We start from the raw sequence: 70,348 nt of genomic DNA on the forward strand, positions 1-70,348 counted from the left end.
ATTTTAAATTCTATCCTGTGTTCTATAGGGAGCCAGTGTAAGGCAGCCAGAACAGGAGTAATGTGGTCCCTTTTCCTAACTCTGGTTAGTACACGAGCTGCAGCATTTTGAATCAGCTGAAGCAACTTGACTGACTTCTTGGTACACCCTGATAATAAAGAGTTACAATAATCCAGCCTTGAAGTAACAAATGCATGGACTAGTTTCTCTGCATCGTTTTGAGGCAAGATATGCCTGATTGTTGCAATGTTACGTAGATGGAAGTAGGCGGTCCTTGAAATTGATTTTATGTGGGCGTTAAAGGATAAATCCTGATCAAATATAACACCAAGATTCCTTACAGTCTCACTGGAGGCCAAATTAATGCCATCCATAGTTAGTATATCCTTAGATAATTTGTTTCGTAGATTCTTCGGGCCAAGTACAATAACTTCAGATTTGGTCGTGTTTAACATCAAAAAGTTTAAGGTCATCCACGTTTTTAAGTCCTTAAGGCAGTCTTGAATTTTATTTAGATGATTAATTTCATCAGGCTTGATTGATAAATATAGTTGAGTATCATCCGCATAACAATGAAAATGTACAGAATGATTCCTTATAATATTGCCAAACGGAAGCATATATAATGTGAACAAAATAGGTCCGAGCACTGAGCCCTGTGGCACTCCATGGCTAACTTTGGTTTGCGTGGAAGATTCATCATTGACACGTACAAACTGAGAGCGTTCAGATAGATAGGACCTAAACCAGTCTAAAGCAGTTCCCTGTATGCCAACTAAGTGCTCTAGTCTTTGCAATAAGATATCATGGTCGATAGTATCAAATGCAGCACTGAGATCGAGCAAAACAAGAATAGAGACACGTCCCTTGTCAGAGGCTATTAGAATGTCATTTGTGACTTTAACCAGAGCTGTCTCTGTGCTATGATGTGTTCTAAAGCCAGACTGAAAATCTTCAAATAAATCATTGTTTTTTAAGTAATCACACAACTGTTTTGCGACCGCTTTCTCAAGAATTTTTGAGAGGAACGGAAGATTGGAAATAGGTCTATAATTGGCTAAAACCTCTGGATCGAGGTTGTGCTTTTTAAGAAGCGGTTTTATCACTACTACTTTGAATGATTGTGGAACATAGCCTGATAATAAAGACATATTCATAATATTTAATAAATAAGTGCTAATTCATGGAAAAACTTCCTTCAACAGCTTAGTTGGAATTGGGTCTAACATACACGTTGATGGTTTAGAAGAGAGAATCATTGAATTTAATTGTTCAAGGTTTATGGCTGAAAAGCATTCTAGTTTACTATCTAGTGTAATATTAGAACTTACGTTTCCGGGAGCTGTTGATAACACTGGTCAAAGGCAAGAGGTCATTAACTGGTCAAAGGCAAGAGGTCATTAATTTTGTTTCTAAGAGTAACAATTTTATCGTTAAAAAAGCACATAAAATCATTACTACTGAGTGCTATGGGAATAGAAGGCTCAATCGAGCTGTGGCTCTCTGTCAGCCTGGCTACAGTGCTGAAAAGAAATCTTGCATTATTCTTATTCTCATCTATTAATGAAGAGTAGTAGGCTGCTCTCGCTTTACGCAGTGCTTTCTTATATTCATTGAGAGTAATATGCCAAATTAAACGAGATTCTTCAAGTTTAGTGGAACGCCATATCCTTTCAAGTTGTCTGGACTTTTGCTTTATTTTGCGGCTTTCGGCATTATGCCATGGAGCTAATCTATGTTGTTTTATTTTCTTCTTTTTCAAAGGAGCAACAGAGTCTAATTTTATTCGCAGCGCATCTGTAGCACTATCAACAACATGATCAATTTGGGGTGGTGTACATTTTGTATAAGTTTCCTCCCTTACATGCAGACATGCTATCGAGTTAAGTATTGGTGGAATCTCTTCCTTAAATTTGGCTATAGCACTAACAGATAGGTTTCTGCTGCAGGAGCTTTTGACTAATGCTTTGTAGTCTCGTAACAGTACTTCAAAAGTTACTAAGAAATGGTCGGATAAAGCAGGATTATGCGGTTCGACTAATAGTTGCTCAATTTCAATACCATAAGTCAGAACAAGGTCGAGAGTGTGATTATAGCAGTGGGTTGGTTTATTTACACTCTGACAAAAACCAACAGAATCTAATATAGAGTTAAATGCAACAGTAAGGCTATTTTTATCATCGTCAACATGAATATTAAAGTCACCTACGATAATTACTTTATCTGTTTTAAGTACCAAAGTTGATAAAAACTCAGAGAATTCAGATAAGAATTCTGAATAAGGACCTGGTGCACGGTACACTGTAACAAATAAGATTGGCTGCAAAGTTTTCCAGGTCGGATGCGTAAGACTAAAAACGAGACTTTCAAAGGAGGTATAATTTAATTTTGGTTTAGTATTGATAAGTAAACTTGAGTCAAAGATTGCTGCAACTCCACCTTCTCGGCCCGTGCCTCGGGCAATATGAGTATTGATATGGCTGGGTGGAGTGGCCTCATTTATGCTGACATATTCTTCATGTCTCAACCAAGTTTCAGTGAGACAGCATATATCATTATTATAATCTGATATTAAATCATTTACCAATATCACCGATGAACAGGTGAATTTAGAGGGAACCACATGCCCAAACAGTAGGGCTTCCTGATTATCTACTCTTCCCCTTTTATACGGAGTGTTTCCAGCCTCTTTCAGAAAACAGACACAGCTAATACATCAACATAAAAACCAAACTTTGTAATACTGCGAGCAATCCTCAAGTTGCAACAGCCATAAGATGTCGGGGGAGCTGTATGCCAAACCTGGCACCGCCAACAAGGTTTACTTTGAGCCGGACGACAAGGAGAGCATGGTGAACATCTATGTGAGTGCAGAAAGCCTGAGAGTTTATGACAGCCCCTGGGTGGAGGCCATGTCCCCAAACACACCAGGACCTGCAGAGACTCAGCACCCAGGTACGGTACATGATGACCATGTAGGTTTGCAAACACAACAGATTTTATTTGCATACAATCAATTTGTAAATGGAATGTTTGTATAGTTTTCTATGTGGTACAGCAGTGTGATTTTAAATTCTCTTTAAATGTCATGTTCTCATATTTCATGTATTGCATTATTTGTGCCAGTCGTCCTTGAAAACTCAAGAAAGAGGAGTCCTCTCAGAAGTTTTTCAGTGTTTCTCTGTGCGGTGTGTCTTCTCTTCCTGGCCGGAATTATTGGCCTTGGGGTCCAAAGTGAGTTTTCACTAATTCTGTTTGCCATTAGTTAAAGAAGCGGTTAAAATAAGACAAAAATGTTCAGTTGCTGTTTTGTTTTGTTCCTTGCTACAATAGGAGATAAAGACAGAGCTGACTGCAGTAGAGATGTAAACCAAATATTGGCAGATTTCGCCACTCTCAAGAAAACTTGTGACCTAACACGCAATAATACTGAGCTCATACACAACTTGTGGAAGAAATATTGTGGTGAGTAAACACTTTTTTAAGCTAAAATAATGACATACATGATTCTCCATGTTTCAGTCATATTTGTTGTTGGTAAGGTTTATAAATAGTATTAACATTTATCTCCTAAACAGTTTACTCCAGCTGAGGTGGGACAGCTATGATGTTAATTGTTGTGGTATTGAGTGGCTCTGAGTCTCAGTTTGAAAAACAACCTTTCACATAACGAATAAACAATAGAGAATGCACTGGTGTGTTTGAATTAAAAACACAAAACGACAGCACTTTACCAACAATTTGTATAATTATTATCACTGGATGAATGGATGTCTAGTCGCGTTAGGAAGTAGGAAGTAGGGCCAGGTGCTCGCCCTATTCAGACAAGCCTACTGCTAATATGTAGTTCCTCATGTAAAACACGGATACAATACAAACACTTCTTTTATTGAAGTCATGCACTTAAGTACTATTTTGATGTTCGTTACCTGAGTCGTATTTTACAGCAATATATTTTCATATCCTGTGAACCAATGACTCTAAATCAATGCAGCATTGTATTACGTCCTTAATAAACCTACGGTCTATTATTACACTGAGCGAGTAGGACACGCCTTTTTATTGAATATTGTATGTTAAGCATTTAGGACATTGAAGGGTGAACCAAACCAAACTGTAAAATGTCAGAGAGTTACAAATAAATACTCATTTTTTAAATCGGGCTGATTTGAATGTACTCTTCTTTGAAACGCAGGTATGAATTGTGAGAACCTGGATCATTCACCCTGATGAAGAAAGCAAGGGGGAAAAGGTAGATGGATGGGATACCATCAACCATGGAGTATGTGTTGAAGTTATTGGACATTTTATAATTTATTTACCGTACTGTATTACATCAGAGGCCATATGTAAAGGTCCTATTAGGTTAAGAAAACATTTTGAAGTGGATGTTGGTTTTACATTTTATTTGACTTTTTTTGGGATGTGTTTCAGCTACTGCCCCTTATGATCCATATGGAAATTGATGAGATGAAGACTGCGCAGAAAGAAGAAAAAAATAATAATTTGGGAAACAGCTGGAATGATCACTTGTGCCATGTTAGTAGCAAACACTTGGTCTGTAGTACTTTCATTAAACTGTAACATCAACGTTTTGTCACTTCATCTCATCACGCTCAGCTTACTTTGGTAAACTTTGTGCACATTATCAGAAGTATGTGAAAGGTGAGCATGTCAAAATAAAGAAAGTTCAGTTGATGAGTAGAAAATGGCATACGTTTTTATGATTGCTTAAGCAATGATTGTTTTTTAAAACACTATACACAATTCTAGGGCCACCAGGGTGGGTGGAGGGGGTCTGGAGGACGGGTTTTGGGCTGGCAGCCCAGGAGCACAGCGGAGGGCCCGGAAGGGATCTCGGGCGGACGACCCGGGGGCAAGGCAAAGTCCAAGGTGGGGGTCTCGGCGGACGGCCCGGGGGCAAGGTAGAGTCCATGGAGGGGCGAAGACCACAGCGGGCAAACTCAGGGGGCCGAGCATTAGGGCGAAGGCAGCGGCAGGAAGAGTCAGGGGGCCGAGCATGAGGGCGAAGACCGTGGCACTCAGGGGACCGGGCTCGAGGGCGAAGACCGCGGCTCTCAGGGGGCCGGGCTCGAAGGCGAAGACCACGGCTCTCAGGGGGCCGGGCTCGAGAGCGAAGACCGCAGCTCTCAGGGGGCCGGGCTCGAAGGCGAAGACTGCGGCTCTCAGAGGGCCGGGCTCGAAGGCGAAGACCAGACAGCTCCGGAGGCCGGGCAGGACCCGGTGTCGGCCGGACAGGAACCAGAGCCGGTGGGACAGGCTTCGGCAGGATCCCCCACGGAAGAGGACCAGGAGTTGGCAGGACCCCCGGCGAGACAGGTAACGGCGGGACCTCCAACGGAACAAGACATGGGATTGGCAGGACTCTCAGCGGGTCCTCCAACGGAACAGGACATAGGGTTGGCAGGAGCCCCGGCAGAAGAGTCGTCGGCGGGACCCCCAACGGGACAGGACACAGGGTTGGCAGGACCCCCGGCAGGAGAGTAGTCGGTGGGACCTCCAACGGCACATGACATAGGGTTGGCAGGACCCCCGGCAGAAGAGTAGACAGCGGGACCCCCAACGGGACAAGACACATGGTTGGCAGGACCCCCGGCAGGAGAGTAGTCGGCGGGACCTCCAACGGCACAGGACATAGAGTTGGCAGGACCTCCAACGGCACAGGACATAGGGTTGGCAGGACCCCCGGCAGAAGAGTAGTCGGCGGGGCCTCCAACGGCACAGGACATAGAGTTGGCAGGACCCCCAGCGGAACCTCCAACGGCACAGGACACAGGGTTGGCAGGACCCCCAGCGGAACCTCCAACGGACCAGGACATTGGGTAGGGACTTGAGAGGGAACTCGAGAGGAGACTTGAGAGGGAACTCGAGAGGAGACTTGAGAGGGAACTCGAGAGGTGACTTGAGAGGAGAGTCGAGAGGGGACTTGAGAGTAGGGCTGGGCGATTTGGCCTAAAAATAAAATCGCGATTTTTTTTCTAACTAATGGACAATTTTCGATTTAAACCTCGATCTTTTTCTGTTTTTTTCTAAACAAACCAGACCAAGGCTCTTGAACGACGGGAGCCGGCTCTCGCCCGCGAACGAGCCGTTTTTTTTGCGGAGGGATCTAGATCGGCATGAAGGCACATTATGCAATGTGCACATCATCCCGCTTATTACACATGGCCACATTCTCAACAAAGTAACGACATGACTCCCAATATTAATTGAAATGCTTTTATGGATTTAGAAAATGATTTTATTGACTTAAAAAATAGTTTTATGTATTGATTTAAATTGACAAGCATCCGCTAAGAAAAGTAGTCCGTTGTTACTGTTTGAACTAACGTAGCAACGGCAGGAACTGCTTCGATAGTGTTTTTGAGGAGCTTTTTGATTACAGATTTGAAAACATCGTTGCTTGCTTTAAAAGTAGCACACTTCATGATGTCAGACCTTGGGAAGTATCTAGATATCCCTGCCCTAATGCCAAAGTAACTGCCAACTGAATATGTGTCGCCGTTTGATGTCTATGTCTGGACCGCTGCGTAAAAAGGAGGGTTTCTGCCCCATTACTTCTCTTCTTACTTCTATAAGAATAAAACACGGAGGACGGAGATCTCTTGCATTGCATTGCATGCATGCAAAATGTGTCAATGCATTCATTGGGTGGTATCAGAGATTTACACGGGTCTGTAAATGCAATGAAAACAATTGGCCACAGCAAATCATTTATATGAAACTTTATTTACTTTATTTACTCTTGAATACTTCAGTACAAAGGATGTATTGAATAATTTAAGTGATATATGTGTACACAGAGCTGCAGATCGGGTAGTCACAGGCAATGTGTCTGAGTTTTGTGTGCGTTCTGGAAAGTGAGAGAGTAAGCTACTACGGAGTCCCTTAAAGCAAAACAAATCTGCGGAGTCTAGAAATGTTTTTAAAATCGCGATTTTTCGGTTCAGCCATTTCACAAACCGTAGGAAAGTAAAAATGCAAATTAATCGTTAAAACCGAAAAAATCGCCCAGCCCTACTTGAGAGGGAACTCGAGAGGTGACTCGAGAGGAGAGAGGATAGGAGAGAGGGAACTCGAGAGGGAACTCGAGAGGTGACTTGAGAAGAAACTTGAGAGGGGACTCGAGAGGGAACTCGAGGGGGAAACTGAGAGGTGGCTAGAGAGGGAATTCGAGAGGAGACTCGAGAGGTGACTTGAGAGGGGACTCGAGAGGGAACTCGAGAGGGAATTCGGGAGGTGACTTGAGAGGGGACTCGAGAGGTGACTCGAGAGGTAGCTCGAGAGGAGACTTGAGAGGGAACTGGAGAGGAGACTTGAGAGGGAACTGGAGAGGAGACTTGAGAGGGGACTTGAGAGGGAAGTCGAGAGGGGACTTGAGAGGGGACTTGTGTCGGTCGGTACGCCGACAGGACACGGGGAGCTGGCGTCGGCTGGAGTGCCAGCAGGAGATGAGGTGCTGTAGTCGGCCGGTACGCCGACAGGACTCGGGGAACTGGCGTCGGCTGGAGTGCCAGCAGGAGACGAGGTGCTGGAGTCGGCCGGTACGCCGACAAGACTCGAGGAGCTGGCGTCGGCTGGGGAGCCAGCCCTGTAGCCGAAACTGGAGTCGGGCCCATGGCTTCTGGGGCCGGTACTGAATCCGGAACCATGGCTGCTGGGGCCGGAACTGAGGCCGGAACCATGGCTGTGTCGGCCGGTTCTGTTGCTGGAACCATGGCTTCTGGGGTCTGTACTGGAGCCCGAACCATGGCTGCTGGGGCTGGAACCAGGGCTGGAACCATGGTTGCTGGGGCCAGGACTGGGGCTGGAACCATGGCTCTTGGGGCTCGGGCTGCTAGCTTGGCCTTGCGACTCCTTCTCTTAGTAGCCGCCTGAATACTCCGTGGACCTCCATAAGCCAGACGAGTTCCAGAATACGACTCCTGGACAGGAGCAGGAACAGGGGCAGAAGCATGGGTTGACTCCAGACGGAACACACCGAGACGTTTGTAGTCAGCAGGCTGGAAATCACACACCCAGAGGAAGTTCAAAATCCAGCCAGGTAAGAATTTCACCAAGTCTGGTTTCTCCATAGCCAACCGGTGCGCCTCTACCAGAGCGGCCTCCTTCTGCAGAACACTGGACGCTCCCTTCCACCAATCATAGCAGCAAGCCAAATAAAAGGAAAAATGTTGTAGTTCCACCTCAAAAGGATCATCTGCTGGGTCCATTTCTGGTTGGTTCGTACTGTCACGGTTGAGTGAAGGAAGCAGGACCCAAATGCAGATAACTCTGATAAACCTTTATTTCAAGGATAATGAAACTAACACCGACAAAACAGAACACTCACCGGTGAACTCAGTCACCAACAAAAGACGAACCAACACTGAACACAGGAAGAGACAAGACTAAATACAGGGAGGGGTAATCACGAGACGAGAAACAGCCGGGCAGGGGAGGAGAAACACAAGGACAACAGGTGAACAAAATCAGACAACTAGACACACCAGGGAAACTAACGACGGGAGGAAAAACACAGGGAAAAGGACCAGACAATAACCCAGGAGGAAAACATGACAGCAAACACCCAAACATACAAACGTGACATAACATGAGAATCGTGACATTATCTAACCACATTACTCGTAAAAAGCAGGTCTATACTCTTCTCATGAAGTGATGTAAGATTGTTTTGTCCAATTCAGGGAAGTGTGTGAAGTGTTTTCATAAGAATGTGATTATATTTGCAGATATTGGTTGAGGTTTTGCTACTTGAGTGTCAATTTAAATAATTCTGCTTCATGTGTCATTCTAGCAAAAATGCTGTTTGGTTAATGAAGCAAACACAATGCCTTACCTTTGAGGAGCCTTAGAAAACACTCATGTCTGAAAGCAAACCCACCAACTTTATCACGGTGTGGTCTGATGATGCCTTTCCTGCAAGAAAATGCCCAAAATCATTCTCTCTTGTCTTTTTCTTGAGATATCCAGAAACCATGCACCTTATCTGTTGTTACGGTTGCTGTTTCTGTCTGCTCATTAATCTGCCTGTGAGTGTTTTCAGCTGTGTGTGTAATATTTAAATAAACTGCGCAGTAGCCCTGACATCATTGGCTGCCCATCCTCTGGTCCGCCTCCGAAGATCGTGATTGGAGCACGCCGGACCCGACGTCTTCCAGTCGCAGCGCACCGCCAGCGCACACCTGCTGCAGATAATTAAAGCCCGGGAACAACTATCACTCGGGAGGCTCTGTTGAGTGAACAGACGCCTCTCGCATTTTGCTCTTCATTCTGTGGTTAATCTTGTGTGTCTATCTCCGTGTGATATTGTGTGTTAGTAGAGTGTAGAGTAGGTTAGTTAGTGTTTAGAGTATAGTTAGGATTTTTGACCGTTGCCTTTAGTTTAGCTGTGTTTTGTGTAGACTCCCTTTGTTAGTTGTACCACTAAGTGAGGTTTTGTTTCTTTCTTTAGTTAGTGTACTAGTATTTATTTCCCCCACATATAACTAGACTCCTGTGTTAGAGTCCTTCCTTTGTTTGTTTCCGGCTGCCTGTCTGCCTTTTGTTTACATTGCTGTCTAAAATAAACCCCTTGTAATAATTACCAATACCTGATTGTGTTGCTTCCCTTTGATTCCCCTAGTTCGGAAGGGAACGTAATATCTGTAAACATCACTTTTTCTTTCCTTAGTAACCATATATTACAATTATATAACCTTTTTATACTGTATATGTACACATACTATAACCTTATCTACTATTTGCACTTTCCAGTTAGATGCAATAAACTACATTTCGTTTTTCGTTGTAGGCCTATTACGTACAATGACAAGTAGCCTACAACTAAATTGAATCTAATCTAAATGGTCTAAATAAGGAACACCTTATGTGAAGGAGAGGTGAATAACACATCACCAGTGTCGTTATTAGAAAAACGAATTCCCCATCAACATGTCTCCATTCAGCCGACCGGGTCAAATATGGCGAGCTGTTGAGCAATCTGAGATGTCTATGGACTCTACAACCAAATACCTGCAGAACAGGACAACAAATAGTGCCACACGTATGTTATACTCCGCGCAGTGATACAATGTTATCCGCCTGCATGACCTCACATCCGTCTCTCCAGACATATTTTTGTCTGCCGGCATTTTCTTTTTGTTTTGCCTGTGCCAATTTCAGCTCTACGAACAATCTTGTTTAGTTTAATCGGATTCAAACGAAGCGTACATCAAACTTGGTAGTTTGCCGCATAATGCCTGGATTTTCAGACAGAGACCGTGGACGAGATAGAGGGTAAGTGAAGTGCCAGCGGAGGGTTTTATGATCGTTAACTGAGGTGAGCTGCCAAGCCTTAACACCGCTGTCAGGGATCAAAACAACACAGCTGTCCTGTAGTCCATGTCGACAGACTTGACACTAGTTGTTATACGGCTACATTTGAGCAGTGAAATATAACACACACATTTTAATTCGGTCAAGCGTCCATGCCTGTTCATATCTTTAATGTTTTCTATTTCCCTGTCTGTTGGAGGTAAAATGGCAGCTGATGACAGCTCTGTGGCGGCGGTAGAGCAGCCTGCAGCCGGCTGGCTCTCACCATGTGACGCAGTCAGTGCTCTCATCACACGGCAATATCTGTGTCGCAGACGACCAATTTATTTTTAACAAGGGGCATTTCCATTAATTGTGTCAAGTTGTCAACTAGAATGTCCCGTGAGGTAAAGCTGAGCCCCATAATGTATATCAATCCCACCTCAGTAGTCTGACAGTTTCATGTTTCATAAAGGGCTTTGTATACGCCAATATGCAAGGTCTATAAATAAAAATGTGGCACTGCAAGTGTTGGGTTTGTTAAGAACCACTATTTATCTTTTGGAAGATTGTGTCCTCACTCACAAAGGTAAAGGCCTCAAGCCATTTATTTACTTTTATCAATGTGGAGCTAGAACACAGGGAGAGTGGAAATACTGCAGATACCTGTATTTCACCATACTTTGTAAAAGGATCATTCCAGGTATTTAATGCAGTAACCGGCAGTGGCTCAGTCTGCTTGGACTGGGAGTTGTAGGGTCGCCGGTTCAAGTCCCCGACCAGACCTAAATATGGAGTGTGGACTGCTACTTGGAGAGGTCCCAGTTCACCTCCTGCCCTGCCGTGGTGCCCTTGAGCAAGGCACCCGACACCCCTCTTCCCCCCTACTCCCATTGCTCCCCGGGCGCTGTACAATAGCTGCCCACTGCTCCTAGTACTAGACTCCTGGTACTAGGATGGGTTAAATGCAGAGAACAAATGTCACTGTCTGCTGTGTGCTCTGCATGTGTGACCATTAAAGAGGGTTTCCTCCCTACCAATTCTATTCTAATTCTAAAAAGCAAGCAGAAATGTCATTGCAGAGATATTCTGACTTTTAAAGCATTGTATGAATCAGAGTACAAAAACGCTACCTTCCTATTTTGCAATCAATATTATAATTTCCTCTTTCAAACCATACAAAGCCTCCAACGATTAGCCGAGGTAAAGTGTAGAGATCATCAGGGAAATTTAACATGGCAACTGTTACAGGTTTGTAGTACTATCCATGACTAGTTAATTGACTTGACTTGTGGATTAACCCTTTTAATTAGGTTCATGATCTCTGACACTACATCATCTATATGTCTCTTTCTTTCACACAAGGTATGGTGGAGGACCCCCTCGTTTTGGTGGTGGTAGCGGTGGAGGCAGTAGGGGCGGACTTCCTCCGGGAAAATTTGGCAACCCTGGTGAGAGGCTGCGGAAGAAGCACTGGAACCTTGACGAGCTTCCAAAGTTTCAGAAGAACTTTTACCAGGAACATTCAGATTCAACTCGCAGACCAGTTGTAAGACCCACTTATAGCTTTTTCCCTTTTCTATGTTTTATTATCTGCAGGCTTTTCAGTATGTTTATTCTGAATGGTGGTTAATGTCTTCTTTCAATTCCAGCAAGAGATTGAACAGTACCGAAGAAACAAAGAAGTTACGGTCAAAGGCAGGGATTGCCCCAAGCCAATTATAAAATTCCATGAAGCTGAATTTCCAAGTGAGTAGTAATGAATGCTCCACTTTTTACCTTTTCAATGTGTTATTGTTCAAAAGTTTGACATTCAACAATTTACCTTGCGTATCTTCCCTCTTCAGACTACGTCATGGAAGTCATTGTCAATCATAACTGGACTGATCCAACTCCAATTCAGTCTCAGGGGTGGCCAGTTGCGCTGAGTGGTAAAGACATGGTTGGCATCGCTCAAACAGGGTCTGGGAAAACCCTTGCTGTAAGTGAATCATTTTCCAATTATTCTTTCTCAGACCATCTATACGAGATACATATGTTTTTGGCTGATAGGAAATACACTTTTGGCAAAAGCTTAGACTGCTTACAAAGTGTTTTAATTGCGGAACTAAGTTCATTACACCTTTGCCAAGAGCGATTGACTGATTGAACAGAACTAGGACAATACATAAATAACCATTTCAGATTGTTATCAAACATGTTACCTAAACATGTCAGCTGAGGGAAGGAATATATCCTGCCATATTGTGGAAGACATTGATTACTAGGCAGCTGGCTGCACATTGGATCACTGATGCATGTGCTCAATGAGTCAAGATGTGTTTGAGAGCTTAGTTCTTTTCATTTTCTTTCTTTAGTATCTCCTACCTGCAATTGTACACATTCAACATCAACCATTCTTGGAGCATGGAGATGGACCTATAGTAAGTACACTTGATTATCTATTGTTCTATCGAACAATAGACAATTTCAATTCAAAATGCATAGGGTTCGTACAACCAGAAGAACTTGTTGTATCTCAGCCTGTGGAGTGAGACTATGGAACAGTGTAATTGTGGAGCTAAAGCGATGTCCAGACAGTAACCAGTTCAAGAGGAAATACAGAGAAATTATTTTCTCGAGGGAGTGTGTGTGTGTGTGTGTGTGTGTGTGTGTGTGTGTGTGTGTGTGTGTGTGTGTGTGTGTGTGTGTGTGTGTGTGTGTGTGTGTGTGTGTGTGTGTGTGTGTGTGTGTGTGTGTGTGTGTGTGTGTGTGTGGTGTGTGTGTGTGTGTGTGTGTGTGTGTGTGTGTGTGTGTGTGTGTGTGTGTGTGTGTGTGTGTGTGTGTGTGTGTGTGTGTGTGTGTGTGTGTGTGTGTGTGTGTGTGTGTGTGTGTGTGTGTGTGTGTGTGTGTGTGTGTGTGTGTGTGTGTGTGTGTGGTGTGTGTGTTGTGTGTGTGTGTGTGTGTGTGTGTGTGTGTGTGTGTGTGTGTGTGTGTGTGTGTCGCCGCTTAATAATAACAATACAAATTAATGATAAGTATTGTAGATATTGTAAATAATTTAGGGACAAGGGGGTGAGATTAAATAAATTATACTTCTTCTCACTCCTTTTCGAACACTAGATGTGGCACTGTTTATGTTGCTAATGCTGTTGTTGTTGTAAATGTCATTTTTTTGTTTTGATTTCTCTTACATGACTATGCACTGCAACATTTGTTTTGTTTTGTAATTATTTATTTTACTTGTTCGAAATAAAATCAATCAATCAATCTACTGTTTCATCTGACCTGAGGCCTGTACTACGAAGCTGGTTCAACCTAACCTGGATATGTTTGAGTTAGCCGGTTGGCCTAATCCAAAACATACGCGCTCTCGCTAAACTGTACTACGACGCTGGTTATCAAGTGGATCGCTCAAGCCAGCCGTGTCCTATCTAGTTAGGTGCACGTTCACATGAAAGGGGTGGTATTTGGAGCATTCGACCAATCACAAACATGGACAAGCGTACTGACAGCGCAGCGCGTCATACTTCCTGAATGAAAAGTCAACTATAATATTAGACATAATGAAGAAGTTAAACTTTAAACATCCATGACTTAAACACTTTATCCAGGATCAAAGCCACATAGCTGCACCTGCAAGGTGAATACAGCTGGTAAAAGAAAAAGTGTTTGAATGCGTACATTAACAGGTTTATGATATCACTGCCCCGTCCAAGACACGATCTGACTTTAATTACATTTGACTCGAGTGTTTCGTCAACTTAATGTGTTGCTTAAAATAATACTTCTGCATACAGTATGTGACACTGTGAGCGTTGCACGGCCAGATACGGCTCAAGAAGCTGACTCAAATAAGGAAATATATGATACATTATGATGTGATATGCCACGGACTGTACTTAATGTTACTCTGATCCGGTTACTTATGTTGGGGCAGATATTTAAGTAAGCTTTCTTAACGCTTATGTTATAATAGTCAGATTGCTCTGAAGATGGGAGGTGATATTATATTAATGTTCACGTTTGCCGGCCGTCTTTCCTGCAACGGCAGTTTTTCTGTATTTCCTTTCTCCTGTAATATGACTTGATCGCTTTAAACTCTGCACACTGAGCTCTGATTGGCCAGCAGGCAGTGCTTTCACTGAGTTGAGATCTTAGCCTGCAACCTAACCTGCTCCGGGGCAGGTTAGCCGCTCAGCATAAGTTACCATGGAGGTCTTGCCTGCTAAAAAGAGAACCAGCATCGTAGGACCGGAAACCCCGAGTTTTCCCTGAAGTTAGTGGCTAAGCGAAAATCCTGCTTCGTAGTACAGGCCTTTGCTGTCTCTATTAGCACAATATGATATTGATAGTCCAACAAATGTTTTTTTAAAGCTCAGAAAATGACTTTTGAGCGATCACAATATTATAGCTAAAGGCCCAGATGATGCCCAGTCTTTATATCATGATTCATGCATGCCTTTATATATCGCTGCATAGCCAACATTTGTTTAAAACAAATATAATGTGCAAAACAAGTCAAAAACAAGTGAAGCTGCTATCTTAAATGCAACCTGGTTGGGGAAAAAGAAGGTTGTCCAAAAAATAATATATTTGTTAACCCCTGTTTGGAGGTAGGCAGATACATTGCTAATGATAAAGGTTGGCATGCAACACAGAGCCAGGGGGGCAGTTGTTGTTCTGGTCTGCACGATAATTATTTCTCTGCTGTTTCTGAAGAGTGTCTACCATGAAAAGATAAACAGCATAGTAGCGGTAGTACCCTTGTTTACCTTGATCTTTTTTTGTGATGGATGCCATACACAAATAATATTTTAGAAAAATTGTGTCCATCGTTCTTCAGTGCTTGGTGCTGGCGCCGACCCGCGAGCTGGCTCAGCAGGTGCAACAGGTGGCTGCTGAATACGGCAGGGCCTCCCGTCTCAAGAGCACCTGCATCTACGGTGGTGCGCCCAAGGGACCACAAATCAGGGACCTTGAGAGGGGTATGCTGACTTAATCATTTCTCACTATGTAGATATTAGTCTTTTCATGTGACTCATCTCTGCCATCAGTCATTGATTTTATGATAAAATATTTTATTGCTTTTATTTTAAATATATCATACTATATTTACTTTTTAGGTGTAGAGATTTGCATTGCTACCCCAGGTCGTCTCATTGACTTTCTGGAGTGTGGTAAGACTAATTTGCGTCGTTGTACCTATCTGGTGCTGGATGAAGCAGACCGCATGCTGGACATGGGATTTGAACCTCAGATCCGCAAGATAGTGGAACAAATTCGGGTAGGTTGTGTTATTTTCTGACCCTTGGGCGATCATTGATAGTCTCATTGGTTTGATCTCACACTAAAGTAAACATACAAACATTTCTATAACCTGGCTGCTTTATTCATGACACATTTTTAGGAATGAAATACATAGCCATTCAAGTTCACCAAATCACCTGTGACCAATACTCGTAGTTCAGAACTCACCAAGATTATTGATACAATATATTGGACTGGTTAATTTAATTATTTAACCGATAAATACTTTCAAGCCGCATCCTTTTTGTCCCAACAGCCAGATCGTCAGACCCTGATGTGGAGCGCCACCTGGCCTAAGGAAGTTCGCCAGCTGGCTGAGGACTTCCTGAAGGACTATGTTCAGATCAACGTTGGGGCACTGCAGCTCAGTGCCAACCACAACATCCTGCAGATAGTTGATGTTTGCAATGACATGGAGAAGGAGGACAAGTGAGTGAAGGATCCCTATCTCTTTTATTAGTGTGATGGGGGGAGGAAAACCTTCTATTAGTCCTCTTCTCTGAAAATCTTGTTTCATAGTCACATAGTTAAAGAACAAATTGTTTATTTAATCTTACTTCAGTGTTTGACTGTAATGCATCAGTAGAAACATAAGGTTCATTTTGTGAAAAAAATATTTGTTGTCTTATCTTCTATCTCTTCTGTATCAGACTGATCCGTTTGCTGGAGGAGATAATGAGTGAAAAGGAGAACAAGACTATTATATTTGTGGAGACCAAAAGGCGTTGTGATGAGCTCACCAGGAGGATGAGAAGAGATGGGTAAGGATCTCCTCTTTCATCCACTTAAATAAATATACTTTTTAATTCTGCTGTTTATCTGGACAGGTAACATTCAGGCTATTCCCAATGATAACTTGTCTCTTACTTATTGTTCGATAGTGTTTAATGTCCAATATGTCTGTCACAGGTGGCCAGCAATGGGAATTCATGGAGACAAGAGCCAGCAGGAGAGGGACTGGGTCCTTAATGGTGAGATGCAATAAATAACTTGGCAGGTTACAATTAAAAAATAACAGCGTTAAATAATCCTTCTCACAAGCTGCTCTGTATTTAAATTAAATACTGTCCCTCTCCCTTCAGAGTTCAGATATGGCAAAGCTCCAATCCTCATCGCCACCGATGTGGCCTCCCGTGGCTTGGGTCAGTATGACATTGAGTATTACCACTTTTTTTTATCAGTGTTACACTTTTTTTTAAAGAAAGTTGGTTTGCTTTCTTTAACTTTTCTATGCATTTTCTGAGTTTTTCTCACCTTAAGGTGCAGTCTTTGTGGCAGGCGCTAGGCATGACAGTCCCAGGCCTCGAGAGGGAGAAGGATGACATATTGGAAGTGCTCAACTGGCTTGCCACCCAGTGGGCCTAGAGAGGTGAAAGCTCTGTGTGCCAGTGATCTTCAAAAGGCTGTGTGGCTAAGCCTTTGTCACTGATATGGTGTTGACACACACATCTGTTCTCTGTCCATGGATTTCACCTGACAAATGCCATCCAGCTGTTTCCAACTCAAACCTAAAAGAAAAAATATATATATCCTTTGTCGTGACTTTTGCCTTGCATGCTTTTGTGTTAGAGAGCGCTGTATTGCAAGTCACTTGTTTGAGATTTGGAACAATAGTTACCTTTCGGAGCTTGTATAACATAGCATGGGTAAGCTTTCAGTTGTTTTCTTTCCCATCAAAGTGCTGGATGTTCTTGAAATGGAGAGAGCAGTTTGAAATATTGTATTTGTCTCTGAAAATTGATGAGACCTGGCACATGTGTTTAGGGGGTAGTGGGAACTTCTAGTGAGAGGAAAAAGAGTGAGACAGCTCAAACCAAAGTTCCTCCCTCGCCTGCGTTTTAAAGTCATGTCGAGACCTGCCAACGAGAGACATTTTCTCAAGTGAACACTGGCTTCTTGGAAGATCTTGCCTTGATGAGACTGATGAAGGGGGCAGGGGGAATTCTTCCGTGCTCGGTGAGGGGTCCCACAGGGTTCAATGCTTGGGCCTTTGTCATTTTTTTTGAAGGGGCCCCTGTTCAAATTAGAACTTGGTCTATTTTATCTTGGCAAGACTTGCAGTGCGGCCTTTAATATCAAGCTTCTTTTGAGAGTGTACTGGGAAAAATGGACCTGCAAAAATGTACCACTGAATGGTCCTATATTGGCACATGAGGAGGCCCCAGTGCACATCGAGGCCCAACTGCGTAGAAGCTCCTGGATGTCACTTGACAATTTGTGGGGGATTTCGCTGCATTGGGAAAGGACTAGTGAATGCATACTCCTTTATGGTAAGACTTAAATCCATTGTTTTTCTCCCTTGGTTAACAAAAGGGAGAGTGAATGTCTTTTGGATCTTTTTGATTATGGTAAGCAATTGGAGTGTGCATCGTTTCTCTCTTCCCACAGTAGTATTCCCATGGAGTAGATGTATACACAATCTTATGTTGTATTAACACTTTTCCCTCCACAGCCTAACGACCGTTTTTTCTTCCCCCAGCTTTCACAGTTGCTAACTTTTCCCTTTGATCTGGCTGTTGTGGTGTGCAAAATCCTTTGTGGCCTCCATGTTTTGTTTTGCCACACTGCAACACTTTCACAGATGTGGAGGATGTGAAATTTGTCATCAATTATGACTATCCTAACTCCTCCGAGGATTATATCCACCGCATTGGACGCACAGCCCGGAGTCAAAAAACGGGCACAGCCTACACCTTTTTCACCCCTAACAACATGAAACAAGCCAGTGACCTGATAGCTGTGCTGCGCGAGGCCAACCAGGCCATTAACCCCAAGCTGATCCAAATGGCAGAGGACAGAGGAGGTAACATTTAAAACTTTATTAATGGTTTTCAAGGAAGATGTAGTATATTTTTAGTCAGTGAGAATTGGTATTTAGTCTCAACTTTATGTCACTGATTTATATTGTATGCATCTTTATTTAGAATGTGTATCCATGAACACTGACAAACTGTAAATGACCCCTTTTTTGAATAATTGAGATTCTTCTTGTTTTATCTTCCACTGTCCTGTTTCTATCTCATGCAGGTCGTGGAAGGGGTGGAAGAGGTGGCTACAAGGATGACCGTCGGGATAGGTATTCTGGGGGTGGGAGGAGTAACTTCGGAGGTACTAGCTACAGGGACGGGGATAGAGGGTTTGGCGGTGGGCCGAAGAGTGCCTTTGGTGGTAATAAGGCCCAAAATGGTGGCAGCTATGGAGGCAGTGGTAACTCTAGTGGTAACTATGGAAACAACAACTACAGCAACAGTAATGGACAGGGTAATTTCCCCACAAACCAGGTGGGTGCGTTTGGTAACCAAAGCTTCCAGGGCCCCCCTCAGTTTGGGGGCATGCAGAGGGCTACTCAGAATGGCATGAACCACCCACCATTCCCATTCAACTCTCAGCCACCACCACAGGCCCAACAGCCTCCACCACCACCAATGGTGCCCTATCCCATGCCACCAACCTTCCCACAGTAGATAAGTTATGTGCAGATTAAATTGAACCAACATGATTTTGGTTTGTCTTGAAATATTACACTATTATTATTATTTTTATTATTATTATTATTATCCTTTGTACTGTTTCACTTTGTTTTGCTTACAGCAGGGTTGGAATTATCCAGTAAACCCAGAGCATTATTTTGGAGTCATAAAAACAAATCTCCTAATGTGCAATTATGCACTGTTTTTTGTTACATTCCTCAGTAATTTATTTTTACTAGGTAATGCTGTGTTTTCAGTTTTCAGTCGTGTGTTTTAATAGTGATGTTATGAAGATCATTTAAAAAGGGTAAGTGTGACCCTTTTAAATAAAAAGAAGAAAATGGGACCTGTGTGTTGTGTTTACTGTGTTGGAAGGTTGGGTTGATAGAACTATTACAACGCAAAAGTCACTTTGCAGGTGTACTAATATTGCGATTCTTCCTTTTTCAACCCACCTGAATGCAAAAGTGCATATTACGCTAGGACTTTAGTTCAGGGCTGCAGTTACCACCAGTGTTACCAGGACAATGAGGTAATCTCCCCCTTGGATATGTGATGGCTAGTTGCAATGTTAACATTTCTATCTTTAAATGATTACTTAAATGTATCCTTCAACTTTTAAAAACAACTAAACATAAATTAAGAATTTCCTCAACAGCACTTTATCCAAGTCAAGGGAGAAAAGACTTAACATTTTTTATAAGACAACACTGAAGAAGTGAAAAAACAATCTGTAATTTGTTTAATCACAGTATGTGTGTTACGGTGTATATCCAACATAATATAAAGAAAACTAGCCAAGCAATTCATATAGACATTTATATTAATGTTCTTAAGGACATTCACATTATAATGAACTGCATCTTTATAGCACTATGATTTTACAAATATCTAAATGTTTTCGATACATTTATTTTTGACCTATGATGCATATATTTTTGCATATTATTTATTAAACCATATTTTTGTGGACACAGTACTCTTTTCCAATAACAAAAAAAACACCTTCTGAAAGAATGTTCCATAACCCGGATGTAATATGTCACTTCCGGCCCGGGTCATCGATCACATGTACCTCCTGTGAATTTCAAAAATGTATCATGCGGCTATCTTTGTGTATTTACTGTGACAACAGTAATTAGAAACTGTCCGGTGAGTGCATGTTATTGTAAATGCACCGACATGCTCTGATAGTTTGATGTGTGCAACGTTAGCATGCATGCCGTTAGCTTAGCTAAAGTAACGCTGACCGGACGGAGGATCTCATTGATCATATTGGGTTCAACAAAAACAAATAACTTTTTATGTTTTAAGAACGGTTACTTGCTAGATTTAGGTCTAGCGATTATAGAAAATAAATATTTATATAACATTGGCATTTAAGTTTTATTTCGACTGTCTGTGGTCTTTCAGGAGGGGTTTACTCATGAGAAGTCATCACTGCAATAGACACTCTTTGGATTAACCCCTCTCAACCTTCTCATCATGTTATATTGCTGTGTCAGAAACGTTTGCAAATTGAAACCCTCACCGTGCAGAGTAACCTTGGCTCTGCAACACACCAGGAGACTCTGCAGTTCACCCCCTGGGGAGGCTGTGGATCAAGTGAGGACTTTGCTGGAGCTCTGTGTGGACAGGCACTATGTTTCACCGGGTCAGCCTAACACGGAGCTCCTTCAGCGGGGGATGAGCTGCTGTTATGGGCCTCTGGGCATGGAGCTGAGGAGAAACCTGCTGCAGCAGTGGTGGCTCTCTGTGACCGGATCCACACAGCAGGTGTTTGGGATAAACACTCTGAGCAGCAGTAAGGGTACAGCAACAGATGGATTGAGGATTGTTGAGAGTGAACAGTTAAAACACATACTTGGACAGAAAGAACTGAGCAACCAGCAGCTCCTGCAGAAGATACAAACACTCATCCAGAGGTCCCCTTCACTGAGGACAGGCTTTCTTCAAGGTAGAGTTCTGCAGAACATATTCCACAGAGATTCACTCTTTGATTATTATATCTTTGCAACTTCATGTATGGGGAAGTTTGAGTAGTAAAATGATTTCAACGTAATAAAAACAATTCTCACGCAACTTTACATAACCAAGTGATGGTGGTTTTTAGGGGGGGAAACCGTGACAATACCAAGATATAAGACAGATGATGCATTCAATTTACTAATTATCCAAATAAAGCTGGACAATATTTTGGCAGATTGGACTCAAGACAGTTAATTGTAATCATCATCTTCACTATTAACACAAGAGCTTTGAGTACATATATATCGGTTGTTTTTCCCAGTAGCCATCAATTTATGTGGTTTAAATTGTCTTAACCTTTTCTCTATTATCTTCTAGTTATGGACATGCCTAAGAAAACGATGATGATTACAAAATATTACACCAGTCATCTTGTAATGGGATAAAAAGATAAAGCAGCATTACCTTTTAACAAAACAATGAAACTCCTGTTTTCCACCTTGATCATTTACTTTGTTGGAGTAAGAAGTAAAATATGTTTAATAAAAAAAACAACCCCAGTTAAGTACGTGTTTTTTTCTCAGGTGCCTTGGAGCAATTTGTCCCCTCGTTGGAGCTGGTGAACAGGAAGCTGCCCTTCGGCCTGGCTGAGACTGGGCTGTGCTTTCAGCCCTCAGATGGCTCTGGTTGGTGAGGCTTCATCTACTGTCTGTCTCTCTGTCTGTCTGCATGTCTGTTGGTGTGTGGACACGTATACTTGTTCAAAGGATATTCTTGCTCTACACATATTCCAGTTGGGATTTTGAAACCCTTAATTCTAAGTATTGCTTGACAAGTTGATGTTATTATCACCTATATGTTATATGAAGACAAGTATTTGTTCATAACCAAAATAATCTGCCTTAATTTGAAAACGTATTTATTTGTGCTATATTTCACAAAAGTATACTCTTTAATACAGTAAACTGCTAAAATATGGGTCCCAAAGTATTATAATGAAAACATTTTTTCCCGCCAGCCCAGCTGAGGTGACCCAGGCGTCTCTGGTTTGGTTCTGCCCTCCTCGAACCTCTTCTCAGTGGCTGGATCACTGGAACCGACAGAGACTCAAGTGGTGGAGGAAAGTGAGTATTGTTAAATATGAGTATATCAGAGGAATCAATCGAAACAGAACCTTATCGTGTCTAAGATACGCACACATTATTCAAATGTTGAAAACATGACGTATTCTCATGTTTTACTGATTTACTTGGATAAGAATAAATCTACAATCACATGGTGGTTATACTGTATAATATTTGTCAAAATTGTGTCTTAAAAATATCTAAATATCTTTTGACCCCATCATTGATACTTAATATTATAGCTTTAAGATACTGTATACTCACTGATGGTCCTACGATGCCCCATACCACAACATTTCTCCCAAGAAAGCTCCTGATGTTTGAGTCAAAGAATTGAACATCAATAAGTTTGTATTATTAAGTCACTCCTACTTAAAGTCAATATGCTAACTTCAGCTCATGACCTTGTCTTTCCAGTTTTCCCTGTCTCCATCAGACTTCAGCAGTAGTGATGTCCCAGAGGAGGAACTGGAGGAGGCGGCGTCTCGTGGTGTGAGGATCCTCTACAGGTTCCCGTGGGGACAGGAGCCTGTGGAGACGCTGTGGAGCAGAGGAAGCACCGAGCTGCTGCACACACACAACGGAGTCCGCGCCAAACTGCAGGTCAGTTTGCTACCTCTTTTTAAGTGTCCTTCTCCAGTTTAAAGCCACTGTTTTTAACTATGTGTACTGATTTTTTTTTAACCTTTATCAATGGACAATGTTATTTTTTAGAATCTTCTCTTTTAACCTTTGTTCTAGGCTATAGGGGTCAACAAACCTCCCCGAAATGAAGTGTCTCCCATAAATATCTGACACTTCCCTTCATATAGCTTTTTTACAGAAGACATTTTTAATTCAGGAAAAACATAGGTGTGATTATTGATATTATTAATGACGGTAACACCTTTGGCTATCAGGCTACATCTAATGTGTTATCAAAGCTCGTACACACAAGAAACTATTCCCTTCTAGTGTTGCCTTTCCTCAGTGTAATCACATACAGTGTTAATTCTCTTTCTAAACATGTTACAGTGCCGAGATGGTCGGAAATCAGTCCCTCACGTCATCTCAGTAACTGGGAACATGGACCGCGGTGTAATGGCCTTTCTATCCAACTCACTCCAGCAGCTGAAGAAAGAAGACAGCAAGAAGAAGATGCTGCAGCGAAAGGTGATAAACAAGAGCTGACACAGCCTGTTAAATAAGAACAGTTATCAGGATGTTTATAGCTCACTTTTATGTTGTGGTTTTCTGTGTTTCTGAATTTTGGTTCACTGTTAATTTCAGGTTCTCAAGTTGCACCCAGTGTTGGCTCCAATTAAAGTGGCTTTAGACATTGGCAGGGGGGCCACTGTCGAGCTGCGACAGGTAAGAAAAACATGTCTTGGACTCACAGATAAGTTATTTTTTATCTTGATTAAATGTTTATATATAAATATGTATACACACCTGAAAGGGCTCGGTACAAATTATATTTTTTGTGATTGATATAATCAGCACTGAAGTATTTAATACAACTTGCTTGTATTGTAGGAAATAGAGGAACTATATTTAATCAGTGTTTGATTTTTTTTGTAGGTTTGTGATGGGCTGCTGCAGGAGTTTATAGAGGCTAATATTTCTACGTGGCCTGGGTATCTTCAAACAATGCCAACATCAATGGAGCAGCTGAACACAAAGTAAAGTGCAAATCAGTATCTAAATTGATCATAAGGTGCAAATTATCATTGTATCAGTGGACTAATCTGATTCTCTGTTGATGCATTTTAGGTATGATGAGATGGGAGTGCTTTTCACGGTGGTGATCAATGAGAACACGCTGGAGAGTGGCCTTGTTCTGGTCCGCAGCAGAGACACCACCATCAAAGAGACCAAGCACATCTCTGAAATCAAGAGCTTTCTCTCCACATACATTTCTGCTGCAGACAACCTCTGAATAGACTTTTTGTTATGGCAACAGGAAGGAAAGTCTGAACATTGTGCTGCTTTAGTTTTGAATCTCCTGCAGTTCAATTCAGGCTTTGTTGGAAGTTCCATGTGACTCGTATAGGAATTGTTGGAGATTTGGAATAAATGTTAAGTCAGTTTATTTCTGTCTCATTTTAAGCATTAAAGGATTCAGAATGTCCCTTAAATGTTTGACTTTTTTGTTGGGATTGTCCTTGTGCTCTTGTCCTTGTTGTGTTGTAGATTAGTTGAGTAACCTTGAGATTAAGATAATTCTGGAAGAACACATGAATCCCACCTCTACGTCTATATTATAGCTGTTCATGAATCATAATCTTTCAATCATATTACACCATCATCATATTTAACACTTATTAAACTGTTGCAACACAGACTTTTAGGAGGATATTAGGTAAAATATGCAATTATAGTCACATCAAGACAACTAGATAGTTCATTGATCCATACATGAAGCTGCATCCTGGCTTATGTCATAATGAGTACTTCCTCCCCTGCTGTTTTTCATTATAACTTTGGAGTTTAAGTTATTATAGAGGATAATAAGCTTATGAGTGTTCTTTAATATATTGTATTATTGGGGATTGTTTTGTATATCACTTGCAGCCTTTAAGTGCATTAAAAATGAAAAGTAGTTGGGAAAACCTCTAACAGATGTTCCCTAGGAGCAACCGTGGATGTATGAAGAGAGCAGTCTGCAACGTTGAGTGGACATGAAGACACATAAGGTTAAATCTCGCGAGGTTTGGACGTAGCTTCGCCCCTCCCTGTGCAGTCATTGGTCGCTCCCTGGTTCTACTTCTGACTGAGCATGTGTATGTGCCGCTTAGCTGTTAGCATTTAGAGATGGCCGCAGACAAGCAAAACGACACGAAAGTGTCCTCCCTTGATGAAAATAAAAACAAATCAGCGGATGGAGGAATTGGACTGGAAAGTATCCTTTGTAACAGCGGACGTGTAGCGGCGGTTTTGTATTTGCTCTGGATGATCTGTGTCTCAGAAGCTAACGGTAGCATGCTAGCTAGCTCTGTGTGAGGATAACGTTAGCTAAGGCTACGTGTCACACTGAAGCAGGCTGTCAGTGGCAGGTTTAAAAAGCAGATTAAATTGGGTTGTTACACACTTATGTTTACGTCTAATGAAGTTCAATCATGGATGCATTTAAATGAATGAGGGCTACTTTAGACATGTTATATACATGTAACGTTAACAGATGCTTTTGAGTTTCAGAAGCTGCTACGTTGATTTTCTGCAACAAATCAGCATCACAGTCATTCTGAATCTGTACTATACACTGTACAAAGAAATATGGCTGTAATATACATACTTGATTATGAATGACAGATGTTAAGCTAGAGTACCATGTCTGTTTGTGTGATGATGTAGAGAATGTTGTCCCTTAACATTGATTTGCAGTTTTGCAAATAATCAAGGAGTCCCAGCAGCAGCATGGCCTCAGGCACGGAGACTACCAGAGATACAGGTGAGCTCTGCCCAGTCGTACTACATGTCAACAGGCTGCAACAACTGGACTAGAGATGCCTGTGGTTAACTCTCTTATATTGCATGGCTGTCCACAAAGAGGTGCACAGGACTTCACAGTTTAAAATATATACTTAGTGACCTGGGACTACGTATTCCCTGAATATATAAATGTATGACAGTATTTCATGTTAAATAAACAATCTCTTGTGTTATACATTGAGACAAGGCACCTCTGTCAATGTCTACTAAATATGCACACTCTGAGAATAACAAATCTTCCTAAGACAATTAAGGATGATAGATTTTTAAAGAAAACTATGAAACCAAGTTGGAGAAAATGAACTGGCTGTGTGGACCATGAAGAACATGTAAATGTGCTCCATTTAATGTAATGTAACCATCTTTGTGTACATTTTTTCAGGGGTTACTGCTCCCGCAGACTGCGCCGCCTGCGCAAGACTCTTGGCTTCAAGATGGGCAACCGACACAAGTTTATTGGGAAGAAAATAACTGTTGAAATGATTTCTGACAGCAGGTGAGTCAGTGGAGAGTTTTTGAACTGTTGCAGTTAACTGGCTGATGAGCCTTATATACAGATCATAAAAGATTGACATGTGTTTGATGCAGGATAATAAATGCACCTCACAGATGAGCTCGGCCAGTTCCTAACAAAAGTATCTGCACAACACTTGAGTCCTACCTAGTTATGTACACCTCTCGGCTAAACCACAGAAGTAAACCTTGAAAAAAAAGTTTTTGTTGCTGAATTTAAATACTTGACTCCTAAAAAAAATTGTGAGGAATTCAATGTGTCCACTTTAAATGGAAATATGTGACCTAACACCTGATGCAATGTCCTCCCCCTCTTCAGGTATCTTTTGCTAGTTTTGATGGAGGCAGAGCGTGCATGGAGTTACGCCATGCAGCTGAAGCAGGAGGCCAACACGGAGCCACGTAAGCGCTTCCACCTGATGGCACGACTTCGCAAGGCTGCCAAGCACAGCGAAAGGCTGGAGAAGCTCTGTGAGAGCCCCCGTGTCGATGCTAAGACCAAACTTGAGGCACAGGTATACAGAACCTCTTGAACCTTCTTTGAGGGGTGCAGTTGAATGTGCATTGTAAACAGAGACCACATATATATGCCATGATAATGCAGCCTTAAAGATACCAAAGTCTTTTCAGCCTTTCTCACATTGTCTATCAACTCAATACCACATTTTTAAGCTGGTTGTCACGATGTATTACACAAAAGTATTAAAGCCGTTTTTTCATATGAACATTGTCCAAATAATGGTACTATGAGCAGCTCTATTCGCACAATCAGACATTCCAAAGACTTAGGAGCTGGAAGGACAAGTACTTTTGATTATGGTTCTAATAATTCAGAAATTTCGGTTCTCAGATACAGCTCCTAGGTAATGTCTAGATAATTTCAGGGTTGCCGTGCATGTGTAAAAAGAGGATATACATTGTTAATACCTACAGTAGAATTTAGAAGTTAAAGCTGTGTTACAGGAAGCAAAACACATATTTGTATGTTCTAACAGCCACTAACAATGTGCATGTATATTATTCAGGCCTACACTGCATACCTGACTGGTATGGTGGAGTTTGAACTTCAGGAGTGGAAGCTTGCCATGGAGGCCTTCAACAAGTGCAAGTGAGTTAAAACATCACTACAGTTCTTTTTAACAAAATGACAAAGATAAGTAGTGTTATTTGTCATGTATGCATTTTACATGACCTTTTTTACAAACATTTGACAACCTTTTTTTTCTTGCCAGGACCATCTATGAGAAGCTGGCCAGTGCTTTCACTGAGGAGCTGGCAGTGCTGTATCGCCAGCGTGTGGACGAGATATCCCCCAACATCCGCTACTGTGCTTACAACATTGGTGAGTAACGCACACAACGCAGTATCCCCCTCGACATAATTGACTGCCATCTTAAAATTATCAACATACCGTGAGACATTTTTTACAAATGTCCCAAAGCTCAAATCACACCATCCTCTCTCTTCAACACCATGTAACTGGATTATTTTTCCTTTGCTGATTGAAGGTGACCAGAACGCCATCAATGACTTGATGCAGATGCGACTGACTGGTGGAGGAGGAGGCATGATGGCCGAGAAACTAGAGGTAAACAAACAGTACATTATTATTTCTGCTTGTACCATGATTCATCTTGTATTGGTGAGGCCTTATCCAATGTAACGTGTGAAACACACTCACAATCCTCAACTATCCATGTGTGTATATATAATTGTTATTTTTGAACAAGCTCGAATATTCAAAGACCTTCTCTCATGTAGATCAGAAAATCAATGTTTAAGTCAAAACAAACCTTTTTTTTATATTATTCTCCTCAGGCCCTGATCACTCAAGCGAGAACCAAGCAGGCCGCCACGATGAGTGAGGTGGAGTGGCGAGGGCGGTCGGTGCCCGTCAAGATCGACAAGGCCCGGGTCTTCCTGTTGGGTCTGGCAGACAACGAGGCGGCCATCGCTCAGGTCAGAATTTATAGTTACTGAGTGAACGGGTTAAATACAAAGTTTAGACCATGTTGTTGTTGTTGTTGGCTACTCCATATAATTACATGTCAGCACTTTAAGAAAATGGTGGTTAGTTATTTATGGTTTGTGGGATTTTTAATAGAACATATGTGCAGGATGTCCGACGTTGCACTTATGTCGTTTCTCACTGACCAATCAGGTGTCTGCAGTGTTTTAATATCTACTTGTAGTTATGGCTCAATTTGCTTTAAATCTACATCATATCCTCAACTTCTTCCAAGGTGGCTTCAGTTGAGCAGAGCCCTGCAGAACCAAGCATTGGAAAATAAATTGGTCACAAATGATAGGTCAACTCCAGCACTAATGTCTAGCTTAATGTGAAATCTTCATCTTTCACAGTGCTTAAATGGCAGTATTTTGAGTTTAATCAGATAATGGTCACTGAAAAGATCATCCCTTTTTTTTCAGATGTTCCACTTATTCTGGATGAAGCAATATCCTTAACTCTGCATTTTTTTGTTTTGTTTATTAAGACCAATGTTCCATTACTTGTAGTTACCTGTGATACAAGTGTCATCCACTACTATCCCAGTGTGCATACTTTCCAGGGTTACGTGTCAATCATACTTGGCTTCAGATGAAAATAGTCAAACTGTCATTATGGCCTAAGTTTAAGCAGAACACCTCCTCCTTGGCCAGTCCATGCAGTTCCTCAGACATTCAGAGGGCGGCACTCTCCTCTTTACAGTCTCTTGTGTCGCCCTCACTGCCACCACGGCTCAACCCTCCTGATTTAACGGCAGAAGGCTCAGCACGCCCTGCGGACATACCTGTCACACCCTCAGCCACTCAGGTCTCTGGCATGTAGCCTCTCTCATCGCACGACTGCATTCTGTGCATTTCAGCCCACACATGAATACTGAGGCTACACCCACCAGGTCCCTGTGGACAGATTAGTATTATCACCTCTAAACCCCATTCAGTTTCAAATGTGCCCCTTTGGGACTTAACTGTAGGCCTTTGTTAAGCGAAAAGCGGTGGTAACTTAATGTGTGGAAAGCCACTTTAAAGCTGAAATACCCCAGTTTTTTCTCAATATTATATGACTTAATAAAACAGCATCCTCATCAACTAACTTTAAGGGTAAAAAATAAGATGTGTTATTGATTGCTCAACAGAATATGGCTGACCACCACCGTCATTTTCTTCCGTTTACCCCTGGGTGTTTCTCAATGTCGAGTAAAGCTGCTCCAGAGCCACTATTTCAAGCATACTACGTCATCGAGTGCCGCCGAAGGACTGTTCCAATGTCCAGTATACTTGGAATTCTACCGAGGCCGGTGTACTTTGTAGCGGGAAATTTCGAGGCATGCTCATGTGTAGACTCCGCGGTCTTAAAATCCCCACAATGCTTTGCGCACGGACCAATTTCCAAATCTTAGGCGGAAATCGTGCTCCATTTTTAAGACGGGGCCTCGCATATGACGCACACCTGTTAGCCTGTTCCACAATTCTTCGTTTTCCGAGGCTAGGAAGGATTCTTGCCTCGCTTCTGAAGCGAGTGACTCGGAAGACATGTGCTACCAAGCAAGCGTCCTCAACATTGAGAAACACCCCCTTCACCCTCCGCTCTTGGCCTCTGGGGACAGGAAGCTCCATATTGGGTCATACATAAGTCCTAATCGAGAAGGTTGTCACCTCCACCCTCCTCTAATCGGTTTATCCATCCGGCCCTCACTCCGAACAAGAGACAATACTCGACAGGTTGAGCCGGTCATGTTAGGCGTTGCCAGGGTGTTGGCACGAGTGTGTGTTGCACTAAATAACATCAGCCTGCTGTGTGGCTGAGATCAGCCATACCTGTCTGTTATCAATGATCACTACGAGGAATTTTCTCGTAACATTCTTCCCCTGTCTGTGCTGCTAGCTAAGAGTTTATTTGCTCCTTAGGGGGTGAGAGCTTGACAACAATGTCATCCATAAAAAATGTAAAGAACATATTTAAACAAAAGTTAAACTGTGTTAACATTACTTAAGTTATTTAATGATTACATTTACAGTAACACAACATGGCCTGTTTCTTTGAATATGAACATAGTATGCCCTGTAGACATCTGAGTCGTGTAGTGACACAGGCCTATTGTATGACTTTGTTAATGAAAGAAAGGTGAAGAACAATCCTGTCATTCACAAAGATTTGAACCCTGAAACTCCAGAGGGCGAGTGCTGATGTGTGCAGGAATGTTTCGGCAGGCTGTCAGGCCACATAGCTGTGCCTCTCCCCCAGATTGCCACAGTCACATTTCTGCTAAAACTCTCTTTGTATCAAACCAATATGACTTTTAAACAGATTAGATATTTGTGTTTGCATGATTTAATTTCATTAGTGCAGGTGTATCTTTAAACGGGTGAAAAGTGTTGAGAGTCTGTCAAATTCACAAATTGAGGCAAATGTCTCCATCACGCAAAATTGTATGTGTAACCTCTTAGACTAGGGGAAACATTTCACCTTGTGAACCTTGTGAATACCTTTAGGCTATATTTGGTAGTAAAGAAAAAGTAACATGTTTCCTTCTCAAGCGCACAAAGAGGACTTCAAACTTAAGTCTCTCCCCCTCCCAAATTCTTCTCTGGTGAAACTGTATACATAGTTTCATGACTTGTATTTCGTCCTTAAATCTTTCTACACCTTTAGTCATTTCACAACTGTAACATAATTGCACCAAAGCTGCATGCATGTAATAATACGTTTTTATTTAAGGCGCCTTTCATGACACCCAAGGACACCGTACAATTTGATAAATATTCTAATAGGTAAAAGCAACAGAACATGATAAAAACACAAACATACCATCATGGAGAAGACCATTAAAGTGGACACAAATGATAGGGACAGGTTATTCAGGGGAAACGGATGATGGGGAGCACTACAGTGAGTAGGCTGGTCTGAACAGGTGGGTTTTGAGATGGGACTTGAATGTAGTGATTGTGTCAGACTGTCAGGTGTGAAGGAGAGAGATATGTGATACACAGCCTCAATATTCCCTTTTCAATCTAAATGTCTGTTTCTGTTGTGCAGACGGCTAACGAGGAGACCAAAGAGCATCTGTACGAGACGCTGCTGGCCGAGTGCAGAGACACCATCCAGGCTGTGAGGGAGGAACTCAAGAGTGAGGCGGTAAGATACAAAGGGATAAACATTTAAAATATTTCAAGGATTGTGAGGAATTTGAGTTGGTATTATTGACCTTAATTGTTGCCTAGAAATCACAAACATCTGCCTAATTACAGTTTACCAACAAACCTGCCATTTAAACAAACATTTTCAAAGTGTTTCACATTTTATTGCTTGTCTTTCTAGAAGCAACGAGAGAGGAGCTCAGATGGTGACAGCGGCAAGGTGTCTAACCTGCAGTTCCTGCACAGGTAAAAGAAACGCATCAACTTTAGTCCATACAATAACTAGGGCTTGTAAATGCCCGGTCAGACTTCTAAGTCTTGTGAAAAACTAGTTAAAATAAAGTAAATGGCCTGTTCATGTTACTTTTCTGTTAGGTCAATGATCAAAAACCGTATATTGCAACAACAAAAAAAGCTTATATCCAGGCTTAAGCATAAATACTTTTTTCCACCCTCTGATATTTCTCTATTCCATTTATCTCTTATTTAAGTGAATAATAAATGTGCTGTTGGTCTCCTCTCCCAGTTACCTGACCTACATCAAGCTGTGCACGCTGGTGAAGAGGAATGAGAGCATGGCCCACACTCTGCAGGCCAAACTGAAGGAGCCTGAAGCCGACGAGGACAAGAGAGGACCCCGCCCACAAGACCTGATCCGCCTCTACGACATCATCCTGCAGGTAAAGTCTCAACATGAAATGTATCTTACATTTATTTATTGAATGAACATAAATACATTGTATAAAATGAATAACAGCTTATCTTAGAAGAAAGGTCATCGCCTTGTTTATATTAAGAAGTGGGGATCGGCACTACTTTTTTAACTAGTGTTAAAAAGACAAGACAATTTGAAGGTGTAATCGCTCAATTCATTGATGACTGTTGTTAACTGGCTTTTACATTTTTGTTTAGTTTTCCTTTTTTTAATTTATTGTTGCAGCCACTATTTCTATTGAATTGTGTCTGTATCCCTCATTGTGTTTTCGGAGATTTGAAATAAAGATAATGCTGCATGTTTTAAAGTTAGTATAATTGGTTCTTAGTAGCCAGTTCTTGGTACCAGGCAGTAGCTGGGACTGTGAGGAGTTGATGATCTGTGTAGTTTATCTTAACCCACAGTCTCAGAAACTTCCTTCTCAGAGCATATCTCACCTTCCGTTTTCTCCGTGGCCTCTCTCTGCCTCCTTCCCCCCCCCCTCGCTAACCTTCTCTGTCCGTCTGTCTCTCCAGAGTCTGGCTGAGCTGTCCACCCTGCAGGGCCTGGAGGACGACCACACCTTCCAGAAGGAGGTGTCCCTGAAGACGCTTGTCTACAAGGCATACAGGTCAGAATAAACGTTCTTTTAGTGTTAGTGAGGCAGTACTGGTTAATGGTCAATGCTCCCATATTTTACTATGACATCCATGAGATAGTTTACTGTGTTCTGTTTTAATTTCCCCAAAATACATACATACTCTTGTGTTGTTAATGTTATCCCAGTGTGCGAAAAAGCACACAGCCGATCGTCCGGGACGTGTTATTTACAATATACAATAAGTACATCTTTCCATTGACCTGTCCGACTGACAAGTGACGTTTTTCACCCATATTTATTGACAAATTATTGATAAATTCAGCTTACAAAAGGCAGAACTAATTCGCAAATTGTCCGTGTCCGCCATTGTCGTTTGTGACCGCTTTACGTTTCTTTCTTTGTCATGTGTGATTAGGGATGGGTACCGAGCCCCGGTATTAAACGGGCCCCGGGGCGTAATTATTGAAGACAGTGGTACCGTTAATATCCGACGTCATCTGCCTTTTTATCGGTACTGGAGACATTTAAAAAATGTGTCATATGTATTATTGCTACATAAACATTATATTGCAGTTTTTGTTTCGCCAACTCCGTTTCTGATATGCAATAAGACTACAAAATGCGTCTATGATGTATTTTCGATCTTTCCAATCCAGACGAGAGATTTCTCTCCCCGTCTGTGTGTGAGGGTGCGGGGCAGTTTACACACACGGCTGCTACATGCATGCAACACACGCGCACACACACACGGCAGAGATGGCGGAGAGAGAGCGCTCCAAGGTGTGGTTAAACTTTACCCGTCTCAATGTAGACAATGCTCGTTGCCAAAAGTGCAATAAGAGTTTAGCATGTAAGGGCGGTAACACGAGCAATTTGTCGAAACCACACATTATCTCCCATAATCTTCCTCCAGAAGAGCCATGCCTTTTGCAGCATACCTGTATGCCCCACTTGTGTTGCTCTGTACCACTGTGTTATTGCAGTAAATACTTGTTTTTTTATTTGTTTTTTACAGTTCTGTAAGTTCACATTATTTACAATTTTGTTTAGTTAATTTACCTTTTTTTTAAGAACCGATAAGAGTACCGTTAAAGGACCGGATCGATAAGCGGTAATGATAAAAGTAATAGTACCGTTAAAACGATACCCATCCCTATGTGTGATGCAGTCAAATCTTACCGCTCACTTACGTAAGCGGTGTCGTAAAACCGTGGGGAAATGTAAAATACGATGCCGAAGAAGAAGATTCCAGTGGCCCCAAGAAGAAGATTCTTGTATAGCATGTTTCTTGCCAAATAGGAACAAATACACAATAAAAGGTTACCTTAGTTACAGTAACCCAGATTATTCTATGCTTTATGTTGATATTTAATAATATTTCAAATAGGTGCAGCTTGCACAAAGTATAGCTATGGACAAGTGAAAAATGTATTCGGACAAGTAAATAGCCAAACTCACTTGTCCATGGTGAAGTACCCTCTAAAAACGTTTTCTCACACTGTATCCTTCCCTCTGTTCCCCTCACAGGTGCTTCTTCATAGCTCAGTCCTATGTGCTGGTGAAGAAGTGGAGCGAGGCCCTGGTGCTGTATGAGAGGGTGCTGAAATACGCCATGGAGGTCCAATCTAAGGCCAAGAGCCTCAACAACAGCCTCAAGGTTGGTCTGAAAAAAAGAAATACTCTTAATACCGAATATCATTTAATCTACAACGAATCATGTAGACATCCCCCTTAAACATGTGTTGATATTAACACATATAACAATAAAAAGTCCAAATCCAAACGTATTTCTCAGCTTTTGAAACTGACCCGAAAACCTGCAGGTAAATAAGTCTCTGAACATTTAACCACATCTGTACTCTAACAGAAACATCTGTTGTGTCTCTGCAGGATCTCCCTGATGTTCAGGAGCTCATTGCCGAGGTCAACGCTGAGAAATACTCCCTTCAAGCTGCTGCTATTTTAGGTGAGAGCAACAAACTGTTGTCTAGCGAACTCATTTACTTCAACCTTATGAGAACACACTCTCTTTGTTGTTTGTGCAAACCTTTTGGAAATGTTTGCGTTTCAGACACTGAAGAGACTGCTGAGGTTCCCGCCAAGCAGCAGGTCAAAGACAACACGGTAAGAGAACAAGACCAACACACGGGGAGGAAATTCATCATAGAATCCTGCCTGTGTCCGTATGAGAAATGATCGATCAATCAGTGTTTAGCTCGCGGGGAAAAATATGTCCATCGTCTTCCATTGTAACTAGCACCAAAAATAGTGCAAAATAACATAACCTTTTTGGTTACGGCCCCTCAAACTGGTTAATATTGTGTTGGACCCGCCCTCCGAGGACTTAATTTGACCATGACTAAACCTATCAATAGTCTCTCATAAATATTTTGATACATATGCAGTTATCCTATGATGTAAGCATCACTTTTTCACTCCTTTCTCCCTCATGCAGCCCCTCTGCAACCGCCTGGAAACCTTCCGCCTGGACCCTGCCCTCGTAGGAAAGCAGCCCAACTTGGTCCAGTTCCCTCCCGACTTCCAGCCAATCCCCTGCAAGCCCCTGTTCTTTGACCTCGCTCTCAACCATGTGGCCTTCCCTCCCCTGGATGACAAGGTAGAGCAGAAGGGAAAGGGCGGCCTCACCGGCTACATCAAGGGCATCTTTGGCTTCGGCAGCTAAATGTATCGCCCGGCTGTGGTTTCCACAGGAGAGCCACACGGTCCCCGAGTTCACCACAGAACAACCAGACTTGGGTCTGTTGTTAATTCGAGTCATTTAAATTCATTTTAAGTCTGATGATGAGTGCCTGAGTGCAAGACGGGTGGAGTTTGCAGTTCTGAGGAATGCAGAGTGAGTTTGACCTACTTAAAGAAAGGTAATCGAATCAACTTCAAGTAGCAATATGACCCAAGTTCACCTCCTACCCTCAGTAATAACATCCGGCTGCAGTGAACAGGCTGAATGTGAGCCGCGGAGGTGTCTGCCACCTTCAGGTTCTACAGGTTACGAGCCGTGGTCTCTCAGTACAGCCAAGATGTACCATCCTGTCAGAGTAAACTCAGCCACTTGGGGATCATTAGTAGTTATTCTTTTCTTTTTAATCTTTATGTAAGCGCCTTCATGTAATTACATTTTTTTTTCTTTGTGAAAGATGTTTTCAGCATCTTTTCTTAAATATAAAACGTACAATGTGCTGTTTTGTTATGGCAGCTACTTTGACTCAAAACACAAAGTAGGGGGCTTAAAATACTATTAATATCCTGCGACATGTAGTTTGACAAACTGAGGCTTTTTTCGCAATAGTTCAGACTATAGACTTCAGCTGCCTCCCATTTCTTCCCTCCACCTTCGCCCTGGTCTCACCTGCTTTGTGCATCAAGAAACCTGTATGTGTTTGAAAACTGCACCTCATTTGCTGACATAGTGAGTCAAGTACAAGGAAGTTTAAAGTGCATCAACAGGAGGATGAAGACATGAACCAAGGTGTGAAATGTGTTTGTTAAATGCTGAATGTTTGAGTGTTTTAATTTGTCAGCTACATGTTGTCCTGTCACATTGGACACTAAACCTGCTGTCCTGGGAGAAGGGTCCAATGGCTTCAGTCTGCTAGATGGAAGCACAAGCTGCCATTTTTTTTGTAACACCCCTCAGTGTCTCAAGTTTTCTACATAAGGGTCTCCAGGCTCTTCACACTATCATGAAATATTTTTATTTGCATTTCAGCTAAATCAATTGAATAGGACAGCAGTCAGCATTAAGGAGTGAAGGAAGTATTTAGCAGCCTTTCATACATCACACCACCATGTCTTTGGATAAACTGTGACTATAAAACACTTTTGTTACTCCTTGTTTGCCAGTCACTATGTCCACATTATTTCTTCTGATCCGTAAGGGACCGATCTGCCGGGTTAAACACTAGCTAGAGAATTGTTTCAGTGTCACACTCCCACCCAAAAAAAGTATACTGTTTTGCTTACTCATTTTTATCAATGTCTTTGGTTTTAATTTTTTTTTTCTTTAAATGTTTTATGTTAAATAATGAGTCGGTCGTGCTGGAATAGCTCCAGCACTTTACCTCGATCGGCCTGGAAAAAAACAAGATGGTTATTTGTTGTAAACACAAGTGGAAAGAGACATGAACTGATGAGAATGTATGATTTGATTACTTTTCCAGGTTGATTATTAAAATATATTTGCGCCAAATGCTGATTTCTTGTTTTATTTATATATTTATTTATTGTATTGAAAATTCTGTGACATTTGGATGACCATGATGGAGGAGAAAATAGTTGTTTGAAGTCCCTTGCACCTTTTGTTTTGGGTGTGTTAGGAGTGCGTGGGATGCCTCAGCAGGGTGTGAACGTTTTCCAATTTAATTTGCGTATGCATTTTTATATTAATTACATAGGTGTGTTTATTACTATAAGTAAAATCACCAACCATACTAATAACCTTGTGTCCCCACATCAGTTAAAAGTGTATTTCAACTTTTTGATCACAATCAAGCCTTTTCTACCTGATAGTCATCACTTTCCTATATACACACACACACCATTGTCGCTACAGAAACACGCAGAAATGCAACCTGCATGGATGGAATGAAGGTATTTGAGGAGGTGGAGATAAATGTTTATCTGCAGGAAGAAACCTCTTAACAGTTTTAAGTTTCAATTAATCAGCTCTTTCGCAATGCTTTTACAAGTTTTTCAGTTTATTCACACCTTAATTAAATGTTGTCAGATGACTAGATGAAAGACACAGAACCTAATATTTTCACACATCAGTAAAATATGTTCCGTTTAATTGTTACATATTTCCGTCACGTAGATTGTCAGTACTGTGTAATTTGAGTCCAAGGTACAGTACAAGCATCAAAGCTTCTTGGATTGACTCTGTAAACCCAACAACCATGCTGTGTTTGTGCGCTGTGTGTAGTTAAGTATACGAGGCGGACACACCCTCACCTTTGTTGTTTACTCTCAGTTCAACTGAAGTCATGCACACAATTCACTGCCATGTTTGATGCTGCCTTGTTACCGATCATAATGAACTTTTGGCTCAGATAATGATGTCGCCCTCAAGTTGATTATCCTGACTTCTAATGTAGCAGCAGCATCGAGTCAAGATACTAACTTGTCGAGTACTTTAATTACATTTCAAAAACGTAAAGGTGTGTATGATTAGTGGCAATCCGTGAGGGTGCAGATTGCAACCACTTAACCCCTATAATGGAAATCTGAGAAGTCCCACTTGAGCGCAATTATCTTTAAACATTCAAACCAGCACATTTTTTAAAGTGCAATTAACAAACCTTAATTTGTAAAGTATAGTAGTACCATGGTGAACAGTCTGCTAACCATCAGCATGTTGGTATTTTTTAGCGTGAACATGCCATCATGCTGATTTTAGCAATTACAAATTCATGTTGCCATGTGATTCTTATTGCTCTTAGTTACATTTCTGAGGGTACAGAGAGGTTATTTTAACAAACATAACGGAAATAATTTAAACTTTAAGCTGATACACAAGACAATTCCAATGTTCACAACATTTCATTTGAGACAGAGGTCGACGATGGTACCATAAAAATAATCTCTTTGCTGCTTTTGAGCTTTTGATCATATAACAAGATGGAGTTGTCAGGTAATTGTAGATTTTCTAATTTCCTTTTATCCCTTTATTGCCCAAGTTGGTTTAACATTTACAGTTTATTTTCACATTGGCAGCAGTTGATAAAACATTCTCACCTCATTAACTAGCTGGTATTGAGCTTTTGTTTTGTAAATAATTAGGATTATACTGTATCTGGCCTGTATATGGACAAGAGGTCCTTAAAGGCGTCAGAGCATTTACCTATAATCCAATAATATTTGGGAAATCTCTAAATGCTGAGGAAGATATGTTTCAATTTCAAGAAAAGCTACCAAATGGACCCTGTGAGGATTATGTATTGTCACCCAAGAAAACATATTTATTATAATAAGCCGTTTGTGTTTTATTTATTCGCTAAAAATGGGTCCACATATCTTAGCAACAGTATCTGTTTTTACAGACAGGTGGACGCACCCAGAGTGTGCCTGTCCTGATCAGAAATGTGTCCTCTGTGTTGTTTCTCTCTCTGCGAGGGAAGCTGTCCGGCTGCAATCCTCGCCGCCATGATTTTCTTTTGTTGATATGCTCTGGAGAGACGCCCTGATCCTGAATGACTCGTGTGTCTATAGATATTACACATGGGTCTTAGCAAAGTATGGAGACGTATTTTCTCTTTAACATTGTTATAACATGTGTTTCAATATGGAGGTATGACGTAATGAACTTCCTGTCTAGTCCACAGGTTGTCAGACACCTTTCCATTGTTGACTGTATACATTGTGTTAGGAGCTCAGAGAGTATCTGTCCGGGTCTTAACCATCTCATTGACTTCAAATTATAACAGGTTGAATGGAATAACAAATACATTTTCCCTTCTTCTTATCCTCTTCTTAGAAAATAGATTAAAACATGTCATCATTGTATACGTTTATTTAATTTGAATTTAGATATTTGCCTATTAAGGCCCATTCAGGAGTATGAAGTCACTGGTTCATCTTTATGGATAAAAGCACAGTGGGAACAATTAGAATATAAGAAGGTTAACACAACACTAACTAATACGCCTGACATTACTGTCTGCTGTATAAGACATTATTTAAGATGATAACAAATAGCTCCTTGATGGAAGGAGTGATGGGAATCTGTATGGTGATTTAAAAATAAATATTATGGTATTTGTTGCAAGGGGTGTTTCTCGCCACCACACCCTACAGCTCTTTCTTTCTTTTAGAATAATTTAATTATAGATGTAACCAATTATTAAAGTCGGGAACAAATCAGAGAAAGTGCAGCTATTATGGATTTGAAAAGATGAAGCAATTTTTTTTAAATCATATTTTTATCCAGAATCAGTTTTTTGCGTGACAAATTAAATGTATCGCCCGGTATTACCAAATAGGAGAGGAATATGCCTTCTCATACCATTGGTTGAATCAGAGGTATGCTCAGTGGTTAAGAAAGTATTCAGATCTTTTATCTAAGTACAAATATTTATAATACTCCATTACATGTAAAAATCCTGCATTGGAAAATCAGGAAAATGTATTGTATTAAAAACTTGACGTTTGAATAATAATACTCATTGCAGAAAATATAAATTATTAAAACAACTAAATTAAATGAAAAACAGCAATGGTAAGCTACAACTATAACATGATTTTACACCAACAAAATTGGTAAACTGTTAATTTGTACTTAAGTACGTTATAGTTAGTTACTTCCTACCACTCGATATGATACTATGGAGTTGCAAATTGGTGCATGTAATACCTTTATTACATAGTGACTGTAAATAGAAGACATGCAACAAAGTGACCCCTAGATTGTCAACACACACCAATACAGTTTGTCAATCTGCCAGATTTGGAACAACTTGATTATCAAAAATCAGTCTGTTTACTTGTGGGTTTTATTCCCAACCCCCTACAGGAATTCAGTGTCCCTCTAGCCACATGAATTATGCATCTCTGTTGACTCCCTGTGAGAGATTGTGATGAAAAGGAAGGGCAGGGCCGAGGAAGGGAGAGAGCAGGAAACAGGTCCGTCCGGTCCGCTCTCTGCAGGTGGATGTCTGGGCGGTGACACACCTGTGAGTTAACCTGTGTGGGAGGAGCTGCCGGAGTCAAACAATGTGCTGACGTGAGTGTGTGTTTGAGAGGAACCAAAGGGAGAGGAGAGAGCGAGTGGGAGCCACAGGGTGAGGAACACAGACCAAGAAGAAGCAAGGAGAGAGAGAAAGGAGAAAACGTTTTCTCTGTGCCTGACCCACCATGACCTCCAGGATGTTTAAGAAAAAGGAATCTAAGGACAGTTTGCTCAAGAGCAGCAAGTAAGTAAACCCCTTAATGTATGCAATGCACATAAGAGTATGTAAGTGTGTGTGTATCTTGAACATGTCACAGAGAACTGTGTGATGTTTCCTGGTCCTCTTTCCCTCCGAGTGTTGTGGTTCCCCTCCTGTTACAGTGTGGTTGAAAAGGTTTGCTCAGGCAGTTTTTTCACTGACTTAAAGTGCTGAGTTATGTGAAGGTTAATCCTCTGTGATGGTGAAAGCTTTACAAGGTGTTACCGGCTGTTAACAGAGCCCTGATGTCAGGTTTACTTTGTAAACATGAGGTGGGAAAGTGTGCTAAAGACATGAGTCAAACTAATACAAATGTGTTTAATGAAGCAGGTGAAAGTCAAAGAGATTTAGAGTTGTGACGGCTTGCAAAACATTGTTATTGGTGATCACGTTTCAATGAGAAAACCTATCCTCTGAGAAGTGTTTGATCTGGCTGTTCTGTGTCCTGTCAGGCTGCTGTTCAAAATGTAGAAATATGTGTCACTAATAAACCACATGTTTCGAAACAGTTTCTAAATGTGGTTGATGGAGGCAGAAGGCTGCAACTTAAAAACATAAAGAAAAGTATTTAAAAAGCTTAATTTGACGAGGAATATATTGACAGTTAAGAGCAAAAATGATCATTAATAATACATGAGACTTGTATAGCGCTTTTCTAGAAACTCAAAGAAAACTCTAGAAACTTAATTGTCTTTATGTAAATCACTGCAGGTAAAAAGGGATAATGAGCTGGTTTCACTCTGTCCAGTACTCATTTAAGTTAAGTGGAGTGTTCATTTTGTGTTTGTACTCTTACCTTTACATGACTTAATGTGATTTATTTGACATAACAGCTTTCAATCCTCATTTAAACACACTAGCTAACAGAGAGCATCTGGAGACACATTCATCTGCTGAAACTATTCACAGTTTCCCATATTGTCCCTGTCAGATGTCACAGAACTGACAGGTTTCTCAGGGTGGAGGTGACCTGATGGTTTCACCTTCTCGCTGCCTGGGACATGTTGTGTGAGGTGTGAGGAGGACAGGGCGAGTCGCTGCTCCGCTGGTTTCTTTCTCTCATGTGGGCGTTGGTTCCCAACTGTACTTTACAGTGACAGGACATTAAGGAGGTTTCCATCACCAATTAAATCAATAGAGGCACCGTAAATAAGGGCTGCAACTTATGTCACAATATTGATTCATTTTTGGATTAGTCTTTCAAACTATTGATCAATATTTTGTTTATAATATTTCAGAAAATTAAGAAAACCATGTCTCATAACCCAACGTTTTAAGATCAACTAGCAAATATTTAACGTTGTTTTTACTAATACTTGGTTTTGATGTTTTACACCAGTAGCAGTGTCACACTTTAAAGATCCACCTTTAGTGTCAGAAATGTTAAAATCATTGCGTGTGTCTGAGCCTGTGTTTGCTGGTAGCTTCATAACGGCAGATGACATGATGCCAAAAAGCACTGATCTGTTTCACAAGCACCAAACACATTTACCTGCCAGCTCATGCCGTTGGTGACAAAGTGATTTAATTAAGACACTAGCGATGGCCCACGGCTGAGATCTGTCAGCTCTCAAGGTCAAAAGAGGATTTAATTAAGTGTAGTTATCTAATTAGTTCATGTAAATAAAATAAATTCCATTTTGTAAAGTGAAAGGTGTTGAAAAACCCCATCAATCTCAATGGGAGAGATTGGTGGGCTTAAAATTGTTTATGTTTTTTAAGCCCCTTAAAAAAACATACATTTATACATCCTAATATAAACTGTAAGCTGTAAGAACATTTTAGAAATCAGGGAGTGTTTTTGTAGTACAAGTTTTGTAATCTTGCAACTAACAGAAAAATGCAGGCTAGCCCTTTGAAGTTATGCGGGTCATCCAGTTATCCTACTCTCAAGTCAATTCAGTCATAGCTGCCTAGCTTTCCTGTGATGGCCATTCATAAATGCAACCAAATACTCACTAGTAAATTATCACAACTTTGTATGTTGCTATTTAATAGTTTAGTGCATTGATTGGCTTTTAAAGTTGCCATTTAGCTCAATAAATACATTAAACAGACAGAAAAACTCACAGTGTTTACTGACAGAAATGCTCACAGAAAACCTACACTAACAGCAGTTACTCTTCAAGGTTTAAAACAGACTATACTGCATTCAAGGAAAGCAAAAAGTACACACACACACACACACATATACACACACACACACACACACACACACACACACACACACACACACACACACACACACACACACACATACAATCATTCAGCTCCTGACTGTCAAGATGAAGGCCTAGATGGATGAGACAGACAAACCTCCCTCACTTATCCCACTAATGTCTTCAACAATTCACACCCAGTTTGTTGGATAGAAAAAAGTCAACCTCATGACCAAATTATTACACCTAACCAAAAGAAACCAACTGTATTGAATTTTGTTTTGTCATGCATGAAGCAACATTTGTTTTCTTGACATTTCTTTCCCTTTTTTAAGTTTTCTTAGTTGACAAAATATTATATATTTCTAATAATGCGTCATCTTAGTTGTTCACTCTCAAAAGCTGAGCAATAATTATTGAGTACATGTACTGTGTGTGCATGTACTGTGTGTACAGCACGTACCTGTCTCTCCTGCTGAGTGAGCAGGAATAAGGCGGCCATTGTGAGAGCGGCTGCAGAACCAGATCAGCTGGCAGCTCGGAGCAGGAGGAGAAACGCTGCATTCCTGTCACTTCATCGTTAAAGAGCTCTGCAAAATGCCATTTAAGCCATTGTAAATCTACTCTGTATGACACTCGCTTGCTTTCTCTCCTAGGAGTAACAACTTTGAACGCCAAGGTAGCTTTGGCCTGTGTGTAAAATAACCTGCGGGATCGTAGCCAACATTCTTTGTTTCTGTGTTACACATCAGTGTTATTTCAGAAGTGCGTGAATGAAGTATTTTCCGGATGTAAAATCAGCCCTGTAGTCTAAAAGTAGTAGTAGTATTTGAGGCAGAAAAGCAGGAGTTTAACATGTAAAATGTCCTTTAAATTATTTATTTTGCAGCTGTGACTTCACATTAGCTTCCAAAAACTGATTTCCTTTAGTAAAAGTCCTTGACATCCTCACAACATGCTTTTACACTCATATCCAAAAATCAGCTTCACATTAGATGACCTCTGCCAAGGCCGAATGCAATCACTCAATGTTTATGAAAGTGTAAAACAAATTGTATGGGTTCTTTCGTGGCCCATGTTACACACATGTTCTTTATATTTTTAGAACATAAAAGAGACAACAGCCTAATTGAATGAGCGATTTTCATTGGACCACAAAGCTCACGACAGTGCCTTGTTTAAACTCATTAGACTTCCGCGTTTGCAGATGATTTGATTTGATTAACCATCAGTAACTTTGATATTTAGCTCACAAAGCTTCAGATAAACTTTCAGATTGTAACATCATCCTGTGTTAACCTTATTTATATAGCTTGCTCCAAATCACACATAGACCTCCTTTAGTTTTATGGGCGTAGTTCATCTCTCGTTGCCAGCCGGTAGGATCCCCACCTCCCTTTATCTGTGAGAGGCATCACTTTACCTTTTCTCAGTGGCATCCACACTGAGGGTCACAAACAGGGACAAACATAGTATGCTGCTGTGGAAGGATTAGCATTTAGGGAACCTGGAAATACACTTCCTCCTTACTGACTCTACGACAGAGACGCTGTGTGAAAGACTGGCATCAGACAGACAGTAGAAAAGAATAAAACAGATCAAAAGAAAGCTGCCTCTGCCCTGACATTTTAATAACATGTTTTCACATTATAGTCTTAAACATGTGTTGGCTCTTTAGTTCATAATGTAAGATGTTAATGTAAGCTTTGTACAAAACATTTTTAATACCTGGTCTAGTTACTCTCCATCTAGTTTTGCTGTTTGTCTTGAAAGTCTATTTCAATTTGGAGCTTTAACTTATGAGATAATTGTCTATCCTTGACATTCAGAAAATGAGGGCATGGGACTGTTAGAGTGAATGTGGAGCATGAGATGGGAAACACTGAGAAAATGTCATATCTCCTATTGTTTTCTGTGATTTAATCTGTGACCCCCCCTCCGCCAGTATGCAGACCAGCAGCTTGGCCTTGCTGATCGCTCAGATGCAAAAGAATGCCGACACAGTGGAGAAAGACATCCTCCGGGCCGAAGAGCTGCTGGTTATGGTGAGGACACACACTGACAGACCAACACAAACTTGTATATCACTTCTACATGCAGCCTTCTCTAAAATAAACCATTCTACTGTTGTCTTCTTCCTCCAGGACTTTGAAAATGACAAGAAGGAGCAGCCCTTTCAGCACCAGGCGGTGATTTCAGAGAAGCTGGGCGAGGCGGAGGGCCTGCTGCAGGATCTGTTCCTCGACGTCGACAAAGCCAAGAAGTCCAAATACCCGCATGCCACAGAGATAGAGAGCGAGTGAGTGGTGACAGATAGATATGACACTGAGGAATTACAATGTAGCTGCCTACAGGAGACATGTGTGCACTTACACCTTTGATGTAGGTTAAAGACACTGACAGCATACAAGATGCTTTACAATGAACACACTAAACAAAGTTAAATTAAAATAGATTATTGATCATTTTTTGATCAAGTGTAGTGATTACATTTTCACTTTATGCTAGTACTAATTGTTTATTTCCATGTAATGCCTATTAATCAATACATCTTCACTTTATATTGGAGGCAAAGGTTGTGCCTTTTATGTCACTCCATTTATTGATAACTTTAGTAACTTTGTCAGAATATGAATAAAAACATAAATTCAACACTTAATTAATTATTATTAAAAAAGCTACCCAGTGGTATAAAACCTAATTAAAATGAGCTCCACCTTTACCAGCTGCAACATCGCAGCAAAACAACATAACATTAATTATTCATCTAAGAACATATATTATTCTGAGATATTTCTGCATATTGACCGAGTACTCTTTACTTCTGATACTATAAGTATATTTCGATGCTAATACTTTTGCACTTTTGTCAAATGTTGAGTCATGTTTTTCTTTGCGTCGTCAGCGTCCTATTGCTCCACGAGCGCTGGTTGAAGGACTGCACTTTCTACCGTGAGATCTTTGAGCAGGTGGACGACGTGTCGCTGATGCCAAGAATTGACTGGGAGCCTGTTTTAAACCAGAAACAAGTACGTAGATTAAAACTGAACATTTAAATTCAAAGGTGTCTAAAGATCCAGCATTGATGTAATCCTTTGATCTTAAAGGATAACAGTTTTAACATTGTTTGTTATTGTAACCTCACCAAAGAGCAAAGCTTGAAATATTGTATTCCTCTGTTCTTCAGAGCCTCTGTAAATGCTTATTCTTGGTGGTTATTTTGTCTTTACATCCCATTAACTGTATTAATCTTGTCCTTTCAGAAACTAGTGAACGCGGAGGAGTACGGCCCCACCATGGCGGACCTGGAGAAGCAGGTCGCTGCTCACAACATCCTGCACAAAGAGGTGGAGGCCTACAGCTCACAGCTCTGCATCAGCTCTGCAGGCAGCAAGGTGAAAATACATGGAAACACATTTACATGATATTCACAAACATTTACTGTCCTGCTTGCCTTCTTTTGTCCTGATGGAAAACTGTTTCCAGCGGCTTATATGTTGTTATCTTGTCTTTTAGGAGAAATATACCGTCCTGAAAAGGCAATACAACAATCTACTGGTGAGTTGTGTTGTTTTATATGTATTTTTTGGCCATAAAGACAACCCTTTTCTCTTCAATGTAACAACAAACTTAATATGGTATATTTTTCTGTTAATGCATCAAAATGCATTCTTTGTAATAGCACCTTGTTAAAATCCAAATTACAAAATAATTTTGAGGTATTTGCCACCCTAACTGATATATTATTAGTTTTATTTTGTCATTTCAACTAGAATAACATCAAATTAAATGAGGGGGAAATCAAAACACTGTATATTTGACATAAAAAACTATTTTTAAAGAATCTTTTAGGTTTAAATGAGTTTTATTTCATTTCTCCCAGGACAACTCCAAGTGGCGTCACCACTACCTGAACAGCCTGTATCAGTACATGCACAGCTGTAACAAGGAGCTGGGGTTCCTGGAAGAAGAGCAAGATAAGATCAAGAAGCAGGACTGGAGCGACCGCATGGTTGACCCGCCTGACGTCCGCAGGCAGTATGAGGTCAGCAATCACAGATTGAAGCTGCTTGTCCAGAATAATCTAAACTGAGCTATTTATTGATAACCACGAACATTACTACCTTTTTTATTTGATCTCAATCAGAACTTTAAGAACAACAGCCTGCTGTCCCACGAGAGCGATGTGAACAAACTTCAGGACGAAGGAGAAAGACTTGTTGTATTGAAGCACCCTGCCAGTGACACAATCCAGGTATGCCTATTTACCCAGAAGACACTGCTTTCAAATGGAAAGGCAATGATTCAAAGGTCAAAGTCAAAGATATGAGAGCAGAAGAGCTTTGAGATTTTGTTTTGCATTACAGGTATACTGACCTTACATGTTCAAATAAGTACTAAATAAGTAATGACAGTTCAAATGAGAATATGTGCTATTTCAGATACATTTCTCAAACAGAAAGTTTAAATTTCTCTTTTGTGTCACTCAATATATCAGAACCTAATGTCCACACAAAAATTATTAATTCAAAATAAGATAGCAATATCATTTTGTCACACTTCCAGGCTCAGAGAGATGCTGTTCGAAACGAGTGGCAGAAATTCCTCAACCTCTGCATTTGTCAAGAGACACACTTGGACAGTCTGGAGGAATACAAAAAGGTACATATATTACACCATATACCACAACTCATCATAACACATTATTCATTTTCGTGTGAGAGGGTATGTATGTAGTGTGACGCATCCAGGTAAAACTATGTTTTTTGTTTGATTTTCCAGTACCAAATGGAGACTGAGCAGCTGTCGGAGACGCTGACCAAACTCAACAACAACCTGGACCCCAAGGCCATCAGCAAGAAGAGCAACTCAGAGACGCTGCTACAGCTGGAGGTACAGTTTTAATATAGAGCAGACAAAATAAATATGAATTTCTTTATTTTCATTTTAAAGAGGGTTTGCTTTTCACTTAGCACTCTTACTCACACTCACTTTACTTACTCTCTCTCATCAACTCCCCAAGAGATTAATTCTTAATAAGTCAAGCTCAAAAAGTCATTGGTAATGTTTTCAAAGTTTGAAAACATAGAAATATACATTATGTAGGATATTTTGATATTGTTTTTGACACTCACATGTCTGAAGTACACTCATTCAGTCTTATTTCTAGGATGATGGAATAAAATGAGGATTTGTTACTATCTATCAATTCATGATTATTTTTAAGATATTAAGATTTTCCTCTGTGTCTGTTCCCCACCAGGCGGAGGAGAATGCTGTTCAGAACAGCGAACAGCTGCTGGCCGACCTTAGGAGAAGCAGCACCACCATTGCTCCTCTGAAGCTGCGACGCAACGCCCCCACCCGGCCCATCACAGTGGAGTCCCTGTGTGACTGGGAGACAGATAAGGTGCAGCTTCTTCACCTCAGATTGTCACATAGTGCTGCAGATTAGTCAATATACCAGGGAAATCTTTCAAAGAAAAGTGAATACAAGTACTAAAATTGACACATACGGAGGTTACTTAAAAAGATATAGAACAAAGAAAGGCCATATCCAAAGCTGAAGTGTTTAATTTCAGACATGTTATTCATACACAACTTGTGTACACTTTTTGGGCATGTGTTTTATTTAATATTTTTTCATCACCATCTAGGATTCCCTGGAAAAAGGCAATAAGTTCACCCTGAGATCCAACTCAGACGACAACTGGGACGTCACCTCCACGGACGGGGCAACAAAAACCTTCCCAGGAGTTTGCTTCCAGATCCCCCCACCTGATCCAGAGGCCATTGACAAAGTGGACCTGTAAGTAAAGCACCGTTTTATTTTTGTGCGTCTACAACAAACAAAGCAAGAATATCTCAGTAATACTATTTCTATTTACTTTGTATTTGTATTCTCTAGGTTGGGTAGTGATCTGGCAGACATCAAGAAGAGAAGAGCTGCTCTGGCTGCGTCGCTGAAGAATCACAAGTCAGATTTCTCAAGGTCCCAACTATCAGGTAATTGTCTACAGATGTAAAACCTTAAACATCCTCAATTTAATTTTGTATATCAATTACTTTGCTTTAATTCTTCAAGAAAACTTTGTTTTTCTTGCATGCCTCCAAGGTGATCAAAGGCGATCAAATATATATCAAAGCATACGTCTACAAACGTCTCAAAGTCAGATCAGGCAATAAACGTCTTTGTTTCCTCTTTCAGCCCCAGTGTCTTCTGCCCCACTGGATCCCAAAGTGAAGGCTCTGTCTCAGCAGCTGGACAAGCTGGACGGTGACCTGGCTAGCGCTGAGGAGAGCATGCTGAGCCGCCTGCGAACCCCGCTGAACCGCAGCGACCCGGCCGGAGATCTGGCTAAGAGGCTGAGGGAACAGGAGGTGAGAGAAATAAAGCCACAGACATTGTTCCTGTTAGCTTGTTTCTGCCTTTATTACTGTATCTCTGTCGGCTCTTTAGATTTAGGTGAAATACCTCTTATTTACCAAATTCCATCAGTCGTGTGCCTTTTTAAGGTTACTCCTGGTGATTATATTGTTATACTGTAGACATTTGTTTGAAGAAGGAACCCTAGAGGATTTGATGTATTGTATTTGATATTTGCATTATACAAATGTCTAAAGTATCTTTATGTGTCTCTTGTAGGAAGCTGCCCGGGCTCTGAAGTCTCTGGAGCAGCAGAAGCTGGCAGCTCAGGCGGACATGCAGCCGCTGCTCTCCAAAGACCCCAGCTCCTCTCAGCTGCCACTCAAACTGAGTGGTGCAAACAACAAGTTCGACAGCATGTCAGCACTTGCTGACCTCTACACCAAGAAGTAAGTGCATGTTTTGTTTGGAAAATGACATTTACACAGTGTCATGGTGGAGGGGTTTTGTCTGTAAGGAAAATATATTGTTATTCCGGTTAAAACTCCAATTTAAAACCTGACCTTCCAAATATACAATGAATAAATAGAGAACATCTGATATTATTAACACATGGCACATTTGTAAATGGGTACATCTGTCTCTTGTCAGAGCTGTTCTACTGAACTAAAATAGCACTCATAATGACATACATTTTTTTTTTTTTTAGAGCAAATGCGTCTCTTAACCTGGAGGGCCAGATTAAGAAGGTGGACAGCCTCATCTCTGGGTTTGAGAAAAATCTGAGTAATGATAATCCAATCCCGGACGTGCCGAATGCAATCCAAGCCCGCGCTGATGACATCCAGGTAAGGAAATCTGCATTAAAATGTTACATCCACATAAAAGACACTTCTCTTCCTCAAAGGTTCAACTTATATTTGACAGAAATGTCTCTTTTGCTGTATTTCAGTACCAGCGCAGGTCTGTGGCAGCGGCTCAGGACGACATGAAGAAGCTGAGTCAGGATCTGGACACCACAGAGCAGCTGTGCAGCTCTCTGCAGCAGGGATACCAAGAGTACTGCCCGGACATCCGCAGCCAGAGATCAGAGGTCAAGCAGCTGCAGACACGTTACGGGAATGTGGCCAACCAGCTGAAGGAGAGGTGAGAATCAGATGGTTAAAAAAAACGACATCAAATCAGCCCAAAGGAGTGGCATGATAAAAGATAATGAAAAGGATATCAAATGTCATCATCCATTACACAAAATAATAAAAAACTTACTTATGATACACATATTTTTGCTTCATTTGAAATAGAAATTCCTTTTAAAAAATGCTGGTAGTTTTGCATCTCTAGTCCTATAGAAGTACTACAATGAAACAACAACTTGGAGAGGTTTGCCCATGCTATTGTGTATACTATGCACAGATAAAAAAAAAAAAAACAGTATTATACTTTGATTTGAAGTTTGTTTTTTCTGCTTTGTTAATAACTCAAACTCAAACAGGCCATTTATTTGCAAATAAAATGGTTACTTACCTTTACACTACACACATGCAGTAGGCTATATACTGTAATAAGCCCTATGCAAATGAATTGATGTGTAAGATTAAATAATCAGGCAAAGGTATGTGTTAAATATAGCTCAGATGTGATTCTTTTTAGGAAATGGCACAGAAGACAACAAAACCTTGTAATGTTAAGTGCATTAATGCAGTTATTTTACACAGTTATTTTTAAATCTTCTGTCATATTGATTCATTATTGCAGAGAAAACCTCTTACAAGAAGCTTCAACCAAGAACCAGGAGTTCCAGAGCACATCCAAATCCCTGAAGTCCTTCCTGGACAACCTGCCGCAAAACAAGGTCGACTTCAAAGATGATCTGTCGCAGGTCGCTGCCAAGCAGAGCTCCCAAGAGGTGAGTCTGTGGTTCATGCAAACATGTGCTGTGTTATATGTAAATCTGTAAAATATTATATAATATAATTAACTGATTACAGTGATTAACATGTGAAAATTGTTTCACACAGAGGGTGGTGGATGACTTGAAGAGGAAGGGAGATGACATTGACAGAGTGTCTGACCTGTCTCAAGACCTGCAGGGTCTACTCAATGTAAGTGTCAAACCCATTATAATACAAGGTTATTAAATATTAGAATACTTGACAAGTGAATAAATGATGTTTTCTTCACATCTATGCAGGAATACGAGACCAATGTTGACAAATACAACAGTACACTCGAGGATGCTGGCGCCACTGTGGCCAAGAAACCTCGTATAATCACTCTGGCTGATTCTGTTCAGAAAGAGGTAACATTTAGATTTATTTTACGCAATGTAAATTATTATTATTAATATATCAAGGTGGCTGACATATTTGCTGCCACTCTTGTTTATTACAGGAAAGGGATCTGGTCAACTGTTACGCTGAAGCAACAGCTGAAAATACCCAGCGCCAAAAACAGATGGGTTTGACTAAGAATCTTATTTTACAAGTAAGAAAACAGGGCATAAAACACCCATTGCTATGAAATATGCTTCTCATAAAACAACCTAAAGCTTATCACAAAAACAAATCACTTAACTTATTAAATGAATTTGCTTCTCTGCTTCAGAATGAAGACAAAGTCCAAATGGTGTCACAGCAACACGTGCAGCTTGAAAGCCAGCAAAGGAGTTCTTTTGAGCTCAGCAGTCTGATGAAGGACCTGGACGAAGAGAGAGATAGGACAACTCGTACCGAGACAGAGCTGAGAACCTATAAAGAGAGGATGATGTCGCTGAAGAGTCGCAGAGGAGTGCAGCGTCTTGAAGAGATAGAAGTACTGCAGTACTATCGCGACCCAAAACTGGAGAGTGATTTGGTCGATCTGCAGAAAACCTTGCATGAAGAGTCCCTCAGGCGTAGCACCACCCACAATGAGGTTGAGATATTGAACAAGAAAATCACCATCCTTGAGGAAACACTCAAAGGTACTAAACCAAAACTGTTGACCAGAGAGGTGACCGAGTTTGAGAGAGATCCTCAGCTGGACGTGGAGGCCACTAAGACTAGAGATGAGATAGCCAGGATGAGAGATGAAATTCGAGTAAGAGATGGGGAACATGTTCAGATGAGCACAGAAGTGACGATTCTCCAGCAGAAGAGACCAACCATCAAAGAGAGGATAGTTAAGAAGGAAGTGGTGAAAGTGGAACAGGACCCACAGATGTTGAGATCAGTGCGGACATTTGAGACGGAAATTTCTGATGAGGACAAGAGTACCAAGCGCATCAATGATGAAATCTTCCAGACAAGGAGCCAGATTAATGCTCTTGAGAGGCTGATTCCTAACATCCAGCCTAAGATCATCACCAAGGAAGTGAAAAGGATTGAACAAGACCCAGAGCTCATCAATGAATCTAAGAGGGTTCAAACAAGCATTGAGGAACAAAGGATTGAAAACAATTCTTTGTCCAAAGAGCTTTTGGAGCTCCAGACTCGCTACCGAGATGTTCAAGGCTGGAGGCCAAAAGTCGAGGTGAAGGAAATCGTCAATGAGATCTACCGTATAGACCCGAGCACAGAGGTGGAGATAATGCGGCTCAGGAAAGACATACAAGACTCCACCAAGCAGCGCTCTGACATGGAAAGAGAAATCACCACGGTCACGACTAATGTGTACACCCTTCGCTCTGAGAAGCCCAAGGTGGAGATGAAGGAAGTCCTTCAAGAGGTGGTTAGGGAGGAAAGAAGTCCTGAAAATGAGAAAGAGATTCAGAGGCTAACTGATCAGGTGAACTATTTGGAGAACACCTCCAACTCCCTCGAGGACCAGGTGAGACTCCACAGGAAGGAAAGGGATGAATGGAAAACTGAGAAGTCCAAGATAGAGACAAAAGTGGTCACCAGAGAAGTCATCAAGTATGAACCTGATCCTCTGTTGGAGAAAGAAGCTGACCGGCTAAGAAGAGCTGGGCGGGAGGAGGCACAGCTGCGGCGCAACACTGAAGAGATGGTGTTTGATCTGCAGAATAAGTACATCCTGTTGGAGAGACAAAAGCCTGAGGAGAAGGTAGTTATGCATGAGGTTGTACGTTTACAGAAGGACCCAAGGCAGATGCTCGAGCATGATCGGCTCAGCAGGAGCCTGGATGACGAAGTAATGACCCGCCGCCAGGTTAACCTCGAGATGCAGCAGCTGACGACCAAGGTGGAAGAGTTACAGAGGATCCTCAGAGAGAGTGATGAGCACCAAAAGAGGGTTCAAGCTGAGTTTGAACTCAGAGAGATCCGACTGTGCATCACACATCTTGAAAATGCCCCCCCTCCCGTTGAGGAATGTATTGTTGTTGAGGAAATACTGAAGGTTGAAAGAGACCCAAAACTGGAGAGGATGACAAACGGTGTTCGGTCAGACACGGATAAGCAAACCAGCGATATTCTGCGCATCCAGAGAGACATCCGTAACATCACTCATAAGCTAGAAATCCTGCAGAGGGAAAAGTCTGGTGAGAAGACAGTGTACAAAGAGATTATCCGTGTTGAGAAAGACCAGGCAGTTGAATCCGAGAGGAATCACCTGAGGGAACAGATGTCTCAGCAAAGATTTGCCAGACAAGACCTTGAAGAGGAAATCAGACGTCTCAACGCTAAAATCAACCTTCTGATGAGCGGAAAATCAAGCTCTTCAATAGAGGAATCCACTCTTGTTTCGAACAAAGATGTCTTTCAAAGTGAGAAAGAAAACCTCACTCGGGAACTCAGGACCCTCGAAGCCTCAAGACATGACATCAGCTTGTCTTTCCAGCAGCAAAGCAGGCTAATTAGTGAAAGATCACAGATGGGAAGGCAGAAGAGCCTTAAGATGGATTCTGATGCTCAACGTCTGGAGAGGGAGATCCTGGAAGAAAAAGACAGAATCCATCAGCGAGACAGCATGATGCGGGAGCTCCTGACGAACGTGCAGAAAGAGGAACAAGCAGAGACAAGGACCAAAGAGACCAATGTGTCTACCAAAATCACCATTCTAGATCCAGATACAGGCAAAGACATGTCCCCTTATGACGCCTACATGCAGGGCCTGATTGATCGTCAACAGTACATAAACCTGCAGGAACTGGAGTGTGACTGGGAGGAGGTTACTTCCCTGGGACCTGATGGGGAGACATCTGTACTCCAAGATCGCAAAAGTGGAAAGCAGTACCCAATCAAAGATGCCCTGAAGGAAGGCCGCCTGACAGAGTATGATCTACAACAGTATAAAAAAGGCAAGATGCCCATCTCAGAGTTTGCCTTGCTGGTTGCGGGTGATAACAATAAGCCACCCCAGTTCAACTCAATCACCCACACAACCTCCACAACAGTGAATTCAGCCCCCCGGGACCTCTCCACCGCTAAAGAAATCTACCCAGTTGCTGGAGTAATAGACACAAACACTGACACCTGCTTTACAATTCGCAGCGCCACCTTGCGTAAACTGATCGACTCCGGAACCGCCCACAAACTTCTGGAGGCACAGGCATCAACAGGGGGCATCATCGACATAAGCAACAATCAGAGATACACAGTTCAGAAGGCAACATCAAGAGGCCTCATTGAGGACAGTCAAGTCCAGAGGCTACTCAATGCACAAAAGGCCTTCACTGGTGTTGAAGACCCCATGACCAGAGAGGTTTTGTCCGTGGGAGAAGCTGTACAGAAAGGCTGGATGCCCAAGGACACGGCCATCCGCTACATGGAGGCACAGCACCTGACGGGTGGGCTGGTCAATCCCACTACCGGCAGCAGAATGAGCCTCTTTGATGCCATTGGGTCCAAAATGATCGACAGCACAATGATGAGGGAGCTGCAGGCTGAGACGACATACCACAAGGATATTGTAGACCCAATCACAAAGAAGAAGATCAACTACAAACAAGCTCTGGATAGCTGTAAGAAAGACCCCGTCTCAGGCCTACCAATGCTGTCTGCCTCCTCTAAAGATTCTGGTGACAACTCTACTAGATATGCAAGATTCTAGATGTGTTTACAACAGAGTTGGAGTTATCTGATCTGTGGAGTGATGTGATAAAAAAATCTGCTATTAGATATTATAATTACAATGTACATTTTGACTCAGGAAAAGTCTTTTAATGCAATGCTTTCTCCCTAGCCAAAATGCTTGCTAATATCTTTGATATTATTGTGTTATGAGGGATAATGGGACATGGTGCAATGCTAATTATAAAGATTGATTTGATTCTGTATTACTCATTGGTTATCCTTGACATTGTTGACTTTAAACTCAATCTTTATGAAGAAACAAATATCAATAAATTAAATTATAATTGTTAAGAAGCATGGACCTTCAGTGTTGAGTTGCATTTTTTTTAAGAAGACACAGGCAGGTACAACGGGTATTCATCATTTACTTTTAATGTAATACCAGCTTCCTCCTATTTGGATATCCTATATATTTACTTAGTACAATGTGCTCAATTGGATTGCTTAGTATTTATAATTCAGTATACATTTTTAAACTTCTGATATCTCAACAGAGATGGCAAAAGTATTACATCCTTTACTCAAGTAGAAGTACAGATACAGATATAGAAGTAACTGACCTCCCTTTATATTAATAGAACAATAATGTCATTGTTAGCTAATGAATGTTTCGATGCTGAACAACGGCAAAATGACAAAGTTCTCATTGGTCCCTCTTCTTTAGAGAAAACCAGGAAATGATGGATACTATACTAATAATAATGATCACACCACCAAATGCAGATTAAAACTAAAGTAACGAGCCTATTTTGAAAATGTAAGAAGTAGAAAATACAGGTATTTGTGTTAAAAATGTAAGAAGTAAAAGTAAAGTCGTCAGAAAAATAGTAGTGGGGTAAAGTACTGATACCAGAAAAATATACTTAAGTACAGTGAGTATTTCTACTCCACAATTTCCCACCTCTGTATTTCAATGAGTGGAACAAAGTTATGTTATCTAACTAACATGACCAATACATGACACCATTTTCAAAGCATGTAAAAAAAAAGTGCTCAGTCCCACCATATAAAACGGTAGCATTAAAATAATATCAGATGTTTCAACACATAGGTTATTGCACCTGTCATAAGTAATGGATCTAAAACAGTTGCTTTTATTTCTTCATTGACCAAACATCAAACCATCTTGCCAATCCCTTCATTAGGGCCTTAATAACCAATTAGCAAACCCCAGAATGAACTACCTGTTATGGTCAGAGAGAGAAAAGATAGTCTTTTACAGTGAACCAAAAGTTTACTTAGCAAACAGCTTCAGAGGCAGAGCAGTAATCCTGATACTCAACGAGCATCCTTAGAAAGTCAGGAGACCCTGATCAGGTTGCATGTGCAGTTTGTTCAGCATCACCCGGTGTGTGCTCCCTCTCCCTGAAGAAGCTCCTTTGCTCATTGGTGGCTTTCTGTAGAAGGGCGACGTTTACACCATCAACGCAGTTTAGCACACGGGCACGGACCATCGCACCAACCCCTATAAGGAGAGAAGATGCAGAGACCAAGACTCCTTTATGTTATGAATGACAAGATACAATGAAATTAATGAGAGTGTAATTGAAATAGAGATAAACAAACACAAGTATTTAAAGAGTTGTGATTTTAGCTCTATTTCAACACATCAATTCTATAAGATAGCTGTATAATACAATAATAAATATCTTTACACTGTTAGAGTGAATGTAGTGTCCCATAACATATCATAAATCCTATAATACTCATACAATATATTGTATACATTTCTACATATACTATATACTACCACTATACTTCTTCCAGATAGACAGTCAATTTATTTTTTGAAAAATACATGGACTCAAGAAAAACAGAAACTCTGGTATAAAAATCTAATTTATAATTTGATGGATTAGAGATGGATATGGATGGATTTACTTACCCTCAGCATTTTCAATCTCACCCAGAACAATATACTGGGCCCCAATTATTGGGTTAAAAGGCTCAACAAACAACGTGTGGACGACCACTTGGTGCTCTTTTGAAGCATGCTGAGCCGACAGCGTGGCTCTGGACTCCTCAGGCTGATAGCAGACCAGTCTGGAAAATTGAACAGGTGTATTAAGATGTATTATTTTATCTAAAGGCTACATTTAATAGGATCATCTTATACATTATGATGCATTATTATAGATTGCACCCCATAAAGTAGTCTGACGGGCTACAACTACACTCAACAACACTTTTGCTGTATTTCCATAGTGTACTTTCTTTTATAAGGAAGACTTTGAGGTCAGGACAAGATATTCTAAGCATGCATTTTCACCAATAATCCTTTTTTAAATGTTGGGTTCAGATTTGAATAGAGTACGAAGACTTAGGCCATGTTTGAATTTTAAAATGGTTTATTCTGTTTATAAAAAGGTGAACAAGGTGTCCACCATAAAGAACAGTATACACTAGAGACAGACTAAACCCCTTTTTAGATTTTTGAAATGTTTATTCTTACTGTGAAAACGGAAAGAAATAAGATTACAAAACCTTTTCTCCATTCAGTTTACTTTACACCAGATCTAAATAATAATATAATCTCACTTTTGAAACCTGCATTGCTACTAATACCACTGTTCCTAATCCCATTCAGAAGAGTGAACAGTACCAAACAAATGTGCTGCAAAATACACATTTTGTTTTGCATTCAGAGCATCACAACTGATAAGAGTCTGTCAGAAACAAAACCCACCTGCCAAGTAGTCTTACTGACAGTCCTTCTTGTACTTCTCCACTGTTTATCTCCCAGGGGAAATGAAAAACTGCAGCTGCGGGAAGCATACTGGAAAGAAAACTCAGAAATGGTTGAATAATGACAATAAAGCATGGCAATAAAGCCTGTTAAAGTTTGGATACCCTACTTCCGGGTTCATGTCACATTACTTGTCTCCTCCTCCCCGCTCCTCTCTGCGCATGCGTTGTGGGAATAAGAGGCCTTGTGAAGAGGAGGACACTTCAGGTTGTTGAGGTTGCAGGAGGCTCTACAACACAGCTAACATAACAGGTTTTTCAATATAAATATTGTTTTTACTCGCATTCCGAACCATGAATCCTGATATTACGAGAGAGCGCAAAAATGCCACTTTTGACGTCGAGAAACTGACGTACATTTTGGACGGGGGGCCTGAAAAGACCAAAAGACGGCGAGAGATTGGTGAGTTTGAAGTGTAATTTTTGCCCACGTGTTATTGACCTCGACACCGTCACCTTTATATGATGATTATGTAAGGATGTTTCCTGAGAACGTTTTATTGAGGAGTAAAAGGAGCTAATTATTTCAATGGATGTTTACTAATAGCTTTCCTGTCTACAACCACTACGTTGTAGTTGTCCAGACTGAACTAAACTTTTTCATTATATAAACTGAAATATATGAGTTTAGAGTCCAGTTATGTAATTTTCACCCATTTTTGAACAAGTGAACTTTACGCTACTTAATTTTTTTCAGGCAGAACATACTAGCAGTGTAGGTAGCAAAGAAAAACATATGGTATGTTTTATAATAATAATAATACTGTTGATTTCGAGGCGCCTTTCATGGCACCCAAGGTCGCCTTACAATTAATAAAAGAAATACTCTAACAGCAAGACATAAAATGCATACAGGTAGACAAAACAAAATGGACAATAGATTAAAAGCAGACAGATGTGGAAGGACATGACAGTAGTATTTAAATGAGCAAACCAGATGTTTAATGCTAGAGTGAGTAGGCTAATCTGAACAGGTGAGTTTTAAGATAAGAATCCTATTTCATTCTTCACATTTTACATTTATTTGTACATTTAGTTGGACCTAAATGTGCTGAAAGTTGTATTGTTGTGCAGAAAGTTGTATTGTTGTGCTGAAAGTTGTATTGTTGTGCAGAAAGTTGTATTGAAACCTACTAGGACCTTAAATAATAATATAAATTGATGTTTATTTTTTTGAACAAATCTACATACTTATTTTCTCATTACACATTTCAAATCTTGATACACACTCGCATATCTTCGTACAAAGAGTCACACGAGGGGACACACTCACAAATTCTTAATGGACTTTTAAAAATGTCCACTACACTTTAAAAAAAAAAGTGAAATATATTCTACACACTACAGTGAATGTGTATACTTAAATAAACATTTCTGATTCCTTTCCCACCATGTAGAGTCACTGGTTTTCAGCGACCCGGACTTTAACGAGGAGGACCCTAACTTCCTGTCTCGAAGTGACCGCTATGACCAGGCTGTTAGAAAAAGTGCCCAGATGATCCTGAAGCTCAGAGAGTATGGCATTGCAGACCCAGAGGAGATCTACTGCTACAAAAAGTATGTGGTAAAGATGAGTCCATGTGAGGTCTGGCTTACATACTGTAGATCCAGATAAGCTGGCGGACAAAAGCCTCAACACAGTCAAGGGTAGTCGGACACAAAAGGCCTATGGGAAAGTGTTAAGTGGAAGAAAAAAACAGATCTTAAGTATTACAAATGAAGGGCTTTGACTTAAATGAAAAAAACTGTGTTTCATAATACCTCAAAATGAACATTGTGGAGATTTACTAATGTGCCCTTTTATCACTAAAATCATGTCTAGCAAGCAATGTCAGCAGGCATTTAACCAGAATCTGTATTCATGTATTTTAGAATAATCAAGAAACATAAATAAAGAATATAATAAAATGATATTAATTTATCACATGGCAGTGTCAAAAATAAGAAATGCATATTGTTAGTCATTTACAATCCAAATGTAATAGAAGGAAGTGATGAACAATGAAATCCTGTTTTCCACACGCTATATTTTACAATATGTACTATTTGAATATACTTTTATACTCAAGCAAACTTCAATGACCTTATTTGGATACTGTCAGTATCAATAGTTTGCAATTTGTCAGTGGCTGACATATTACATGCTATACAATCATAGGCAGCGGGGGAGGCTCAGGTTAGGGAAGGCTAATATTTGACAACTATCATACTTGTTTTAAAGACCACACAAGACGTTATTATGTTTATAACAGCAATTATATGCAGCTACTGACCCACAATAACGCACAGCACAGGACCTACAGGGGACTGTATGTTTATAGCAGGTGCTAATGCATTTTAAAATGAAAAACCCCAACAATAATAATATATAATAGCTAACTAGGCTAGAAAAATATGCGATTCAACAATGCCTGGCTTATATACTACCATTTCACATTTAAAATACAGGTAACTGATTGTTGAGTTTCTTGTTTGTCACAAAGCGCAAACAAAAAACAACATCTAAATCCTAGTTACCACAGAAAGAAGTTATGGATTTAATAAGTGATGTTTCTGTGAGCTACAACGATCGTAATGCAGAGACGTAGCCTTATACTACAGGCGGATTTTTGAAGTCACTGAACATGATATATCGTGGCATCAGCCTGTATATGAGACTTTTAGGGAACATCGGTGTGCACATTAGAAAACTGAACAACCATTTTGTGAAGGCTTTGCATTCTGTATCGCTTTGGGGAAAAGTTGTAAGGTTATGTAAATATCAGTGTATGTGGCATAGAGGGAAATAAATGTAGGCTGATCAAAGTTCAATGTAAGATTACAACTGTGTCAAAGGTCAACTGTTTGCAGCATAACAATGTCAAAGATTATCACTTGTTATATTGCTATTTTAGAGATTTGGTTAAATGTTCATTGTGCTTTGTTCCTAAACTACCAAGCTTTCTGTCAACATATTGTATGTTTATGCTGTGTCTTGTAAAAAGGATAGATTTGAATTACAAAAGCACCTCTTGTACTTTGCTTGCCCTCTTGAGGAGTAAATCATTGTAAAACTGGACTTAGTAATTAAACAACAGGAACAGGACGAACAATTCCTCCAGTTCAAAACTGAATTACATTTTATAGTAGCATGAGTGAGATAAACTTAGACATAGAATTCAAACAAAGTGAGTCGGCAGATCTATTAGTTATACAACGTTTGAGGGACATCCAGTCTGAACGCAAGTTGTTTCCTGTACCTTCCCTTCACCCAGAATGGTTCAAGGCAATTTCCATGAGGCCTTGGGGCTCCACTTTGTCATGTTCCTACCCACCCTGTACAGCCAGTGTGACGCTGAGCAGGCCAGGAAGTGGTTACCTCTGGCAGAGTCCTTCCAGGCCATCGGCACATATGCCCAAACTGAGATGGGTCATGGTCAGTCCTGGAATTAGCCTTTAATTTAGTACCAGGAGCATTTAAGGTGATCTTTGTATGTGTTTGACAGATCGAAATGATATCAACAGTTCAAAAGTAGTCGCATGCGCGTTCTGACAACATTGTCCTGTGCTCCTAAACTCCAAAGCTTCCTGTCAGCCTCTTTCATTTTATGCTGTGGGTGTTTTAAAATGATCCCTTTGTCCCATGTTAGTCCCAGTAAAATGTGATTATTTTCCAGAAAGAACCTCTTAAAGGCAATGTAAATAATGGGCCGACTTTATCCAGAATTAATGATGAAGTATCTCAATCTGAGCCTTTTAATTTCTTTGTTACTTGTTTACTTTTCCTTATAATCATGCGGTAACAGTGGTGAAGCCACTTAGGCACACAAGTAGTGTAATATTGCAGAGTCAGAAATAATAAACGTTTACTGCAAGTCATTTACAGAATCAAATTTAAGAGTGATGTGAAACAAACTATAGCAACTAAACAACGTGACGCTTTAGATAGTTCATTGTTTCTGCAAGTACCGGAATTGAGTAGGTGAGTTAAACTTAAACCTAAAATTCAATGTTCGCCAGCGCTTCCACAACATGATGAGTCAGCAGATCCATCATATACACAACGTTTGAGTGACAGCCAGTCAGAGCCGAATTTGTGTATCTTTATACCTCCCCTTCACCCAGTATGGTTCAAGGACACCAACAATGGGCCTTTGGAGTCCACTATGCCATGTTCCTACCCACCCTGTATAGCTGAGCAGGCCAGGAAGTGGTTACCTCTGGCAGAGTCCCTCCAGGCCCTGGGCACATATGCCCAAACTGAGATGGGTCACGGTCAGTCCTTAATCAGAATTAGCTTTTAATTTATCGACTTTATGTAGTTTAAGTCCCTCATAGATAGATAGATAGAATCGGAGGGATGAAACCCTCTTTAATGGTCACACATGCAGAGCACACAGTGAAATTTGTTCTCTGCATTTAACCCATCCGAGTACCAGGAGTCTGGTACTAGGAGCAGTGGGCAGCTATTTGTTGTGCTGTTATAACATAGCACTTATTGGAATGTTAGGGAATTATATTGGGGCTGGGAAAACAGGCCCATTACAGCAGGTTTGGATAAGTACCAGGAGAAGGTGATTTCTTGTATGTGTTTGACATGTCCAAATCATGTAGGAAATTCCAAAGTAGCCGCATGCTTGTACTGACAGCTGTGTTCGTATACTTCATTTTGTTCTAACAACAGATTATTTGTGGCTAGTTTTCTATATATATAGCTGTTTTACTAATATCACTCCATAAGTGTCTGTCCCTTACACCTTAATTAGGGCTGTGCGATTATGGCAAAAATCATAATCACGATTATTTGGTCAATAATTGATATCACGATTATTTTGACGATTATTCATTGACCATTTATTGAACTTTAAAACAAATAATATTTTACGAATAAACAAGATCAATAAATGTGTTGGAGCGCACTTCCAAAACCATACTAAACATATATTAATATGATAAATAAAAATAAATTAGACCAAAATAAATTAAATCAAATATGTTGCAGTGCACTGTCACAACCTACTGAAAACTCCTTAACATATAGCCAACATTTTGGTAAAACATATTCAACATATTCCACTCAGTTAAACGTTGAAGGCTGGCCAACCGTCATGATCCAGAAGTAACAGGAAATAAATGTTGAACTACAATTTAAGACCAAATAAAAATGTTTAGGCCACCATGGCAAATGCTGGTAGGGCTGCTCATGTCATCTCTTAAAGATTTTTTGCAAGAAATACCAGGCTGTTTACATGGTCTGGTTTCAGAGATGAGCGCAGGCAGGTGACGATATTGCCACCTGTACTGAAGACCCTCTCTGAAGAGCAACTTGTGGCAGTGCTGCCACATATGACACAGGAAAAAAAGAAAAGACTCTGAAGAACCCTTTCTTTGCCATTATATAAAAATAGTGTTGCTACAAAAGTGTAAATTAGGCTTACTAATAAGACAACTCAGATCTGAAGCTACACAGTAATCTGCTGCAGCAACAGTGCAATAAAAAAGACAACATTAATAGAATCAAACCCATTTTTTGTTGCATTTTATTAGAGTATAAAAATAAATGCCTTTAAAATAGGATGCAAGCAACACTAGTTTCTGAACTGATAGACTATAATCAATTTAAACAGAACAGATCTTAATGTTTGCATTCTTATACCATTTTGTACAATAATTATCATGAATAAATTCAAACAAACTAAAACTTACAGCAGATTAATAACGGTATCTAAATTGAGTTTTTATTATATCAAAAACCTGTTGAAATGCTGCTGTTATTTTTACTATCCCACAAAAGCGCGTCGCAGCCTCCAGGAAAGCTTCTTTCATAACTTCGCCGTCTTCGAAAGACTTCATGTGTTTCGCAAGAACGTGACTGACACGATAAGATGCTATGGTAGCAGCCTTGCTCTTGTTGTTGGGCCTGGTGAAAATGGACTGCTGTGCATTTAGCTGTCCTTTCAGGACCCTCCCCTTTTGGAGCGTAGGGCAGAATTAGGAGGGAATTCCGTCTCGTAGCGTTTGTGCACTGTTTTGAAATGCCGCTCCTAAATTACCCTTCTTCGATAAAGCCACGCTCGCATTGCAGATGAGACAGATGGACTTTGAATTGGAATAGATACAAAAATAATGATCCTCCCACTCGGAGTGAAAATTATATATTTTGGGCTTTTTTGCTTCTGCCATAATTGCGGTCTTGTGTGTGTGTGGACTGTCACTCCTGTTGACCATCCATGCTGTTGACACGGACAACGTCAGCGAACTAGTGCACTGCTCACCAGCCACGCCCGGACACATGGGGTGAGGCCGGCCAATCACAAAGCTTTGATGCGTTCAAGTGCATTATTCTGGCACGGGAACATTATGTTACAGGACATTAACGATAAAACAGAATATTGTTGTTCTATTTTTAGACACATCTCGCGATCGACTGGGAATCTCCCCGCGACCCTTCTTTTTAACTAGTTACTGCTCTTGTTCTGACATCTTCGCTTGCGCTGAACACTCACAACACATGTCACTCCCACGTGGCCGAGTGGGCTTTTAGGGAGGGGCGAAAGCGCACCCAGCAAAATAATCGTATTTTGTCAATTATGCTGTTTTCCTAATCGTCGCAAACCATAATCGTAATCGCGATTAAAATACGATTAATTGCACAGCCCTAACCTTAATTGTCTTAAAAACAAAATAACGTAGCTTTGTCCGGTCTTTTCCAACACACATTCCCATCTACATTAGCTAGTGCCACTGATTTCCTACCCACACCTCCTTTATTCCATCTTTATGATAATGCTCTAATGGTGAATCTTGTGTGAATTTGATTGCTGTGTCTTAATTACTTTCAGTCACTTGGCAAGTGAAATGAGTTTCCAATGAAATTCTGTTTATATTTTGGCTATATCTTGAGTGGCCAAAAAAGCTGGTTCCGTTTGACCGTAGCTAGTGCAGACTGGAAACTGGTCATTTTGTTCTGCTTTTCATGTATCTCACATCAGAAGTAGGAGAAGCTACGTCACGTGCTGCACAACATGTGGTGGTGGATCCTTTAATGAGACCGAGTTCGAGATGAATGTGTCTTTGTAATCTGAGAGAATCTAGGCCACCACAGCTATTGTTTGTTGCCTTGCTGAAGTCAAGCTGTTGTCTAGTGAATTAGTATTTCATCCATGCAAACCAACACTGAAAGTTTATAACGGCTGTCTCCGTCTTTAATGAACACTTTGATCAAGTGTTTGGGCCAAGTCCTTATAGTATCATTTGAGTATCATTCATGTTGTGAACCTATGTTCCCTCTGCAACGTTTGTAAGGCCACAACTTAAGACTGATTTCCTTATCAATGAATCTGGTCATTTCTTTGTTAATAGTTTGGTCTATAAAAAAAAAAGAGTGAACCATGCCCATTTCGACATCCTTGATGATGACATCCGCGTCAGTAAATGTCCCATAAAGTAATTTCAGTAAACCTCTTTTCAATGGTGCTTTGATTTGAGCAGCTAATGGTCAGACTGCGTGCTTCTAACTGGCTGAGACAGTGGCTTGCATAGCAGAGGTATTTAAGCTCTAATGTGACAGGGGAACTTTATTGATGCAGCTACTGAAGACAAATGTCGAGTGTTGAGCCAAAGTATGAACATAATGATCAAATCAATGTGCATGATATTATCACAAGCTGTTTTAATTTTTCAAATTTGCCTTTTCGCTGCTTGCTATCACAAACTCTGTCTTTATATCTTCCATCGCTGCTTCTTCATTTTGACCATATCAATTCTTATAAAAAAATCTGTTCTGTGGGTTCTTGAAAATACTTGCTCCAATATTCTCTCCTCATTCATATACTCTTTGCATGGTTCAAAACGTTGACATTGCTCAAACCTTCCCTATGCACCTCCCTCTTTGCCCCTTTCACCACCTGCTTTTCTCTTCCGTTTGCCCCTCTGCTGCGTGGCCTAGATGTGTTCACCCAGACAGGGCCGAGCCCTTGGATCTCCACCTGGGGATGTTCCTGCCCACACTGCTCAACCAGGCCACCCCAGAGCAAATGGACCGTTTCTTCATGCCTGCCTGGAACCTAGAGATCATCGGCACCTACGCACAGACAGAGATGGGCCACGGTAAAATGACCAGAGCAGTCCAAAATATCGGATCCGTTTAGTCCCGTTCTTTAGAGGGGCAATGTGCTCTGATCCTGGAAAAACCAATAGGTGTATCATTTCATCTTTACTTTTGGGTCCAGACTTTCTACAATTACCGGCATCAACTTTTAAAACTACTTTAATTTAACAATCTTATTAACAGCATGGCAAGAATACGACACATGTGTATCTTAAAGGGATAGTGGAAATGGAACCTCAAATAGTTTCGTTTTAACTTGTATACAAGCATAATTACGTACCAAAACAATCACACCTGATTAAAAAAATATAATAATTGCCTTACGCATGTTAGAAGCACTTTATTGCAGCTTCCCCGAAGTTTTTTAGAAACGAAATGTTCGACTCAGCCAAACCGGAAGTGACGAAAACTTAGGAAGACGATACGATAACAAACCATGGCGTCTATGCAGAATGAACGTGGAAGGGCAAATATACCAGACAAAGAAGAAGGATTGTACGAGGTATCCAGTGATGATAGCGAGTCAGAAACATCCTCTCGGCTTTCCTACGAAAATGTCGTTTTAGGAACTGAATCTGAATCCGGTTCCGATGGTGACAATATTGAGCCAGACGATGGACCATTACGTCCTTATTTGTTCGAGCCTGAGCCCGAGGTGATGGTTCACGGCATGGGCAATGGCGAGGATGACCAGGACCAGGCGCCAGATGATGCACCCCTACGCACAAATAATCTTGACTGGTAGGTCCCTAAGCATAGCTCACGCATCTTAAGATCACCTGTAGCCTTTACAAATATTACATTACATTACATTGCATTTAGCTGACGCTTTTATCCAAAGCGACTTACAATAAGTACATTCGACCAGGAAGACACAACCTTGAAGAAAACAGAATCATATAAGTACATCAGGTTTCATAGAGCCAAACATTTCAAGTGCTACTCAACTGGCTTTAGGTAAGCCAGTCCTTTATTAGTATAAAAGTGCTTCGTTAATAGTTCTAACGCTCGAAGTGGAGTCGAAAGAGATGAGTTTTCAGTTTGCGCCGGAAGATGTGCAAGCTATCTGCCGTCCTGATGTCAATGGGGAGCTCATTCCACCATCTTGGAGCCAGGACAGCAAACCCACGTGTTTTCGCCAATGGGAACTTGGGTCCCCCTCGCAGCGAGGGTGCAGCGAGCCGTTTGGCTGATGCAGAGCGTAGTGCACGCGCTGGGGTGTACGGTTTAACCATGTCGTGGATGTAGGAAGGGCCAGATCCATTCGCAGCATGGTAAGCAAGTACCAGTGTCTTGAAGTGGATTCTAGCAGATACCGGAAGCCAGTGAAGGGAGCGGAGGAGCGGAGTGGTGTGGGAGAATTTAGGAAGGTTGAAGACCAGACGAGCCGCTGCATTCTGGATGAGCTGCAGAGGTCGGATGGCACATGCAGGTAGACCAGCCAGGAGGGAGTTGCAGTAGTCTAGGCGTGAGATGACGAGAGCCTGGACCAGAACCTGAGTCGCTTTCTGAGTCAGCTGGGGACGTATCTTCCTGATGTTGTAAAGCGTGTATCTGCAGCAACGGGTTGTAGCAGCAAATATTAATCATTGTTAACCAGTTAAGCCCGAAGGTCCCCCCAGTGGACCCCTCCCACAGTTTTTTTCTCTCACATGTCTCAGGGCTTCTTAACATTTATGAAACTATTAATGTTTCATACCCTTTTAAAGGTAAGAAACTCCGCTAACTGACAATAAGAACAATTGTTAGCTAGAAAAAACACAAGAGTAATACCAAGCCTTTGAATTAGCATTGAGCGAAACAATGCTAACTAATGCTAACGCTTTTTTACACACAACACACGGTAGAAATGCCCTCATTACTATCTTAACTGCACAAACAAGATATACGATTTAAAGCTGAGACTCCACAGGTGTAATGTCATCACTGTAAGACCTCGAATTCCTGGAGCTATCAGCCAGAAAAGAGAAAGTAAACAACATCCGGTTCCAAAAATATTACAATAATTACGTCTTACCTATGACTATGCCCGAGGATGACTGCATGTAGGGTACATTTCATAACATACCAGGGTCAGGTTCACATAAATTATCTTGTCACATTTATTATTGTATATGTAACAGCCTTATGGGCATTAATTACATGAATAAAATGAAATGAATTGTATACTAGCATGATATACAGCTAGAGCCAATCGGTCTTTTGACGTAGTAGGGTCCTAATCCTAGGCTAGCCAGGCTGCCTGTCAAGTGTAGGCTGTACTCACAGTACTGTTAGTCTATCATGTCTATATGATGACTGTAGTGTACACATTCGACACTGTGTACCGGATAAATGGCGTTGTACAAAATGGTACAGGCTAATGATGCATTAAATCAACAAGAAAACATAATAAAATACTCACTTCTTATGTATTCCACTTTCAATTTGAGCTAGAGACAGAGGAATCTCGAAACAATCGTCAGTAAAATGACGGGAGCACACGACTGCCGAATTACTCGTCAGCTTCGGCTCCGTGAAGTTTGCCCGTGTTATCTGAACAAATTTCACCCACTGACGACGAATGGCTGGGTTTCTTGGAAACGCATGCGTCGATACGCCATTCTCTGCATTTGCTGTCGCACTACAGCCATACAAAACACATCTATTCACCATAATAAAGGTCGGCTATTCACATGCAAATGCTATTGAATGTCCGCCATTGTTTGTGCCCGTCTTCCTATGCTCTCGTCATCACCCGAAGATTCCCGACGATTCCCGAAGTATTTCGTTTCATTGAGAGGGCGCAGTAAAATTGAAAATAAAATGAAACTAGGCGCATGAAATTAAAAAAAATTGTTTATTATGCTTATTTTTAATAAAAATACATAAGTTAAACCCAAAATTCGCGGATTTCCACTATCCCTTTAAGCTCTGGAATAAAGTGCGACTGCCTCCGGTCCGAGAGTCAACACTGTAACATCTTTAAATTCTATTCATGATGTTGGATCGCTATTTAAAGTTTTTAAACAATTAGCCTGGCCATTTCTTACACATTTCCCCTTTAATACACAACAGACTTGTACTTTATTTCGAAGACTGTGGTTCTCCTCATATTTCATTATAACGTGTTTACCTAATTGGCACCAATATTAGTACAAAACATACTAAAATGTCTGAGAAGGTTTATTTCTGACTTGTTTTTCACATATTTTTCGTCATATTTTCCCTTCTTCTCTGTAAGATTAAACTAAATTTGGTCGAGATGGGAAGTTGGAAGAAACGTAATTAACGTTTTGTATGTCAAATAAATGACTTTTAGTAAAGCCTTGGCTTTCCACAAGTTATCCAAAGTTTCTTCTGCATGCCCAAACCTCTGCGATAGTCTGTAATACACACTCCCTGCCCTTTTAGACAGGCCACCTGTTGCTCTTAAACCCTAACCCTTCCTCCGTGTATTAGACAGAACTGTCCTTAACTAATTCTCTTAGATCGTTGTTTGTTTTTAACATTGGTATAGCAACACATTGTCCAGTGTAGCTCATCCAGATATACTTTCTTTGTGTTAGAAAATTCTAAGGTAATCAAACAAACTGCATGAGATATGTGTTAGTATATTTATTAGGGCCGGGACTCGATTAAAAAAATTAATCTAATTAATTAGAGGCTTTGTAATTAATTAATCGAAATTAATCGCATTTTTAATCACGTAAATATTTGACCTGAGAACAGTGAGAAGCAATTTTTTTCACATGGATTTTAGTATACCATTAGGCGCATTCACACCGCAGTACTTTTCCCACAAAGGTTCATGAGAACTTAGTTCATGAGAACTCTTTGAACCTGGGGGTGGATTAGGCAAATTAAGCCGCTGACGTCACTTCTTCTTCTTCTGCTTTGGGTTTACTGGCAGGCCGCAAACCACTTCACGGCGTATACTGCCGCCCAAAGTCCCCGGCCGGAAGTCCCCGGAGTTGGGGACTGGCTTCAGTAGAAGCTGCTGGGAGTCCCAGCAGCTTCTACTGAAGCCTTCCGAGTAAATCGCCAGAACGCCGACACCTCCTCATCTCCACCGCTCCCATGTTTTATTTTGTGTTGCCATAAGTTAGTCTCTCTGCGTTTCTGCGCTGGGATAATGCTAATGCTAATAATGCTAATGCGAGGATAATAAAATGGCGGCTTCACAAAACTTTTTGGGAGTTTTACGGGGCGTGGTTTGCAATTCGCCCAGCCAATCAGAAATATAGCTCTTTTCTCACAAGAGAGCCGTACGAAAGTCCCTGCTCTCTAGCAGGGACTTTCGTGGGGGTAAAAAGGTTCTCATGAACTAATTTTAGTACCGGCTCTTTTTGGTGTGAACGCGATAAAAGAGGCTAACGTCCACGCTAGCTTGCACGCTAGCTGCTATATGTTTTTGCATTGAGGTGATACTTGAGGCTTGATGTGCTGCGGTGATATGCGAATTC

The 70,348-nt window shown here is 40.9% G+C and overlaps 6 protein-coding genes across 9 annotated transcripts in view; 5 read left to right on the top strand and 1 right to left on the bottom strand.

Moving 5' to 3' along the window:
• The first annotated feature begins 10,258 nt into the window (after positions 1-10,258).
• On the top strand, positions 10,259-19,422 carry LOC117537984 (probable ATP-dependent RNA helicase DDX5). Its single transcript, XM_034203457.1, has 13 exons — positions 10,259-10,299; positions 11,683-11,866; positions 11,970-12,066; positions 12,165-12,298; positions 12,675-12,740; positions 15,143-15,284; positions 15,423-15,583; positions 15,863-16,035; positions 16,257-16,367; positions 16,516-16,577; positions 16,689-16,748; positions 18,188-18,409; positions 18,634-19,422. Exons 1-13 carry the CDS (start codon positions 10,259-10,261, stop codon positions 19,068-19,070), a joined length of 1,890 nt encoding a protein of 629 aa, XP_034059348.1. The 3' UTR covers positions 19,071-19,422.
• Positions 19,423-20,105: 683 nt separating this feature from the next.
• On the top strand, positions 20,106-24,289 carry polg2 (polymerase (DNA directed), gamma 2, accessory subunit). 2 transcript variants are annotated; one of them, XM_034203289.1, is made up of 8 exons: positions 20,106-21,033; positions 21,629-21,730; positions 22,068-22,168; positions 22,586-22,771; positions 23,183-23,320; positions 23,438-23,518; positions 23,729-23,829; positions 23,921-24,209. In XM_034203289.1, the coding sequence occupies exons 1-8, from the start codon at positions 20,562-20,564 to the stop codon at positions 24,084-24,086; spliced, it is 1,347 nt and encodes a 448-aa protein (XP_034059180.1). In that variant the 5' UTR covers positions 20,106-20,561; the 3' UTR covers positions 24,087-24,209. The 2 variants fall into 2 exon arrangements, with proteins under 2 accessions (XP_034059180.1, XP_034059179.1); XM_034203288.1 differs by having other exon boundaries at positions 20,107-21,033; positions 21,629-21,734; positions 22,063-22,168; positions 23,921-24,289.
• Positions 24,290-24,783: 494 nt separating this feature from the next.
• srp68 (signal recognition particle 68) lies at positions 24,784-36,796 on the top strand. 2 transcript variants are annotated; one of them, XM_034203487.1, is made up of 16 exons: positions 24,784-25,049; positions 25,532-25,598; positions 26,022-26,135; positions 26,472-26,667; positions 27,178-27,260; positions 27,385-27,494; positions 27,661-27,740; positions 27,971-28,111; positions 31,194-31,292; positions 31,476-31,540; positions 31,821-31,974; positions 32,525-32,619; positions 34,117-34,246; positions 34,480-34,555; positions 34,661-34,713; positions 35,045-36,796. In XM_034203487.1, the coding sequence occupies exons 1-16, from the start codon at positions 24,962-24,964 to the stop codon at positions 35,270-35,272; spliced, it is 1,779 nt and encodes a 592-aa protein (XP_034059378.1). In that variant the 5' UTR covers positions 24,784-24,961; the 3' UTR covers positions 35,273-36,796. The 2 variants fall into 2 exon arrangements, with proteins under 2 accessions (XP_034059378.1, XP_034059379.1); XM_034203488.1 differs by having other exon boundaries at positions 31,479-31,540.
• Positions 36,797-40,249: 3,453 nt separating this feature from the next.
• Positions 40,250-55,371, top strand: evpla (envoplakin a). Its single transcript, XM_034203430.1, has 22 exons — positions 40,250-40,514; positions 44,634-44,733; positions 44,833-44,987; positions 45,594-45,717; positions 45,952-46,083; positions 46,205-46,246; positions 46,572-46,733; positions 46,836-46,943; positions 47,255-47,350; positions 47,471-47,581; positions 47,952-48,098; positions 48,346-48,497; positions 48,597-48,694; positions 48,897-49,069; positions 49,335-49,504; positions 49,765-49,903; positions 50,008-50,201; positions 50,811-50,961; positions 51,074-51,157; positions 51,247-51,354; positions 51,447-51,539; positions 51,660-55,371. Exons 1-22 carry the CDS (start codon positions 40,456-40,458, stop codon positions 55,044-55,046), a joined length of 5,985 nt encoding a protein of 1,994 aa, XP_034059321.1. The 5' UTR covers positions 40,250-40,455; the 3' UTR covers positions 55,047-55,371.
• A 52-nt stretch (positions 55,372-55,423) lies between these two features.
• Positions 55,424-57,938, bottom strand: ten1 (TEN1 subunit of CST complex). The gene is made up of 3 exons (XM_034203434.1): positions 57,756-57,938; positions 56,955-57,112; positions 55,424-56,534 (listed from the first exon to the last, which is right to left on the bottom strand). Exons 1-3 carry the CDS (start codon positions 57,842-57,844, stop codon positions 56,383-56,385), a joined length of 399 nt encoding a protein of 132 aa, XP_034059325.1. The 5' UTR covers positions 57,845-57,938; the 3' UTR covers positions 55,424-56,382.
• A 46-nt stretch (positions 57,939-57,984) lies between these two features.
• acox1 (acyl-CoA oxidase 1, palmitoyl) overlaps positions 57,985-70,348 on the top strand; it is a 25,894-nt gene continuing 13,530 nt past the window's right edge. The window contains exons 1-3 of one of the 2 annotated variants that reach the window (XM_034203432.1): positions 57,985-58,217; positions 59,212-59,371; positions 61,069-61,229. In XM_034203432.1, coding sequence (XP_034059323.1) covers positions 58,109-58,217; positions 59,212-59,371; positions 61,069-61,229 — 430 coding nt within the window. In that variant the 5' untranslated portion in view covers positions 57,985-58,108. Of the gene's footprint in view, positions 58,218-59,211; positions 59,372-61,068; positions 61,230-65,741; positions 65,903-70,348 lie in introns of both variants that reach the window. The other variant, XM_034203431.1, reaches the window with a different exon arrangement.

Source organism: Gymnodraco acuticeps, unplaced genomic scaffold (assembly GCF_902827175.1).
Source record: "Gymnodraco acuticeps unplaced genomic scaffold, fGymAcu1.1, whole genome shotgun sequence".
NCBI classification, from domain to species: Eukaryota; Metazoa; Chordata; class Actinopteri; order Perciformes; family Bathydraconidae; genus Gymnodraco; species Gymnodraco acuticeps.

Bases quoted from the DNA above. Each gene is read 5' to 3' on its own strand.
- LOC117537984 (XM_034203457.1), top strand. From the start codon at position 10,259: ATGCCTGGATTTTCAGACAGAGACCGTGGACGAGATAGAGG. The intron at 12,299-12,674 runs GTAAGTGAATCA...TTCTTTCTTTAG, and splicing joins GGTCTGGGAAAACCCTTGCT to TATCTCCTACCTGCAATTGT. The intron at 15,285-15,422 runs GTATGCTGACTT...TTTACTTTTTAG, and splicing joins AATCAGGGACCTTGAGAGGG to GTGTAGAGATTTGCATTGCT.
- polg2 (XM_034203288.1), top strand. From the start codon at position 20,562: ATGTTATATTGCTGTGTCAGAAACGTTTGCAAATTGAAACCCTCACCG. The intron at 21,735-22,062 runs GTGAGGCTTCAT...TTTTCCCGCCAG, and splicing joins CCCTCAGATGGCTCTGGTTG to CCCAGCTGAGGTGACCCAGG. The intron at 23,519-23,728 runs GTAAGAAAAACA...TTTTTTTTGTAG, and splicing joins CCACTGTCGAGCTGCGACAG to GTTTGTGATGGGCTGCTGCA.
- srp68 (XM_034203487.1), top strand. From the start codon at position 24,962: ATGGCCGCAGACAAGCAAAACGACACGAAAGTGTCCTCCCTTGATGAA. The intron at 25,050-25,531 runs GTATCCTTTGTA...ATTGATTTGCAG, and splicing joins TGGAGGAATTGGACTGGAAA to TTTTGCAAATAATCAAGGAG. The intron at 27,261-27,384 runs GTGAGTTAAAAC...TTTTCTTGCCAG, and splicing joins GAGGCCTTCAACAAGTGCAA to GACCATCTATGAGAAGCTGG.
- evpla (XM_034203430.1), top strand. From the start codon at position 40,456: ATGACCTCCAGGATGTTTAAGAAAAAGGAATCTAAGGACAGTTTGCTC. The intron at 45,718-45,951 runs GTACGTAGATTA...TTGTCCTTTCAG, and splicing joins CTGTTTTAAACCAGAAACAA to AAACTAGTGAACGCGGAGGA. The intron at 49,904-50,007 runs GTAAGGAAATCT...GCTGTATTTCAG, and splicing joins CCCGCGCTGATGACATCCAG to TACCAGCGCAGGTCTGTGGC.
- ten1 (XM_034203434.1), bottom strand. From the start codon at position 57,844: ATGCTTCCCGCAGCTGCAGTTTTTCATTTCCCCTGGGAGATAAACAGT. The intron at 57,113-57,755 runs GTGGGTTTTGTT...TCAATTTTCCAG, and splicing joins TCAGTAAGACTACTTGGCAG to ACTGGTCTGCTATCAGCCTG. The intron at 56,535-56,954 runs GTAAGTAAATCC...CTCTCCTTATAG, and splicing joins TGAGATTGAAAATGCTGAGG to GGGTTGGTGCGATGGTCCGT.